General features: G+C 43.5%; 1 protein-coding gene, 3 long non-coding RNA genes and 1 pseudogene across 6 annotated transcripts; 3 read left to right on the plus strand and 2 right to left on the minus strand.

The window, feature by feature from the left end:
- Positions 1–8,516: 8,516 nt before the first annotated feature.
- LOC109945573 (uncharacterized) lies at positions 8,517–8,910 on the plus strand. Its single transcript, XR_002268816.1, has 3 exons — positions 8,517–8,598; positions 8,710–8,794; positions 8,880–8,910. It is a non-coding gene; the product is annotated as an uncharacterized lncRNA (long non-coding RNA).
- A 2,745-nt stretch (positions 8,911–11,655) lies between these two features.
- LOC118476965 (uncharacterized) lies at positions 11,656–47,071 on the minus strand (annotated as a pseudogene).
- LOC103653949 (uncharacterized) lies at positions 12,849–14,189 on the plus strand. Its single transcript, XR_565825.3, has 3 exons — positions 12,849–13,393; positions 13,550–13,609; positions 13,705–14,189. It is a non-coding gene; the product is annotated as an uncharacterized lncRNA (long non-coding RNA).
- LOC103653948 (uncharacterized) lies at positions 18,290–20,261 on the minus strand. Its single transcript, XR_002268817.2, has 3 exons — positions 20,224–20,261; positions 18,758–18,826; positions 18,290–18,511 (listed from the first exon to the last, which is right to left on the minus strand). It is a non-coding gene; the product is annotated as an uncharacterized lncRNA (long non-coding RNA).
- Positions 47,072–63,864: 16,793 nt separating the features above from the next.
- LOC103653951 (uncharacterized) lies at positions 63,865–67,925 on the plus strand. 3 transcript variants are annotated; one of them, XR_565826.3, is made up of 12 exons: positions 63,865–64,685; positions 64,772–64,906; positions 65,009–65,173; positions 65,262–65,410; positions 65,549–65,737; positions 65,833–65,960; positions 66,050–66,180; positions 66,274–66,349; positions 66,429–67,165; positions 67,237–67,496; positions 67,570–67,642; positions 67,737–67,925. XR_565826.3 is itself a non-coding variant. In XM_035967374.1 (5 exons), exons 2-5 carry the CDS (start codon positions 67,136–67,138, stop codon positions 67,854–67,856), a joined length of 483 nt encoding a protein of 160 aa, XP_035823267.1. In that variant the 5' UTR covers positions 66,187–66,349; positions 66,429–67,135; the 3' UTR covers positions 67,857–67,925. The 3 variants fall into 3 exon arrangements, 2 of the variants coding, with proteins under 2 accessions (XP_035823267.1, XP_035823268.1); XM_035967374.1 differs by lacking the exons at positions 63,865–64,685; positions 64,772–64,906; positions 65,009–65,173; ... (2 more) ...; positions 65,833–65,960; positions 66,050–66,180 and having other exon boundaries at positions 66,187–66,349; XM_035967375.1 differs by lacking the exons at positions 63,865–64,685; positions 64,772–64,906; positions 65,009–65,173; ... (2 more) ...; positions 65,833–65,960; positions 66,050–66,180 and having other exon boundaries at positions 66,187–67,165.
- The last annotated feature ends 4,164 nt before the right edge of the window (positions 67,926–72,089 follow it).

Below are 72,089 nucleotides of genomic sequence, written 5' to 3' on the forward strand. Positions count from 1 at the left end.
ACAGTGATATCCTAGCCCGAGCGAGTTATGGTATCTTGGCCCAGTGTTTTAATAGGATTCATAACATACTCATACAAACAAGGTCCATCTTTCCTTTTGGAAGTATGGCTCGAAAGAACCTTAATGTTAAGCGTGCTCAACTTAGAGAAATTCTGGGATGAGTGACCTACGGAAAGTTCTTACTAGAAGGAAAATTAAAGTCACCGGAGTTCGTATGACTGAGATATGGGTATGGCAGGTCATAGGTGAGCTGAACAACATGAAAGATGAGCAATGAATAGGTGATCGGATGAATGATGAACAATTCGTATGAATGAACGATGAATAGTTAATATGAACGAACGATGAATAGTTGATACAAACGAAGATCAGAATTTTGGTAGCATGACGGATGAACAATAAATTAATTTGGGCGAACAAATGGATACACGATCGAATGATCGAATGAACAAACTATGAACAATTGGACAAACGATCGAATGTACGACTAAACAATCCTTGTGCTTGTGTTGTGCTTGTATGAGAGTGGGAGTGGGTGAGTGGGTTGCCATGAAATGGCTTGGCATGGCATGAGAGAGCCCCTTGCCTCTCTATTTATAGGCAAGGTGGGGGTAAGGGGGAGGAGTCAAGGATTAATGGGAGGAGTCGAGGATTAGTGGGAGATAAGCATGTGATTAGTCGTGGATAAGTGAAATTAGCTTGTAGAGCTCATTGTATGACGCCGGAGGCATATGTATTTGTATGTGTGCAAGGGAAATTATTAAGAAAATATTTATAGGGATTTGAAAAATAATTCCGAGGGTATTTCTCAGGCGAAAAATATTTGGCGAAGTATCGGTGGAATATTTAGGCAGTATTTCTGGAGAGAATTTGAAGAAAATCACTTGGAAAATATCTGTAGGATATTTTGAGGAGAATTTTGAAGAGAATATAGACCACTATATTTTCTTTGTTGAGATCAACTCGCATATAAACATTTTGAAACACAAATTTAAAATTCATTTTGAATTTAGAACAAGTTCAAAAAATCTAGATTTGAATTTTTGGGGTGTTACAACTAGATACAACAAAAGGCCTCTCTAATGAAGTTTCAACTAGGTGGAATTCAACTCATCTAATGTTGAGGGATGCCTTGTATTACAAGCCTGCTTTCTAAGGCTCAAGTCAACGGATAGGTGCACATCGGATTATCTCTATTTCTATTTTTTGCATGTTTGTTTCATTTTTTGTTATTTACACTTTATCAATGACACTTGTTTTGTAAGTATGATCACATATGTCCAACTTCTAGTTAGTGGATCATGTCATAAACTCTTTTTCAATGCTTGAAGAAATTTTACGATCTCGCTAAGTTACTGTTTGGTACTTATTATCCCACTGTAAATTTATTTTATAGAGGTTTTGTGAGATCAAAGAGCTTCTTTAGAAATGGTATAGTAGTGAAGATATTATTGTTAAAGAAATGGTTGTTGCTATGAGTACCAATTTCAATAAATACTAGAGCAAATATAGTATTGTTATAGTGAAAGGGAAATGGGCAAATAAGCTACTTCCATATTGTTTTGGTGATTAATGTCCAACACAACATATATGACTAACTATTTGCTAAGTCTGTGAACATATTTAACTCAGCTCAAAAGAAGGTCAGGAAGCGCAACATTTTGTAAAAGGGTAAAACAATGAGCTTTGAACCTTTGAATATGTTGCATTTACCTATTAGAATGTTTCTAGCACTTGGTTTGCTCACCAACTCAGTTTCTAGCTAAAAGTGCATTTTGACTTGAGTTTGAGTTGAAACAGGAAAACTAAAAGGGAGATGAACTAAAGGTATGAACCTATGACTTAGGTAAGTCAAACATAATCTAAATATGTTTGTCTAAGTCATATAATAGCTTCCAAGATCAGACAAAAAGAATTGGAGAATATTTGCTCAAAAGAGCAAAGACCGAGCTGATCTGGGGCTCACTGGACCGGTCCGATGACGCACCGGACTGTCTCTCTAGAGAGCTCCTTCGAAGGCCACTTCAGCTTGGGCATCAGTCCCTAGGTCCGGTGCACCGGACCCCACCGTACGACAAACTGCTCAGCTTAAGGAAAAGCGTAACAACTACTTAGGGCTCCAATGGGCGGCCAACGGCTAGCTAACGTGGAGGATGGTCTGGTGGTGCACCATATCGGTCCCGTGCCAGTCAGAAAAGTAAGCCGCCAATCAGAATCTCGGGGTGCATGCAACTGTTCTCGGTCCGGTGCGCCACTGTGCAGAGCAGTTTTGTAGGAATGACGAGACTTTGGGCTATAAATAGAGCCCCTAGCCAACCCCCTCTCTACACTAAGCTACTCAAGAGCAAGTACTTCATTCCTACATATTTGTGAACCACACCAAAGCGATCCGAGCGCCCTTTGTAGTGAGATTGGGTTGTGTTGCTGTTGCACTTGTGTTCTTGTCTTTGGATGTTGTTTCTTTGCTCTTGTGTTGCATTCTACTCTCTCTCTTGTTGTTACTTGAAGTATTGCTCCCATCAAACTTGTGTATGGCTACAAGAGACTCCGATCTATGGAGATCCTTGAGAGGAGAAAAGTATATATAAGGAAGAACCATGGCCTCAAGTTGATCATTAGATCACTTGACAAGGTTTGAGTTGAGTGCAACTCTCATCCTCTAGGACACTACAACATGGAGTAGGAAAGTATTAAGGCTTGACCGAACCACAGGATAAATCGTCTGTCTTGTGTGTTTGATATTTTGTGATTTATTCTTTCTCTTCATTCTAAGTTCTTGAGTTCACTTGTAATATTTCTCTAAGTTATAAATCCACATCTACAAGAGCAATCAAGTGAAAGAACTTTTCTTCCTTCTCACCTTAACTTGATCTATAGTTTGCACTAACATCTGAATTAGTTCAAGTTTCTTCTTAAGTTGTGATTTTTAGGCATCAACTATTCACCCTCTCTAGGTCATAATTGTCTAGCTCTTGCATGTTTCCTTGGTCCTAGATACAAGAAAAGGTTGATAAATTTCTACATGAAAATTTATCGTGACCTATATCAAGTGTAGCTAGAAGAGTTTCTTAGTGTCATAAAGAAACTCTATTCATTTTATGCTAGTTTAGCACCTTCTCCTTCAAAGGTAAAGAATGATGCAACAAAAACAAGTACCAAAGGTGACCTCATAGACAATCTATATGACGAACTTGAGTGTTTTTTGTATGACATAAATATTCATGATCTAGATGGCTTAAGTGAACTGGATCAGTGCATGGCAAAACCTTTATTGATGCATAGTGGGCATTTTGACATATTATTTTGGTGGAAAGTCAGGATTAAGGACTTTCCTATTCTCACAAAAAATGTTTGAGATATTCTAGTAGCACAAGTGTCCATAGTTGCATCTAGTTAGGCTTTAGTGTCAGCGGTCATGTCATTGATCCATATCGCAGTAGTCTTAATCCTGATATGATTGAGGCTTTGATATGCACCAAGGATTGGATAATAGTAGAGAGGAAAGGTAACATTTTTATTCCTATAAATTTACTTCTTCTATGATGATATCTCTCTCTTTATGTTTGTTCATCAAGATTATCGACAACTTCCATCTCTGATAACTACTCTCGAGGTTATGGAGGCCTTTGCTACTACAATTAAGCATGACGATGAGGTATTTTACATTGTAATTACATTTGTTTTTTATAGGACTGCCCATTTGTGAACCTTTCCTGATGATTTTTCAACTGTACGAGAAAGACGTTGGAATATACTTGTCTGAAATGGATGAAGATGGAAATCAACGTGACAATATGGAAATGATGACTTGGTAGAGCTCTAGGCTAGTATGAAAGCACTAGATAAGTAGTTTCTATTCATAGTTATGCGGTCTTAGTATTTCGTTATGACGTTAACTTAAAGACTTTTGTACGTATTGTCTACTATTTTGCTTGTGTGAGCTTGAGATTTGTGTTGGATCGTTGTTTTGAACTTGTAATTGTTGATTGTCTGGTACTGTTATATTTCTAACCAGATTATCTCGTTTCTATATGTTCAATTTTTTCGTTTGTTTTAGTTAACGCCTCTCCCACTTTCATTTGTTTAACCAATGTTATAAACACGGGCATATGAAAGGTTATGATGTTTGCTTGCCTGTTTCCATCTATTTTTAGGCCTAATATAAGGCTAGCTCCATCGATGTCCTCTAAATTTCCTCTCCTAAAGAAATATTCTTTATACTTTACAACACCCTCTCAAAGATTTCATCCTTTATATCTTCACTCTCTCTAACAACATTCTCTATACCTTATCCTTTATATGTTACTATCATGATCCAATAGAATGAATTACAAACATCAAATCGATTAGACAAAATTGGTTCCACCAAACCACCCACAATTTTCATAGCAAAATGTGTGCACAATTTGAATTTACTAGGTAAGGTCTAAGAAACAACTACCCCTTTTGATTTCCTCAGCCACAGGGCAAAAAAACAATTTGCCCACAATTAGGAACAAAGCATGGGTCCTCCTAATTTACCAACACAAAATGCAATTCCCAGTACTACTCGACTATCTTTCATATTACAAGGCCACAATCCGCCATACATACTTGACAGATACAATCTGAGTAGAAAGTACACAAGCCCTAACACCCTCTGGTTCAGACTATGATGAGTAGGTGAGTAAGTGTAGCACCCTAGTTTTTGGACTCCAAAGGTTAGAAATCGAAACTCCTTAACCCCCCTTCTAAACCCGAGCTTCATAAACATTACTATTTTGAAACAGTACCCATGTGCATGAACCACGGTAGCTAGGGGCACTTCACATAGTTAGTCTCATCTAGCATTTCATTTCACACCTAGAAAATCTCTTATATATCTCTACTACTTATTAAGGCTACAATAGTAGCCTGTCTTTTTGTGTTCTGCCCGTTTGGTGTCTAACAGGTAGGGCCCGCTTGCTCCTAGTTCTCCCATGCATGCTCCCGGTTCAGCCCATAACACATTTTTGTACAAAAAATAGTACTACTGCGCATGATCCCATAACACATCGGGTGATACCAATAGTACTATTATGCGCACAGGAAGACATATAAGCAGGTTTCAACACCAACCGGTGGGCAATGTGGTACTAATTTTACCTTGCAAACCATGAAGACAAAGACACATGCGTCGTGTGAGGCCCATCTGCCAATTTGTACGAGGCACATCTCCCATGGAAACCCTAATCTGCGGCCGCGGCATCCAGCCCTGCGCCCCCACCAGTGGCTTGCTCGCCTCCACCCGCGGCCGCGGCCTCCAGTGCCCTGCGCCCCCGCCGCTTGTCAGCCTCCACCGCCCCACCCGTCTCTCCCGCTGGTGGACAGCCTGCAACGCCCCATCGTCTCTCCCGCCGGCGGACAGCCTCCACCGTCGACCGGTCTCTCCCGCTTGTAGCCTCCCCCATTTGTGCGGCCTCCACCGTCCCCACCCCCCGCACAGTTCGTGCAACCGACTCCCCCCTCCTCAGTCCCCACGTCGTCCACTCCTGCATGCTTCCTCCCCATGACCTCCACTTCGCTTGGGTTAGCACACATTCGATGAAGATAAATGGTGAGCATGTGTGGACTCTGTGTCGTCCGAGCACGCGTGTACACCAGAGTCGGGTTGTTGTACCCGGACGCCGACCACATTACCGCTGTCGGCTTCTCCTGCTCACTGCTCCTCTTGTGCACGTCTCCCATCTCCGGCAAGGTATTGCTTTTAATTTGTAAGAAGAAAACTTTGTTGATTTTCGAGCTAGCTAAACATCGCCGGTGTGCAGACCTTCACCACCAACAATGTGTGTGTGGTGTTTCTGAACGCCGCAACCGAGGCACGATAAGGGCAACACCAACACCTGCAAGCGCAGCTTCCTCTACAGCCTCTGTTTCTGCTAACTCGGTGCAAGGTATGATGCCGCCATCCCAATCCCTACCCCCAGATCGAGTTAATACCCATACATACAACCATTGCTTTTAATTTAATCCATGAAGGTATGATGCAAATTGTGAATTAGAATGTGCCCCCGGTTGTTATTTCCGAGCTAAATGATTAACACTGCTACAAATGGGTAAAATCCGATTTATGCTTATTTATTGTTTAGCTTACATGTTGGAGTACTGCTTGCGACATTACCATTGATCCACACTTGCATTGTAAATCTCACCCTGATCATTGCAGCATGTTTCCAAACCAAATTGTCCTACCACTCCATTGCACCCTTTGTATTAATTTATCCTTGTGCTCTGTCCTAGAGTATCAGTCTGTCTAAAGAAACTGACTTGTATGGCACCTAACCTTCCAAATGATCTTTCCTAAACATGTACTGACCCATGGTCTACTTCTCTTTGTTGGTCGTCAGGGAGCTGCGCGAGCGCAGCGGCCACCGGGAGGAGTCGTCGGTCGTCAAGGAGCTCCAAGGTGAGATAACCTACTTTTAGTTACCAATGCTTGTGTGTCTTCACCCCTAGGTTTTTCCAAATATCATTTTTATTTTAATTAATACGATTACTGCAGCTGTCTAACAATAGTAGTATTGTTGTTAATCTGAAACAATGAGCATAAATGACGGCATACCAAAGTTAACAATATTAGTATTGTTGTTAATCTGAAACAATGAGCATAAATGACGGCATACCAAAGTATTATTGTTGCCTGTAAGTAGCTAATGAAAATCTATACAAAATTAAGGCCGATGTATACTGAATACTAAATTAAGGTAGGTTTAGAACGAACTGTTGTTGTCCAACAAATTTTACTAAATTAAGGTAGGTTTAGAACGAACTGTTGTTGTCCAACAAATTTCTAGGAAGATGGCATTGATTCAGTAACCTTAATAGGACGTTCTCTTCGACTTGCCTTTTTGCTCACCTAGTCAGTTTGTGTTTATTTCCAATATTTTGTTCATTACCGAGCTATGAAAATTCTTATGTTTTGTTCTGTCATCATTGTATAGCAGTTCTGTCATCTTAGTTTGGCATTGCTATGAAAATTCTGATAGAGAATACCAGTTTCTTTTCTCAGAATGTGAATACTTATGTTGTCTATAATAATCATGGGGTCGTTGTGACTATTTCTTTTATATTGAATATTTGAATGACCTGTTCTACTATTACAGTTTGAACATTGTCTTGTTATATCATGTCTATTACCAAATTGTAAAAGCAAATGAATTGTATTGAAGACAAATTAAAATTAAAATTCAAACTAATATATATGGACATGACAAACTTGTGTGTATTGGGGGTATTTATTGGGGTATGAAGTTTATATACACGCATGCTTCCGGTATATAGAGGTTGATGCTAAAATGATAGTTGAAAGGATTAGTTGGTAGTATGTTTTTTGTACGGTGCACTTGCACCTGCGCAACTTTTTCTCTCTCACCTGCTTCTCTTCATTCTTCTTCGCTTCTCTTAATTCTTCTTTCTATGTCTACAGTTCAACACAAAGCGAAACACCCTTAAGTGAGATTATTACTTGTTAGTTTGGTATCTTTTTCCTACGCTCCATTTGAATCATTGCTTCTAAGTCACCATCCAGAATTGTAATATTTGAATCATTGCTTCATTTACTTGTCACATCCACTGTGATCTTGAATACAACTCCTTGACTTCCTGCAAAACAAATTAATATGGCAAATCAGCAAACTGATCGTTAATACGAAAAAAGGAATCATTACATGTACTGTGTGGCGAGAAACATAAACCAAAGTTAAATACAATTGGACATATTATGTTACATTTTATGATTTAACTTTAAATATTGTTATATGAAAAATATTCAATTTGTTGCTAGGTTTCTTAAAGAACAAAGACGTAGATAGAGTCTAAACTTTCTACAAAATAGTTTCTTGTAATTTCATTATGATGTAAAAGAAATCTATTTGTTTGACAGAGGGACTTTGTCATTTAATTCTTTTAATGATGTTTTCTTTGCAATAATGCCATGATTGGTCCTACAAGATCAATGGCGGGATCAGGTAGAATAAACCAAAATAGGACAGTTCCAGGCATTCGTCCCTTTCCTCCGTAAGTATATAGTTCACTTGTCACATTTATATATGAATGAAGAACTTAAGCTAAAGTTTGTGTTTTATATAGTTTCGTGTTATTTGATGATATTCAAGATTTCAATAACTTACCACACGTAAAGAGTATCTTTGCGAGGGTAGTTGTTAAGTTCCCTAGGCGTCATGACAGTCAACACTTCATCCTACAGGATATCACGGTGAGTTACTTCAAGCTTTAAAATAGAGTCAATATAGTCATGTTGTTATAATAAAATTCTTTGACTCATACGACCTGTATTCCCATATATCTAGGGATCCAAAATGGAAGCAATTTCAAGCCGCAATAATGTTCCACGGTTCGATGCCTTACTCACACAAGGATGCACATATACATTGTATAGAGTGGGATTCTATCTAAATAGGGAGGAGATTCAATTTCAGAATATTGGACATGGGCTAGAGATCGGACTGATAACACATACTATTGTGGAGCCATTCATCAAGCCAATCCAATTTCCTCCATTTCCAAAGTATCTTATGCCATTCCATAAGGTGTATCAACAACCGCATAAGTCGTTCGTAGGTAATGATCATTCCTTCCATATGGTTTATATATATATATATATATATATATATTACTAATGGCTGATGTATAAGTTATTCAAAGATAACTAATCACATGTGAATTGCTCAGACATTATTGGCATAGTTCTTCATTTAGAGCCATTAAAGCATATCGGTGGAAGGCCGTATAGAGAGGCTGTACTAATGGATTCCAGGTGACACTAATTTATAGCTACATTATTTTTTGAAAGTATTAAGTAATTGTTAGGTCTTATTCAGACAACATTAATGTTTTTATAGGTGGGATCTAATCGTCGTGGGGGTATGGACTAACCTCTTGCAAAGAAATGCTCTACGATAGTCGTTAGCTAGAGTTGACAATAACATAATTATTGGAACTATGTTGCGTCGTAACAATAAACACGGTAATTTCTCTTGTACCTAAAATCTTTCAACTTGAACTCAATTCTTATGCTTATTTATTATCCTAACAATAGGATGCTTGGAAACCTCGGATTACAGCACCGTTCATTTCAACCCAGATCATCACACTACATACCACTTGAAGAGTGAGCGGTTCTTATAATATAGTTATAAACTATAGCTAAAATTAAAATGATAATAATTTAAAATAATCATCTTCTTACAAATTATGTTCTAAATTGCAGTTATTCGATGTTCGTTGATTCAAAATCCAAGGCGTCGTATCGTCGACAGATTTCTTGAGAACAGACGGGCACATCTCACAACTGTGATATCTGATTGAGACATGTTCTAGCTTGTTATAGTAGATACTTTGTTAGTTATGTTTTAGATGTAACTTAGTAGTAATGATTTGTTCTCTATTTGTATTAGTCGTGTGTTCGGTCTCAATGGTGATCACTTTGTATAAAACTATGTGACCTTTCTATGAGCTAATAAATAAGTTCACCATCATTAGTCTTCATTCATCTTTCTTCATCACTGTTAGCATGGTTCTTGATCTATACAAGCCTATGTCATTTGATTTAGTCCACTGTAATCCATGGACTGGTAATCACAAAACTATTGAAAACAATATCCGCTTACGAAAGATATGTGGAAAGTGTGGTAGGAATGACATAATGATGATAGTGTTACTCAAGAAACGAAACAAATTACAAGTAATCTGCAAATTGCAAAATAGAAATTATTGTTATCAACAAGGCTGCAAGTTCACAGCACAAGACATGTCAACTTACAAGTAATCTGCAACTTGCAAAATAGAAAATATTAGAGAAAAAGTTGAGGTCTACTTACAAATGGAGTCAAGGCAAGCTGGACAACTCAGATGGGATTTGTAATTAGTTATTATTCATGTGACTAAAAGGTAAAATTGGAACCAGAATTATTTACTAATTTTACAAATCAGAAGCATCAGGATGGGCAGAAAATAAAGATACTCGACACTTACAGATGTTTAATTCTTGTTAAGTTAGCAAAAAAGTTAGGTATGGGCCTGATATGTTGTTATCTTTTATTTGTAATCTGTTAAAGTTCATCAGGTAACCAATCTCATCAGGCAAAGATCCAGATAACTGGTTGCCATTCAAAGTTCTACAAGATTGTGGATGTGGCAATTAGCATTGTATGTAAAGAAACAGTACATAAAATCTCTTGAAAATAACAATTTATACAAGTTAGTAAAATATGCTAATGCAATAGTTATTCTTAGGAAAGAGAGAAAGAAACAGTTGCAAGATCATAGTACGAGAGGTGATTTGACTTACTGCAAACTGTTCTGTTGAAACAGAAATAGGTTGTCCCTCAACTCCGTTCTCTCTTACATGTCTATAAATTGCAACAAGTCTAGCTTCATACGTTCTTCCAGTTTCACCTATACAAAAAGTTGGTTTGGTTAAAAGATGACATTAAATTCAATTATTCAATGCATAGAAGGGCACAAAAATTGGGTAAACATTCATATAGGTTGCTTGTTCACTGGGGGTGCGAGCTTAATCAGCCACCATGGATGGTAAGGGCAAGCCTTCTCTCTTTGTGTTCCCACTTTATTACTTATATACATCCTTGCTTCATTACACACTTCTAATCGACCAGTTTGCTCCATTTCTGTTATTTTCTGTTTCCATAAGCCAACTCATGAGTCATGACCCTACTGAAGCATTCCACAAGATCGTGTGCCTTTTGATCTTTTGAATTTAACAAACGGACTGCACCGTTCACCAAGGAATCATCTGGACTAAGGCCCAGAGCTCATAGAGGAAGCAAAGAAGGCTGCCAGACCTGTTCATTCATTGGCTGTCTAATGTGCCTCCTTTGGCATTACAGATGCGTCTAGTTTTTATATAGCCTTTTTAAGAAACTTGTAAGTTCACACAAGTTTTCGTTTAGTTCTAAATTTGTGATTATATGGAAATCAAATGCCAGCATGATTTCTGCAAGTAAATTTTCTTTGTTATTCTTTTGCCTGATCAGCTGTAATGCATCGTGTATTCCCTGAAATTATAGCCCGAGATACAGTAGTTTAATATGAAATAAGTATTGATTCAAACGATCCTGACAAATGATATTTGAGTACTAGCAATATATAAAAAAACTCGACCAGAGAGGGAATGACCACCCTCCTGATATTAACATTAAGGACCTAAACCACTGGTCCTGGCCGAGAAAAACCCCGAACCCTAGCCCCCCATCACAAACGGTCCGAGTACAACTGTCCACTCTTCTACGGCCCAGCCGGAGGGTGGCGCATTGGACATCGATCCCCAAGAGCGAGCGGGGCACATAGAGGGAATATTTTAAAGGGTGCAGAACCAGGGTCGAACCCCTGACCGGTGAAAAGGACAACGCTACCTTCACCACTAGGTTATCAACCCAATCGTAGTACTAGCAATATAACACTTACCACAATTTCTATGAAAGGAGCCAGGGATGTGGTTCAATTTTGAAGGTACTCATTGTGCAAAATGCGTCCATAGCGGCATGTCTTTTAGTTAAATGGCTTGAGTGTAAAATAAGAAGGTAGGATACACGACCACAGATAACATTATACAATGATCTGTAGCAAGTTTAGATCTGTACAAAAGAGTGAGAATACCTACCTATCAAAAACATCTTGTTGTTGCATTGTGGAGAGCAAACCACGAGTACGCATCAGCAAAGAGCGATGTCCTTGATATTCACCTTCAGACTTCTGGAGAACACTTGTTGATTCGTCTGCATGATTTAATAAATTAGTTTGCACCGTACAATTTGACTATGATGATCCTTAAAATGAAGGCAAATAAGAAAATGTTCTGGTTCAAATTTCATACACCATGAAGTGCATGAATGCGCTATATTTTTCAGCCATAAGAGAAGAACATCCTATAGTAAAAAAATATTTCAACAAATTAAATATAAATATACATAACAAGTACATGACTAGAGCCAAGCAGTTTTATAGATCCACTGTGAAACATCACAAGAACATTAGTACCCCTTCCATTCCAAATTACAAGGTGTTTTGAGTTTCCTAGATACAATGCTTTTACTATGTATATCTAAGTATAGTAAAGGTTGTGTATCTAAAAAAGCCAAGATGTCTTATAAGTTCGAATGGAGTACATTACAATTAAGATCAAGCATATTGTATAAGACAGGTTTTAGGAACCGGCAAAACTCAATCATTCTAGAATGATAAAAATTATAAATAATATACAGACTAACGGCTTAATGAAATGAATACCAAATGTTGCTAAGGTACTAGCGCTTCTTTCCACTTCCTGTAAACACTTATAATTTTATATCAATTAGTTAGTTTATGAGCAATAAGCCATTAAGCATCAGCATACAAGCTAACAATTGAACAAGTGGACATGCAAACCTGAATCATCATCTAGCGAGACCGTCGGAGGCTCTCAGTGATACTTTCAGCAGCAGATGTCATTCCAGCCTTTGTCCTGAATCATTTAATGATCACATTATATGACAAAACTAGATGTTGCTTAAATTACAAATGTAGAAGGATGGTTCATTTATTATTGTGATACAAGAGAACTTATATAAACATGAATGCAAAAGGATGGCCTTTAGTTAATGAAATACTGAAATGAGTTAACACTTGCAGCTCTTATTTGTTATTCCACAATTCTTAGTGTATAATATAGAAAACTAGAATTCACAAATGACAGCCCACATTATCTGCTTTTTAAATTTCAGGTAACCTGAATTTGATGAAACCAGATGAATGGGATACACATGTAACTGATTAAATTATAAAAGCTCCTTAAATATCCCTAACATTCTGCCGTTAGACCATCTCAGCCGCCCGTTCTATCGTTCTGTGATGTAAGCCGTCCGATCGCGCTGTGCTCGTCTTCTTTCGACGCTTCCCCGCGAATCCCGCTGCCCGGCTTCCGGTCTCCGCTTCCCCCGTACGCAGTGGGCACCATGGACCCTTCGGTCTCCTCGTCGCCTCTCCGGCTCTCCGTCGGAACCCGCGCCAGCCCGGGTGCAGGCCCCGCCCCCGCCCCTACCCCGAGGCCGCCCAGCCTCGTCGTCGCGGCCGGCCGCCAACAGCCCGCCAAGATATATAGAAGCGCTTGGTGAAACTTGGGTCGGGGCGCTGCTAGCGCTCGCGGACGCCGTGTGCCACCGCGGCGAGCCGCGCGAGATCTCCCGCGTCCTCCCGGTTCTCAGGGACCACGGTGTCTGCGCCGACGCGCACCTCTACAACGCGCTGATGAAGGCGAGCGTCGCGGCGTACGACCCTGGGCCGTCCTCAGGGTGTTTCGGTAGATGAGGAGCAACGGCGTGGACCCCGACCTCGTCACCTACAACATGTGTGATTTGAGGTGCGCGTAGTGTAGTAGTCCGAGCTGAGGAACTAACGAAAAAAGAACTGTTTCCTGGCATTTGAGGGCAACTTGGTGTCGAGACTATTACCAATTGTCATACAAAAAATAAATTGTCCATGCAGTGCAACAATGGACTGATAAAATGCATTTCAGAGAGCAAACGAGACATTCAGTGGTGGTTTTCAGCAGGAAGCAAGGGTGAAGATGCTACAGGTATCATTTGTTTTCTGGCATGATATAGCAGGAAAACTAGGCTTAATGCACAGTTTGGGGAGAGCATTCATTCACCGGAGTGACTGCATCTGCAGCTACGCCATTATCATGTGCAGGATGGGGTTCAGCTGAAAGCGGCAAATCCTGCTCAAGGACGACGCTCACTCCTTCAGGCGCTTTGCCTTGCCTTTGCTGGAGTAGACGACCCAACAGTTTCCAGGATGATATACTTACTCGAAAAAAATACTGAAGCATTGTGAATGATCTAGAATGCAATGCAACGACAGAGGGTAAGCGATTGCTTCGGCAGGAGAAAGCAGATGCCTTTTCTGCTGCTGTGACCTACTAGCGGTCGTTTCTGTTGGGTGTTGCCATGACCAGACCAACCTTGTTTGTTGTCATTGTCACTGTCCGGTCGCCCTGGCCCATGGATCCAAAATCCATCCATTCCATTGTATATTCAGCAACAAAAAAAGAACGATATAAAAAAACTCGGTCGAGGAGGGAAAGACCGCCCTCCCGGTATTATATTAAGAAGAGACCGAAGTTCATAGTTGCATATGTATGTGTATTTCAACTGCATGTAACACCTCACCGCTCGCGCAACCTCCCGCCCCATCCGCCGCCTGTCGTGCCCGCCGTATAGCGTCGGTCGTCCGACCCCGCTATCCTCGTCCCCAAGCCACCAACGACCTCCCCCGCCATCCATCGCACGCCGTCAACAACTGCCCCTGCCATCTGTGCCCGCGCTCTCAGTATAAGAAAGTTTCATGCTCACGCCTCGCAGATGGAGGAGGGGAAGCGCGAAGAAGCCATCGAAGTCGACGACCCCCGCGGCGTCGCCCTAAGGTTAGGGTTCTAGCGATTTCTCTCCCTTCCGTGTTGCGGCGAACGCGTGGGAGATCCGCCCTATGTCGTCTGATCCCTCGCCCCACCTCCCCTCGCCGGTGTATATGTTGCTTCGACCTGTGCAGTTTATGGATGAAGACGAAGCTGACCTACAGATGTAAGCTTTGTTTTCTATGGACTGGATCTTGTATATCCAAATTGAACGGATTGTTCTGATAAATATAGCGTGAAAAGATAAATTATAATATTTGTTCTTGTGCGTCATCGCAACACATTTTGGTGGGGTAATATGAACTTTGATCTATTTTTCCAATTATATTCTAGGCTCTAACCAACTGATCATACATGGATTTTGATACTTCTGAATGGAGATATGTGTTGTGTAATGGCACCTGTATAGAGAGACAGTACACTTAGGGCGAGGATGATGCAACATTATGGAGTAGGCTAATACAGCCAGATCATGTAGATATTATTCAGGTATTGATTGGCTAGCCATTTTGCAAGGGGGTAGCCTGCATCTTTGGTTTTGCCTTTGGTGAATCTGCACCATCCGTCCACTTCCATGAATCTACACCGTCCGTCTGAGACTCCATTTGTGTGTCTGTGGCTCCCTTTGTGTATCTGCTGCCCATGCCCGCATGCATCCCGGTCGTCCAACTATTGTGAGCAACCCTAGCTAGCTCTCGCTACTCCCTTCGCATCAACCGCCTCCCACTCCCCTCATCTGTGCGAGCCGCAACTGGCCCCCTCCTCTCTCGCACGACTCCAGAGGTGCCCGACTCCCGCGCACGGGTACTGACAAAACAAGGCGTGCTTGCACGTGTCGCCGAGCACACGGCGCGGGAGAGGGCGTGACCGCGGGCAGAGTCGATAGTACACTGCGAGCCGACTTGGCATTTTTGCCAAGCGGTTGATGTGCAAAAAAATAGTGGTGCGCTGTCAAGGCTGCTCGGTGCGAGGTGAAGGACAAGAGTGGGGTTCGACGACGTTGTCATTGACATGGCGTTTCTCTTGGACATTATGTCGAACAGTTTGAGGGCATTGCGGAGAAAAGCGAGGAGCACTGACTATGGGCTGCAGGAAATGGTGGTGTTCGCCGCGGGGGACCTGCGCAGGTGGATGGTGAGGATGATGAGAGAAGTTGGCGCTATCTTTCTAGAACAATGACGAGGGAAGAGGGGGCGTTCGGACTTGGCGCAGGCGAGCTGCAGCTGGGCCGTCGAAGGGAGCTGGCCATAGCACGTCGGCTAAGGGCGAGCTCGCCGGCATTGAGGGAGAAGTAAAAAAGTTTCTTTTAGTCTAAGCAATCCCTATTGAAGGAAGAGTGATCTCTAATAGGATTTGTTGGTGCGGAGAACGAAGAGAATCGACGTCCGGACGAACGGGAGACCGAGGAAATAATTGGACCTAGACTTAAATTGTTGATTCTAAGAAATTCTTTCGCCTATATTTTTAAATAACTTGGCTCATAGTTGATCGTGAACTTGAATGCATACCCCGCAGTTTAGGATTTTTGATTAAATAAGTGAGTTGTCATAATTAAAATACCTCATCGCTTTTGTTTGTGCCGAAAATAATAATTTTGCTCTGTTACATGTTTACGCTTGTGACCCAAGTTATAAAAATATCCGAGGGATTTCTAAATGTAGCGTGGTGTTAGATTTCTGGGGTTGTTTCGAATTTGGATCAGATGCGGCGAAAGCAAGTCGGGTAGAATAAAAGATAAATAGATGCTGACACACTGAGTATTCCGTTTGAGGATACGGATTCGGATAATGTTCAGACATGTAAAGGCCTAAAATTGGTAGAAGAAAAAAAGTATATCATAAAATAATAAATAAAGAAATAAAAATATATATGATAGTGTTTCTAGATTTTTTGAAACATTTGGAATTTAGTAGGACATTTACTTTTCATAATCATTAATAATATTAAATTAATTAAGTAACCAATAAAGAAATAAAGGAAGGTAGATCTCTTGCTAATAGTGTTGTTGTGGTACATTCTATTGTAAACATAGATTTAACCCCAAACCATAAATGGAAATATAAAATAGAAAATGAGAAAAGAAATTTCATTTAAGCCTAGAATTAAATAATGGAATGGGAATAAATAGTAATATTGAAATTAGTGGTATTTATATTCACATTAGGATTAATTTTGACACTTGGAAAGTAGAAGGTCAAAACAGGAATTTGAATTTGAGTTGAATGTTGAAAATTTGAAATAAAACAGAAATAAGAAAAAAAGGAAACCTCACCTTGGGTCGAAACTGGCAGCCAGCCCATCTTTACTTTCTGTCCTCGGGCGGCCCATCCTCTCCATCGTGCCGCTCGCGTGCACTGACACACTGACGAGGGGGCCCGCTCGTCTAGTGCTTGACCCGCGCTCGCGCCTGTGGCTGTGTGGGTATTGTAAAGGGCCTGATTGCCCCTGTTATACAAATATGAAAAAGAAGTTGACACGGGAAGCCCCTCTGATGTTCAGATATTAGATAGTCCTACAAATCCTAAGAAGATAAAAACTACTTTGTGCACCTGATGGATGGAAGATGATGATGGTCCCATTACTCAAGCAGACTTAGAAAGGTGGTTTGTTCATGATTGGGATAAAGGAACTCGTATAAAGGTATGGGCCGATGAGTGCACCAACGACTTTTTAATGAGTGGTCTTTCCACAAAGGATATGCCCGTGACCAAAGCCGATTTAATAGATGTTCTATGTGATTACATCATGGCAATCCAAGATGATATGACATTACAGTAAGTGCTCATTGTTTTATCTATTTTATGTATACCAACTACGTATAGTCTTGATATTGACTTTCGTCATGCTACATTACAGGATGACATGGGTGCAAAGTTTCAACCCTTTTAAGATAGAAATATATGTCAAAGACTTGCAAAATACATTAAGGATAAATCTAGATATGACTCTAAAATGTTTTGACATGGTTGTTCGACTACTTGACAATAAAGATTCATGTATGTCAAAAGGTGAAAAGATAAAGGATATAAAGCATTATATGGATATGCGCTTCTGGGTAAGTTTGTTTCCAATCAATAATGTAGCAATATATAGTATCTACCTCTAATCCTCATGTGGTCATGTATATATATTTATCCAGAGAATGGTTGGTTTTGGCAAACTTCCAAAGTACCACGAGGACCCTACAACAGAAGAGCCAGCCAAAACACTCGACTGTTGGCCATCAATGAACTACTATATCATTGGTTGTAGATATGTAAGTATGTGTTCATTTCGAATGTATTTATAAAAAGACACTTCTTTGCAATCCTAATGATTGATGTTTTGTAGGTTCTTATGCCATGGAAATTCAACGAGCACTACACCATGACACAATATTGCCAACGGATTGTCTGATGGTAAAACACCTAAATAGCGTCGCATAGTCCATCGGTAAAGAGCTTTGCCGACAGATAATGTGTGTCGGCGAAAGTCCTGTCGGCAATAACCTTTACCGGCAGACATAGATCTACCGACAGACTACCTGTCGGTAATGTTTATATTATTGCCGACAGACATATCTTTGTCGTCAGACAAATTTGTGCTGACAGATTCTTGTGCCAACAGCTTGTGTGTCGCTAAAAGTCTATATACCGACAGATTGTCTGATGTTATTCCCTATGTGCAGTTAAAAAAAACATGTATACAAATATATGCTAATGAAACAAATAATAAACTGATTATGATGCACATTACAGGACAACTTGAATAATATGTAGCTCAGAATATATGAAATTTGATTACTAAAAGAAAGAGATCAATCTTTGACTTTGAATTCCAACGTATATTGTTTTGGAACACAATTTGTGTGATGAACATATAAAAAAATAATAGCATACATGTTTTCTAAATTCTGAAGTGATCTTTCAGTTCAATTACATGCAAAGTCTAAAGATTCATCTAGCTAGCAAACTAAAATCTCTCCATCAGCTGGGTGATGTTACGCCAACGGCTAGCATGCATGCGAGTAATCATTTTTTCACACACTTCAAGCACTCCTGATCCTTGCTTCCAGCACCTCCCCTACAACATATTTTGATAATTTGTCAATTACTATATATATCAACAGGTCTATAAACTCCCAACAGAAAATTCAAACTGAAAGTTTAATAAAAGTATTAAATTGCAAAAAGTTCGGTGATACTGCTGATGAAAGTAAATCACAAAGATGAAAGTAAATCACAAAGTTCGGTGTACTGTAGATGAAAGTTTAAGGGCGAATGGAGAGATGGAGTTTTATGAAGTCATTTAGGTGGGCACATACTATACCTTGACAACAGCAGCATGCGTACTTTGTCGGTATTAGCAAAGATGGGCCAAAAGATCACCGAATAAGTTCTGAAGAGGACAAAACAGAGACATGAATTTGGACATTAAAAATTAAGACAAAATAGAGACAGCATGCAGAAAATATATGAAGAAAATAGTATGAAATTTATGGAATTTCTATGTAAGGACGTCGCTTCAGTTAGCTCACTCATCCAGATCAAACAACTGAACTTTGGTTCCTCTAGAACCTCCTTCACAGATTTTGGAGATTTAGGAGACAGGGGGCGATCTGGGCACAACTTTCTTCTTATGAGCTTGCTTGGACATCAGGCAATTGTTTGACAAGTATTGTACCGACTGGCTCAAAGAGGCATGCTCACTGTTGGACACAAAATAGAGCCTCTCGAGCATGACAAGGGACTCCTATATATCCATAGTGCCTCTCAGGAGTATGACAACAGTTAGCTCACTCATCCAAAAGCTATGGTCACGTTTGGTTAGCTCTACCAAGGACAACTAGGCTCCTCCGGTGCAAGCACACATGATTGGTTGGGTGCGCTTGCAATCTAGCCAGGCTGAGCATGTGCAGAAGGTTCCGTCGGGCCTGGCTCTCTCTGTGCAAGATTTTTATCCATTTCTATGGAGCCTGGCTGATCATGGGAACCAAACAAAGACTCTGTCAGACCAAGCTAATAGTGTATGAGAAAGCAAACAGATTCTTTGCACGAGCGCAAGGGCTACTAGGGGCCTGGCTGGCACATGTAGTCCTGGCTACAGAGGGAAGGGAACCAATCGCGCCCTATATCTTCTCAGGCAAGCTTGGTCAGCTTGCCCAGCTGAAGTGTTTAAAGCACAATCAGTCGCTGCATCAGAGGCTATTCCTCTACTTCAGTACTTGATACAGTCTGGCCCACCGCGATTTCAAGAAAAGGCAGAATTGCTTCTTCAGTGCTTGCCTGGGACTCTTACTGTTACGATAAAATGTGGCAGAATTGCTTCAAGAAAAGGCAGAATTGCTTCTCTATCCATTATCCTCGTTCTGAGGCTATGCTTCCATCCAACACAGAGCACCAATCCTTTCAGGTTCTAAACTTTATAAAAGATCGATCCCAGGAAGGCTGAGTTACAAATCTTGATAAAAAAGAACCCAGGAAGATCGATCCCAGGTACATTGATGGCTAAAACATCAAAAGAGAAAAGAAACTAACCTAGGTCTAGTCAGGAATTTTGACTTAGACTAAGTAACTTGGACAGGGACCCCTAGACTTGGAAGACCGACTCAGACTTAGCTAGGTTCAAGAAAGTTTGGTCCACACATCATGATCAGAACAAGTGGCGCCTTCACTAAAAATACAAGTCTAAAACTAAACTATAAACTGTTGTAAACTGTAAACTATTTACCTGCTGTAAACTAGATGTCATTTATTTCAAGAGTCTGAAAACATATTTTCAGGCAAAATATTTACCTGCTGCTGTAGAACCTTGGGTCAATGTTGATTTTTTGTTACGACCCATCTAAAAATACAGAACATTAGAAGCTTGTTCCATTAATTACATAAATAAAAGACAAGGTTGTAGTATTACCTTGTTTGTTGGCCATGCAACGGGCATAAAAAGAGCATCCCCCATACTCTCTACACCTAAGTATGGTCGTGGCAGAGTACTTTCCCTTTTTAGCACGCGAGTCACAAAAACCTGTGTGAACTCCCTTCCAAGAGGAACATCTGCAACCTTAGTGGTTGGGTCGGTTGAGATAATATTTGCTATTGCAACAGGAACTTCTGATCTCATCATAGAATATAGTAAGATTACAAAGTTCAAATAATGAAACATAAATGTTGGAACTTGCTCTCAGTCGCAAGGAGGCCAACAAGAGTGAACAGTAATGACAACAGGGTTACGTGCTAGAAAGCGATAGCTCTGTTGATCTGGCCTCTCACGGGCACTGTGCAGGGGTATTTATAGGTACCTGAGCGCCCAGCGCCTTGTGCTAAGGACGCATGTGCCCTCAGCTACCTAGGTTATCCCCAGAATATTCCCATAAAGCGGGGTTACAGACTGTAATTACAGGGATGTCTTTACAAATTAGGCCCGTAACGCGCGGCGGCCGCGCAGGGCCCGTTACAATGGGCCGGATCGCACGTGGGCCTCTGGGCTGGACGAGGCCGCACTGTGGGATGACTTCGTCGCCGGTCTTCGTCTGGTGCCGATCAAGCGAAGGGTGTCCCTGCCTGTTTTGTCTGTCAGACCAGCGGCTGCAGCGAAGACTTCGAGCGAAGGGTGGCGTCTTTGCCTTCGCCCCAACATTTGCCCTCCGAGGGACCAGTTCGACAAAGTCACCTGGTGCCGAAGACGTCGCTAGATGGCGGAGACGCTGCCCTTGCTCGAAGTGGTTCCGCGGGGGTTTTTGATGTGACCGTTGATTGACGACGTATTGTTGGATTGCGGGTTTCCCGAAGCGCCGCGCCCTATTGGATTGCGGGTTTCCCGAAGAGCCGCGCCCTGCCTATAAAGGGGGGCGGGGGTCGGCGCTTTTTGAACTTCACTTTCCGCGCTCCGTGAAAACCCTAGCTGCCCGCCGTCTTGCTGCTCGTCTGCCCGCCGTGCTCTTGCTCGCCGGAGATCTGGCTCGAGTGAAGCAGACCGCCCGCCACCGCCGACGGTACGTAGCGATGCCGACCTCCTCTTCTTCCGCTGCCGCTACGCCGCCGGCCGATTCCTCGCCGCCGGCCGCCGCCTCGTCTGAGGAGACGCTGAGTAGTTTGATGGCGGAGGAGTTGCGCGCCGGCGATTCTATTGATTTTGGCGTGTCGCGGATGTCGTCGGTCCGCGTGCAAGATATGCAGCGGTTGGGTTACTTCGGCGGCGGAGTTTCTCGTGCCCCGAGGACGGAGGAAGTCCCCGAGCCGGAGGGCGAGTTGGTTGTTTTCGAGGCGTTCTTCGCCGCCGGTCTCCGCTTGCCTGCGCACCGATTTGTTGGCGAAGTCCTGCGCAGGTTCAATGTTCAGATACATCAGCTGACACCGAATGTCGTGGTGGCTCTGTCGAAGTATGTCTGGGCGACGACTTCGTACGGCGGACAGCCATCGGTTGAGGTTTATGCGAAGTATTATTGTTTGCACTGGCAGAAGAGGATGATTGGGGACGAAGTTGCTCAGTTTGGGTCCTGCACATTTACGCCGAAGACCGGCAAGACCACGATGCAGGTGGTGGAGTTGGTTCCTTGAGCCCGCAACAAGTGGGGCAACTAGAATGAATTTTGGTTTTACGTTGCTGAGGGTACCGTCGAAGGCCATGAGGGACTCCCCGTGTCCGAGATGTGTTCTCATTTTTACTCAGCGTACCCGCCCTTTGAAGTGGCAGAGGAGGATGTGGACGAAGGGGCCCTTCGCTGCGCCGCCGGCCTGAGCAGTGGGCGCGATTTGGTCGAAGAGTTTGTCGCGTACGGGGTATGGCCCTTGGCGCATGGCTGGGCGTTGGGCGAAGTGTGCCCTCTCCAGATGCCTTTTCACGGTGGGAGGGTGGTGCGAAGTCCTGCCTTCGCACTGAATCTGCAAAACCGCGACCCGGCCGCCTTTGTGCGTGAGGCGGAGGATGGGGCGGTGTGGCTCGTTGGACGTTATGTGCCGAGGACAGAGGGCCAGCGCAGCTTTGATATCCGCGGGTCGAATGACCGTTTGAACAGGGTTTTTGAATTAAATCAATTGTCGTATGACGGCTATCCTGGTCAAGACGACGTGGACCGCCATGGGAAGAAGCCGGTGGTGGAGACTAGAGACGACCCTGCGCCGGCGGCCGCCCCATCCTCTAAAAAGAGAAAATTAGGTACTGCTATGGGAGGACTTGGGGTTTCTGATAGTTTTGCTAGAGAGTTGATGAGGACGTGCGCGGCCCCGGGGGGAAGGATGTCTTCGCCCGAGCTCCGGGAGTCTTTGGCTCAGATGCTGAGGGTTACCGGGGGTTGCTGCCTAGGAATGTTCCTATCCCCCGCGCGGCTGGCGAGGACTTTTTTACATCTCGCATGGTTCGTGAATGGAGAGTTTTTCCTTACGGGCGGAATATTGCTGCTGTTGTGTCAGCAGTGATGGACAAGGACCGCCAGGGAGCAGCACAAAAGCGCCAGGCGGTTGTCAGGCTCGTTGAAGCTAGGCCGAAGAGGCAGCGGGGGTCTGCGAAGGCTGCGGCCCCCGGCGGAGGCAAGCCGCCGCTGGCGGCGAAGTCGGGCGCCCCTGCGTCTAGCAAAGCGCCGGAGGCGACGGCAGGCGCCGGGGGCTCGAAATCGACGAAGGCAGTGCCGCCGGCCGGCAGAGTGGCGGAGGTCGCGAAGGCGGCCCGAGCGTTGCCGTCGGCAGGCAAGCGTGTCGCCGACTTCGCCACTGATATTAGTGTGGAGGACTATCTTGGTGGTAAGTCGTTGGCTCCTCTTTCTTTTTTTTTCCTTTTTATTATTATTATTATTATTATTATTATTATTATTATTATTATTTATTCGTCGACACGTCGCAGGGTCGGACGAAGGCCAGCTTGCTATAGTTGTGCCTGCCGCGGCGACAACGACGGCTGCCGTAGCGCCGAAGGCGACGGGCGGGGCTCTCAGCGCCGGAGGTGAGGTGGCGGCCCTCGCGGCTGTCAGGGATGAGGCGGGCGCTGCATCCCGCCGGCTGAAGGAGGTGGTGGAGTCGCTAAGTCAGGTCCGCTGAGCCAGACTTCGCTTTTTTTTGCTGGGCCGCGGTCTTATGTGTGTTGTGCAGGTGGCTGACTTCGCCAACCGCACGGCGTCGGGGGCCCTCACGGCAGTTGTGTCTGCCGAAGTCGAGAGACTTCGGACACAACATGCTGACGCCGTCCGGGAGAAATCGGCCGCCGACAGCAAGTGCCGCAAGCTGGCGGACAAGGTGGCCGCGCTGGAGGGAGAGAAGGCTGACCTCTGGCGCCAATTGGCGGGGGAGAGGAGGGAGACCAACGAGGCCCTCGCCAAGGCGCAGGCTGCGCAGGCGGAGACCAATATGGCACGGGCGGAGGGCAATCTTGCCAGGGAGCGCGACGAGCAGCTGCAGGAGCGGCTCATCGCCCTGGAGAGCCGCGTGGAGCGGGCCGAGGCCGCGGCGCGCGCGGAGGCCGAACGGACGCGCACACAGCTTATGGATACATATCGTGAGCTGGGTGCGCGGACCGGTGACTTCGAAATGCCGGACCGAGAGCCCGGACTTCGCTGTCTGGAATGGGTGCAGGAGGAGCTGCAGGCACTCCCCACTGTCGTGGAGGGGTTTATGTCGTACGCCTCCCTGGTCACCTGCGAGGGGGCAATGAACGCGCTCTCCCACGAAGGGTGCCGGCACTTCGAGGTCTTCGACCAGGCCGAAGAAGATTTTGAGCGAGATATCTATAAGGTTGAAGACCCCGTAGTGAAGGAATCCGCCGGGGCCATCTACGATCGGATGTGGGGTCCGCACGGTCGCGAGGTGGTCAGGGAGCGGGCCGAGACGGCGAGGGCTCAGGTAACGTTTTCGTTTGTTTGACGTTTGTTGGATGTGAGCTGTGCGTGTGTTTGCTGAATTTTGTGCATTTTGTCTTAGGCGGCGCGTGGCGAGCGGGTGGACGACTTCGGGGCGTTGAACAGCGCGCTGCCTGACCCGGAGCCGACCCCGGCGGAGGCCGTGTCTGGGGTCGCCCTGGAGCCAACCCCGGAGACTGCGGAAGACGCACCGGATGCCCCCGCATCCGCTGCGGCCGGCGAAGACCTGCCCCCAAAGGTGGCCGAAGGCGCGCCAGATGTCCCCGCAGCTGTTGCGCCGAGTGCTGAAGGTCCCGCGGCGGAGGCAGCGGAAACAACGGCGGAAGCAACGGTGGAGCGAACGACGGAGGCTCCCGCAACGTCAGGGCCTTCGCAGGTGGCGTAGAGGGTGTAGAGGGTTGGGGAATTTTGGATATGTTGCTGAATTTTGGTTGCTGCGCAGGTTCAAGATTTTGGGCCTGCGCACGCAACCGCTACTACTAAATTTTTGGCGGCTTCGACCGCGGAAGGTGGTAATGAATGTGGTGGATCTGCATCTGAGTTTTTTGATTTTGCTGACTCTGGGAGCTCGGTTGAGTGGACTGAGGAGTCGGAGGAGGAGGACTTGGACTACTTTGCGGCCTTGGATGTGGCTGCGGCGGAGGCTTCGCCACACGCCGCGGACGCACAAGATGTGCCAGGTCCTAGCACCGGGCGCCGACGACGAAGGGCGGTTGCGAAGCGTAGAGTTAGTGGGGAGGAGGGTGCTCGGCTTCATGTGAGTAGGGCTGGTCGGCAGGAACTGTTGTCTTTGCCGGCCGCCGCGAGTACGGGTGAAGGGGAACTGCGAAGTCTTTTTGCGGGTGAGGAGCTTAGGATAATGTTATTTAATTATAGGGAGATGGGAATTATTCCTAAGGTTGAGCCGATGTAGAGTGTGGCGCCCTCGCTTGTATATATGTAAAGTCTTGTATGATGAAGTTGTGTGCCCTCGCTTGTCTGTGCCTGCGAAGGCGTTGTGTACTTTGTCTGGTGTGTTTTGTTATGCTGTGCTGGTGCGATTATAGTCGGTCTTGGTGCGGGCGGTTCGATATTGTCGTTTCTAGGTGTCTTCTGCACAGACAGTCTTTGCGGTAGACTTCGGTTTTTTCGCACTTGTTGTGCTAATCCGGCTGCACCCTTAGGCAACTTCTGCGCGGATAATCCTCGCGGTGGACTCCGGTTTTTTCGCACTTGTTGTGCTAGTCCGGCTGCGCCCTTAGGCGACTTCTGCGCGGATAGTCCTCGCGGTGGACTTCGGTTTTTTCGCACTTGTTGTGCTAGTCCGGCTGCACCCTTAGGCGACTTCTGCGCGGATAGTCCTCGCGGTGGACTTCGGTTTTTTCGCACTTGTTGTGCTAGTCCGGCTGCACCCTTAGGCGACTTCTGCGCGGATAGTCCTCGCGGTGGACTTTGGTTTTTTCGCACTTGTTGTGCTAGTCCGGCTGCACCCTTATGCGACTTCTGCACGGATTTGTCGCACGCGAGGGTGGCTAGCGCTTAGCCTCGCGGTGACCTCGAATTGGTCGAATGTCGAAGGCCGTCGTCGCGGTCTTTTTTCGACGCATGTTTTTGCGGGGGATTTTTCACACATATATTACATGGCTCCGCCTCGTTAAAAACCTCACCCCCCAGGAGGAAAAGAGTGCGGGCCGGTACAAGATTGTTTTTGGCGAATTACAAGGGCGAAATCAGCCCTGATGAGTCAAACAAAAAATTTGCGGAGGTTGTCGATGTTCCAGGAGTGCACGAGGTCCTCGCCGTTTGGCGTTGTGAGCCTGTAAGCGCTGGGGGAAGCTTTTGTCTTGACTATGAAGGGGCCCTCCCACTTGGGCTCCAGCTTGCCCTTGGACTCCGTCCGAGCTGTTCGGACGAGTACGAGGTCCCCTTCGCTGAACTCCCTCGGGATGACTGTGTGGTCGCGCCATGCTTTGGTCTGGGCTTGGTATTTGTTTAAGGCCTGTAGGGCGAAGACTCGGTCTCCGTCAATGAGATCCTTTGAAGTTGGCTCGTCCACGTCGGGGACGGCTAACGGAACTGTTCGCGGGGACCCATGCTTTATTTCTTGCGGGGTCATGGCCTCCGATCCGTATAGAAGGCGGAAGGGAGTAAACCCAGTCGCTCTGCACTCAGTCGTGTTTAGTGCCCAGACTGCTTCAGGTAATAAATCGGTCCATCTGCCCTTTTTTCATCAAGGAGCATCTTCTTGACAGCTGTGAAGATTTTCCCATTGGCGCGTTCCACGACCCCGTTGGACTGCGGATGATAAACTGAAGCGAAGGCAAGCTTGGTGCCGATGGAGAAACAAAAATCCTTGAAGTCTTGGTTGTCAAACTGCTTGCCGTTGTCAACTGTTAGTTCAGACGGTACTCCGAAGCGGCAAACAATGTTTTGCCAGAAGAATTTTTGGGCAGTCTTTGACGTTATTGTAGAAACAGCCCTCGCTTCAATCCATTTGGTGAAGTATTCGACGGCGACGAAGGCAAATTTAAGGTTCCCCTGAGCAGTGGGCAGGGGCCCGACAATGTCCAGGCCCCAGCGCTGGAGAGGCCATGTATGGGCGATCAGCTTTGTATACTGCGAGGGGCTGCCTGACCGAGGAGAAAATTTCTGGCAGGCTTCACATGACCTTGAGACCCGATTTGCGGCGTAGATCATTGCGGGCCAGTAAAAACCCTGGCGGATCACCTTGGCAGCTAGGGCCCTTGGCCCTGCGTGTGAGCCGCACGTGCCACTGTGGACTTCACGTAGGATCTGCATGCCTTCGGTTTCGGTGACGCACTTAAGCATTGGCTGACTGACCCCTTTCTTGTAGAGTTGGCCTTCAATCAGTGCGAAGTCCCGGCTTCGATGTCTGAGGCGCTTGGCCTCGCTGACGTCGGTTGGATGGTAGTACCCCTGCAGGAACAGGGTTATTGGTGCCCGCCAGTCCTCGGTCATGATTAGGTTGACTATGCGGTGGCCCTCGCTGTCATTAGTTATTTGGAGCCCTTCGGGGCTCCGGACGGCTGGCGTGCCGATGATATGAAAGAACACGTCGGAGGGCAAGGACTCGCCCCTGGCGGCCGCCTTGGCCAACGCGTCGGCCTCCTCGTTCTTGGCCCTGTCCACATGCTGCAAGGTGAATCCCTTGAATTGTCTCTCGAGACTTCGGATGGCCGCGAGGTATTGCATAAGTGCAGGGTCCTTTGCTGCGTAGTCTTTCTCGACCTGGCCGGCAACTATCTTGGAGTCTGTTTTGATGATACAGGTGGTGACTCCGAGGGCCCTTAGCTTGCGAAGGCCGAGGATGACTGCTTCATATTCTGCTATATTGTTTGTGCATCTGTCGGATTCCAGAGCGAAGCTGAGGCGTGCTGCGTATCTGTGCTTGACCCCGGCTGGTGAGGTGACGACTGCAGCGACGCCTGCCCCCGCGTGGCACCATGCGCCGTCGCAATGGATAGTCCAAACCTTCTCTGTGGACGGGTCTGGTTGCGTTATTGGCCCAGTCCAGTCGACGATGAAGTCTGCCAGGACTTGTGACTTGATGGCTGTCCTGGGCTCGAAGCTGATGTGGTAGCCGGATAACTCAGCTGCCCACTTGGCAATCCTCACCGATGCCTCCGGGTTTCTGAATAATTCGCCGAGTCCCCTGTCTGAGGTGACTCGGACCTTGAATGCCTCAAAGTAGTGGCGCAGTTTGCGTGAAGACATAACGACTGCGTAAGCAATCTTCTCCAGCTCTGTCATGTTGCACTTGGACGGTGTCAGTACCTCGGAGACATAGTAAACAGGGCACTGCCTGACCACGCCATCAACTGTCTGCTCCTGCACTAGTGCCGCGCTGACAGCGTGCGGCGAAGCCGCGACGTAGAGCAATAGGGGGAGCGAGGAGTCGGGGCTTGTGAGGATGGCCAGCTCCGACAGGTACTGTTTTAGTGAGACGAAGGCCGCTGCCTGCTCCGGTCCCCAGGCGAAGTCCTTTGCACCGCGGAGTGTTTTGAGGAAGGGGAGACTTCGCTCGGTGGACCTAGAGATGAATCTGTTGAGAGCGGCCAATCTGCCTGTCAGACGCTGGACGTCCCTGACGGACTGCGGAGGCGACATGTCTACGATGGCCTGGATCTTGGTAGGGTTGGCCTCGATGCCGCGGTGTGATACCAGGTAGCCCAATATTTTGCCCTGGCGAACGCCGAAGACGCACTTTTCCGGGTTTAGGCGGAGTCGTGCGTCTCGCATGTTCACGAATGTCTCGACGAGGTCGACGAGATGGTCCTCCTTGTTCTTGCTGGCGACGACGATGTCGTCCACATATGTAAATATATTTCTGCCAACCTGCCCTTCGAGTATTGTTTTAGTGAGTCTGGAGAAGGTGGACCCGGCGTTCTTGAGTCCCTCCGGCATTCTGATGAAGCAATATGTGCCGAAGGGTGTTATAAAGCTGGTGCTAGCCTTGTCTTCCTGCTTCATGTATATCTGGTCGTAACCGGAGAAGCAGTCGAGGAGTGACATGACCTCGCATCCGGCCGCGCTATCGACTATTTTGTCGATCCGCGGCAACGGGAAATTGTCCTTTGGGCAGGCCTTGTTGAGACTGGTGAAGTCTATGCACATTCGCCATTTCCCGCTTTTTTCTGCACCATTACAACATTGGAGAGCCAGGTGGGGTAAGCCACTAGCTCGATGAATTTAGCCTCTAGGAGGCGGTGCACCTCCGCCTTGGCAGCCTCTGTCTTTTCGTCGGACATTTTGCGAAGCCTCTGCTTTTTTGGTCGCACCGAAGGGTCAATTCCCAAGCTGTGCTCAATTATGGATCGGCTGACTCCGACCAGGTCGAGGGCGGACCAGGCGAAGACATCTTTATTCTTGGACAGGCAGCAGAGGAGTTTCTCTTCTTCATGCGAGATGAGGTCTCCGCTGATAGTGACTGTCTGCTTGGGCGTGGCCTGATCGAGGGGGACAGTCTTGGTCCCGTCTTGGCTCTGCAGCTGTGCCTTGTCGTGCTGTTTATCGGTTGGGCTGGCGGGCGCAGGGACCTCGCGCTGGGTCGTGAGGCAGTGCACGTTCCTCTGGCCGGGCACGAAGTCTCGCTCTATGTTGCGCGCCGTCTGCTGGTTGCCGTAGATCGTAATGGCGCCTAGCGGACCTGGTATCTTCATACATAGGTACAGTCCGTGGATGGCGGCTTCGAACTTATTGATGGAGCCCCGGCCCATGATGGCGTTGTATGGATATACCATATCCACGATATCGAAAGTTACTTGCTCACTTCGGGCATTGGGTGCTACACCGAAGGAGAGGGGCAACTCTATTTTGCCGACGGGAAAGGTGCCCTTGCCGCCGAAGCCATACAACGGGTTGTCCGAAGGCTTGAGCAGGCTGTGGCTTATACCCATGCGGTCGAAGGCGTGGAGGAAGATGATGTCCGCCTGACTGCCATTGTCGACTAGGACTTTGTGTAGGTCCTAGCCTGCCACGCTGCAATTGATGACCATAGTGTCGATGTGGGGGGCGCTGCGCAGGTCAACGTCTCGTGCGTCGAAGGTTAGCGGTATGTGGGACCACTTTGTCTGCACGACTGGGCCAGTGACGGCGACATGGTTGATGCTACGGTAGTGGTCCCGCTTCTGCCGCTTGGTGTCGAAGTCAGTGCTGGACCCCCCAGTTATCATGTGAATGACTCCGCGATATGGTGGATCGGCGAAGTCTTCCTGCTTTGGGGCATGGGGGATGTTTTGATGTTGCTGGTGTGGTGGTGGGGGTGGAGGAGGTACGATTTGTACTTCCTGATGGTGTTGGTAAGCGTGGTGCGGTGGATGCGGGGCGGGAGCGTGGATATATGGTGGAGGGGGTTGCTGGTAATTGTGCGCGACAATTCTGGGGTTGTCGGCTGGCTGCGCCCGTGCCATTCTGTCTCTGGTGGCCTTCGTTTCGGGGCAGTCTTTGGTTTGGTGGGCGCAGTCTTCGCCATGGAAAAGGCAGTAGAATCGGCGCGGCGGCTGCGCTCGCCCTCGGCCCCTACCGTGAGTTCCATTTCCGCGGCCCTGGGGGGGATATTCCTGGCGACGAGGGGGGTCAGCAGCGGGATGCTGGTTGGCGATGTTGTGCACTTGCTGCTGACTGTGGCCATCTCGGCCAGAGTCTGGCTGCGGAGTCCTCGTCCACGTGCGGCTGGACTGTGGGGCATCTTTGGGTTTCCGCTGTGACTCAATCTTGCGCTGGTGGAGCTCTTCGGACTTGGAATATTTTTCAAAGAGCTGATATAGCTCCTGGAGGTTCTTGGGCGGATCTCTGATACAGTGGCTGTAGAGGACGCCGGCACGAAGGCCACTGATGGCGTAGTGGATAGCGATCTGATCATCAACGGAGGGCAGCTGTGACTTGAGTGTTAAAAATTTGCGGTAATACTCCCGCAGAGTCTCCTTTTCCAGCTGCTTGCAGAGCGAGAGCTCGGCCAAGGCGTCGGTGTCTGGGCGGTACCCTTGGAAGTTGAGCAGGAACTTGTCCCTGAGACTTCTCCAGGAATCAATGGACAGCGGAGGCAATCTGGTGAACCAGGTGAGAGCTGGGCCCTCTAGGGCGATGATGAAAGACTTCGCCATTGTGGCGTCGTCCCCTCCGGCGGATGCAACGGCGACCTGATAACTCATTATGTATTGCGCCGGGTCGGTGCTGCCGTTGTACTTGGGATAGGTCCCTGCTCGGAAGTTAGCTGGCCAAGGCGTCACTTGCAGGTGTGGCGCCAGGGGACTTCGCTCGTCGAGGTAGTTGACCCCTTGGAATGGCGCGGCGTGCTGGAAGGTGTAGTCGCGCTGGGGGAAACGCGGGTCTTCCGGTTGTGCTCGGTGTTGCAGGGGTGGCCCATGCTGGAGGCCGAGGTGGCCCTCGCGGGTGTCTTCCAGTTGTGCGCGCTGCTGGAGGGGTGGCCCTTGCTGCAGGCCAAGGTGGCCTTCGTGCTGCATCAGCGCGATCTCGCGCTCGAGGTCTTGGGCCTTCTGCTCTTCGTCGCGTATCATTTGCCGCACTTTGGCTAGTGCGGACACACGCTGGCGCTTGGCCTCCAGTATCTCTTTCTGCCTCTGGAGATTGTGGTTCTTGAGGCGCAGGGCTCGCAGCTGTAGCTGTTCTTCCGCTGAGACGCCGAGGACTTCGCCATCCTCGGTGAGGTCCGCGCCTTCCAGTGGGGCGAAGTCTGGGGGTGGCTGCGATTGTCCTTCAGGGCCGCAGGTGCGGAAAGTGTCGTCTTTGCAGGTGCGGGGAACATTGTCTTCAGTGGCCTCTTGGTGGGTGGATTGGGTGAGGGCAAGGGCCTTGCCCTTTCTTGCGGCGAGCAGTGCTGCCTTCGCAGCCTCGTCAGCCTTCGGGTTAGCTCTCTTGGGTGCCATCGCGGGTGGTTTTCTCGTAGCACGAACGGTGGGCGCCAAATGTTGGAACTTGCTCTCAGTCGCAAGGAGGCCAACAAGAGCGAACAGTAATGACAACAGGGTTACGTGCTAGAAAGCGATAGCTCTGTTGATCTGGCCTCTCACGGGCACTGTGCAGGGGTATTTATAGGTACCTGAGCGCCCAGCGCCTTGTGCTAAGGACGCATGTGCCCTCAGCTACCTAGGTTATCCCCAGAATATTCCCATAAAGCGGGGTTACAGACTGTAATTACAGGGATGCCTTTACAAATTAGGCCCGTAACGCGCGGCGGCCGCGCAGGGCCCGTTACAATGGGTCGGATCGCACGTGGGCCTCTGGGCTGGACGAGGCCGCACTGTGGGATGACTTCGTCGCCGGTCTTCGTCTGGTGCCGATCAAGCGAAGGGTGTCCCTGCCTGTTTTGTCTGTCAGACCAGCGGCTGCAGCGAAGACTTCGAGCGAAGGGTGACGTCTTTGCCTTCGCCCCAACAATAAATATGAAGTGATAGATGAGAAATTACATGATTATCGTCTGCATTTTGAGGTGATCCATGATTTCTTTGAGGTACCATTATTGCAATGTCTCGCCTGCGACTTTGCTCTTCAATAGTATTAACATCTTCACGATTCCTTAGACGACCCACAGTGCTTGCAACTCGCCTAGTAAGCTGCAAGTCATCTTCAACCATATTTTGTGAATAGTCATTACCATTGTAATCATGTGCCACCTCATCTGACCGATGCACCCTTGAGTTCTAAAGAAAAATAAAAAGGGAAAAAGTGTTAGTGAGATAAAGGAAACAAGCCTAATTAACTGGATAGACGGCGAACTGCTCGATATATGCTACACTGACTAAACATATGCAGTATTATATCACCTGTCGAGAATTAGACCCATGTTGTGATGGGCTTTCTATATGTTTCACCCCTTGAGCTGCTACCATCATTTGATAAATTTGATCCATTTTTTCTTTCATTTGATTCATATCCTGTCTTAAGGCTCTAACCTCTTGCTCAGACTGACTGCGAGCTTGCAATGCCACTTGAAGCTTTGTTGATATTTTTATTTGAGTTCCAGGGGTGCCTACATCTTGTGGAGTTGGTCCTAAGCCTAAACCACGAATACGACCTCTTGGTTCTTTCTCTCCAAAAACATGTGCATATAAATCACCATCTTCAATACTTCTGTCCTTCAGTTCTGGGTTCTCAGCAACAGCTTCTTCAAATTTATTCTTAAGAGGACCACACATATGTTATATTTTGTTCACTTATATTTTAATTATTACATAAATCAAAAATATGTGTACTCACAATGAATATTTCTGCTCCAGGTAGAGGCACAATATCCCCTTCTTTGTTCTTACGCGTGTGTGTTCTAACATATATTTCATCTCTTCTCGCAGGGCGTCCTTGTTGCTCGGCCTACAAGAAAAAATGATTTGGTCCAGTAATTGACTAGATTTTTCATAAATTAAACTAATGATTATACAAACTAGTGATTATAATTTTTTTTACCAGTTCATGCCCCACACGAGCATAACTCTTGCTGCCAGCTGCATGCGACATAGTCAGCTTTGAACGGTTATCTTTACCTCTGTTTGTACGAACCTACAACATAAATATGAATATATCAAAACAATAATACAAATTCATTCATACAAAAGTTTAATGAAGGTTTATATCTCAAAAAAGAATTAAAAACAAATCAGCATGTACCTCGGCTTCTGGAGACATCCAATAAGTTATCAACCACTCCCAATCAGATTCTTTCACCCTTTCATCCCTTTTAGCAATAAGCTCTTCAAAACTCAATGTTTCATCAAAATATTTGTTCTTTAGGTCAGCCTTAAACTCTCTCCACTTTTTTGCTGCAGATGTTATAACATAATCTATACCAGATTCATCCACTTCATAGTATTCCTGTTTCAACAAAAATGTAGTTGCTTACCAAATCTACTGACAATAGGCTAAGACAAATTATCTCACTAAATCAGATTACCTTCACTTTTGTCCATAACTCAAACTTCTTTTTAGAATCAACTAGTCTCCAATCCTCACAAGAAACCGGGATATTTTTCCTCACCAAAGTTCCTATGAAATTACCAAACTCTTTGCTGTTCCTACCAACTGGTTGTCCATATTCATTAAGGGTAATGCAGATTTTAGGCCCACCACTACTTGAATATATGTTCTTCTTCAAGGTTGGGCCCCTTCCTTTCTTTATATTTCGATGCCCAATAGGTTGCTCTGCTTATTACAGGAGATAAAACAGATGAAAACCTTTGTTCATAACTATTTTCAAAATTGCTACAATAAATTTAAAGTTTGTTTGATTTTTACCTTCATCATTGATGGGGTTTTCAGATTCTTCGTAACTATTTTCAGATTCTTCATCAACAATATCCCTTTCAGTCCTTGATCGCAAAGTAGGTTCATTAGTTGAAGCTGCTAATGTCCTTGTCTACACTCAAAGAAATGAAAACATTAAAACTTAAGGTTCAGAAATTAAAGCAGTCAACCAATTGCCAGTGAAGCAGCAGAAATTTCAAGCAGTAATATAAACTACCCACACAACAGTAATATTAAGTGCCAGCAGTGCATGGCTGACCCACACGGCAAACATGGGTCTTTGGAGAAAACAAACTACCCAAGCTCAAGAAACTGAGTAATTCGACATCAGGGGAATTGTAAATGAGTTTAAGAATACTATTTGTGCATATCAACACCGGAAAGAAGGAATGGACATTGAAGTGTCCCATGTAAAAAGAAAAGAAATCCCTTTGTTTGTTTTTCCTGGTGGAGTGTGTCCTTCTCGTACTTCTAGAACAACGCACAAGAACAGCTGTGCCATTCCAACACGTGATGTTTCAGCTGATGATCAAGTGGGAAACCTATTGGGCGTTGCCAGTTGTAGTGATGCTCAACATGTACCATGTAAAGGCAGTTATATGAAACAACTAGAACCAGATTTTGCTGGAGGCTTTCAGTTGTCAGGAAGTATTTCTCTGTTGCCCCCTAGCTTACCCAATAAAGTAGTTTTGAATGGGTCTGCTAATTTTCATGCAGAATCTATTGAGAGTGAACATCCAGAACACTATCAGGAAAGTAAGTTTGCGGCTGTGCAGAATACCATGTGCCTTGTAGTCAAGCAACCTAACAGTTTGCTCCCAAATTCAAACAACGATTCACAATTGTATGGATCTGATTCCTCTCTTAACAGTTCAAAAAGGGAATGTGCAGGCAGTGCTGCAAACAACTTGCTGAAGTTATCCCCAGCTATTCCAGCCACACCTGATGAACTTGATGAGCTGGTATCCTATCAAACTAATCAGAAAGATGTAAATGCTGAAAATAACTTGGAGATCGGTTCTAAAAATAACTTGGAACAAATATGCAGTCTGAGGCCCCAAGAATCTAATAATAATCTGAAGCGTAAAGTCAATCAAGAGCTCGAGGTATGATATTCTCCGACAAACCAATACCTGATTTTTCTCTGCCCTTCCCTATGAGTTGTGACCTTGCATTTTTCTATAGTTTCAGTTAGAATGCCCAGTTACTGTGATATAGTGGCAATTAATAAAATGTAAATACAATCTGTTTACATGGTTTCATTTTCCAATTACATGCATACCTACATGTTAGAACAGGAATTGGATGAGTCGAAAAAAGAGCAGTACTGGAAAATTCTTGTTCTGTCTCCACAGTAAGAGGTAATCTGCCGTCATGCTGATCTGTCTCCGCCGTAAGAGGTAATCTGATGTTCTGGTGATCGGTTACGTAGCAGTACTGGAAATTTTCATCGTGATGCTTCTATAACTGAACTGGGAGTGATGTGACTTCTATGAGTAGTTGCTTATTAGCCTACAGAAATATAGGGATCCGGAGACTGGTTATGTCTCATGGCAGTTTTTGTTTCACCAATATCGTTTTATGGCGCTGACATAAAAACAGATATTCGTGCAACTGAAGAACGATGTGACTTCTGGTTTATGTTACTGCTACGGCACGGCCTCGTGTCCCTTTTTTGACCTAATAATGGTCCATCCTCTGCTGATGAGTGCGCTACTTCTCTTACTTGAAATTACTTGATGTCTTGGTGATGCTTTCTACATTGTGTGATTGGTGGGTGAATTCATAAAATTAACTCAGCAGTTGCCATGTATTGCATCTGATTACAATTGTATATACTAGGTTTGTTTATGAGTTATGCTTCTTGATGCCTTCACCACTTATGTTCCTCTGCTTAGGCACTGTTTGGTCAATTAGAGGTGTGCTCCGTGTTTTTGTTTGTGCACTAGCAATATTTATCTTCTTTTACTACACCCCTCCTCGATTTCAGTCGTCTAGACATCAATTCAGTCAACTGCAGTTAGTGGTGGTGCGATTTTTCCTGGTGAGATACTGTCAATCATCAGCGCCATAAAAAACTGTTTAGCATAGCAGGGTTGGCGTAGGCAGACTTGAGGATAGCATCACTGTCGGGGATGGGGCGATCTCAGGAGGGAGGGGCTGCAATGTTTTGGCTGACAATGGGTTGAAGAACACAGGGTGAAAGAACAGTAGCGCTGTTAATCTGAACAGTTGGCAGAACGTCAGATTACCTCTTACGGCGGAGACAGAACAGGAATTACACGGTCGTCTTACGCAAAAAGAGCAGGAATTGGATGAGTCGAAAAAAATGAACTTTGAGTTATGCAAAACAGTGGAGTTCCTTGAGGTAAAACTAGTTAGTAAATTGGCTATGTCATCTTCAACAAAGCAAATCAGCAACTGAGTCATCTTCAAGGAACATGCCCCACACTTATCTCCTCTCTGCACTCAGGGTAGTTAAAAAATATTTCCAATACTCCACTTTCGAATCCCAAGTTAACTCTATCTACAAGCTGCCCAGAATCTGCTAGAAAGGATAAGGGATCAGGATATTCTTCAGACATTTTGAAAAAGAAAAACTAGAATCTCATCAATCGACTGAAATATTAATTTCCTCCCCACTTCCCTTCGAATTCCACATAAGGACAGACCTTGCCCATTACACCAAACTTGTTCACCAAGTATTGGTCTTCCACTTTGCTATAACATTACATATCTAATAATACATGAATTTTATGTTACATTGCCCCAAAGTCAAGCATCATGCCCTGGTTTTTATTTCTGTTATCTGAAACCAACTCCATCTGCACAGTCTGACAGGGCAAATTGGGAATCACTTTCCTCACATTTTGTGTAGCACCAAGCCATACAACCTATAAGAAGGTCTATGGTCTACCAACTTACTACAGAAGCTTCAGCCAAAAACTGCATGGTTTGAGTACCAAAGAGCCCCAATCTAGGTGCCACATGCAGTCCTATGGTTCTTCAGCGACTGAATAACCCTCAGTTGCCACTACCTGTCAGTCCATATGAGCATTGATTTTCTTTTAAATTTTTTATGTAGTGTCAGGCTTAATTACCTCAGTCCCCTTATTCTTCTTGAATTAAGCTACCACTTACCAAAGATACCTTTGCCCAAATCCCTACAACTAAGCTACAGGAACTCTCCAAGGTTTGAGTCAAACACTGAAATTGGCACTGACTGCTATTTATCATCTGAAAATCCCAAGGGCCTAATAGCCCATTTTCAATGGTCACTGGTGAATTTATGTGGCTATGGCAGAAAAATCTAGTTACTTGTGACTGGTGAATTTCAATGGTCACTGGTGAATTCAATGGTCACTGAGTCTGAAATTACAAGCAGTGAAGCAGCAGAAATGAAAGTCTGAAATTGGAATGGAAATATAGCAGTAGCAGCAGAACTGAAAGTCTGAAACTGAAATATTGGAAAGAAAGTACAAGCAGTATTAAATAGATTGTGGTACTATTAAATTAAATGTAAAAAATATGAACTTATTAAATAGGGAAATACATTAACCTTATGTTTCTTATTGGCTTGATGTGATCCATTTGCTTCTTCACTAACCATAGTACTAGGTACATGGAGATTAAGAGATCTCATCCGCTTCAAATTTTCTTTTATGTTGGCAGCCCTTTGTAGTTCATATTCATTGACCTCCGTTTCTTTACCCATTCCTCTTCCTCTTACAAACTTTCCTCCTAAATCAAGACATAAAGAGATTACAATCAAGATTCAAGACAAAGAGATTACAACGTAAAATGAAACATTTTTGCGTAAACAGATATAAACATATCTTACTTGCTAGGTTGGTTTTCAGCAACCATTATTCCATCTATATCAGTCCTAACACAACTACCACCAATAGATACATTCACTTGCGTGTTTGCATCCAAATCTGGCAAGAAAGAACCTATTTCTGTACTATTGTCTAGCCTTTCTTCCATATCATACATGTCACGTTGTTTTGACTTTAAAACAGCAAACCAATCAGCATCAATAGGATCTTGCACATAGTAAACTTGAGTTGCCTGAGATGCAAAAATAAATGGCTCATCTAATTCCTTGTCACCGGTATTGAATAAATGCTTGAAGTTGACCATTGTCACCCCAAACTTGTCTATTTTGACCCATTTGTCTCGTACTCGGTTATCAATCCAATCACATTTGAACAATACTATTTTTCCCTGGTGATGGTAGTTTAGCTCAAGAATGTCTTTTATAACACCATAATAAGTTTTGCTCATTGATACTGGGTTATTATTGTTTGTCCCATCAAAACTTGTTGCATGTGCAACTAGGGCTACACCACTACACTGCACTGACCTACCCACATCATAAGAATGTGTATGGAAATTTATCCCATTTATAGAATAACTATCATAAGAATGTGCAACCATGTTAGGCTCCTTAGCTAATATTGTTATCTCCTCAGGTACTTCCTCACTCGTTGTTTCCACCTGATGATATTGAAGATTGTTATTGCACTAAAAAAATAATGTGGAACTATACTCTATATAAACAGTTTCCTAGATACTTACGTGTGACTTAAACCACTCGTGAAAAGTCTCATAGTGTAAACGACTGATTGCTCTTTGATTTTGATGACCAGCAGAGTAAAGGTATTCTATATGTTTACTAAACAAACATTATAATTTAGTAATCATGAAATAAATGGATGATATTGATTATAAAATATAATGTTCAACTTACTTCAAGTAAGGCTCTATATGGTCATAGTTGAACAAGACATATCTATGTGCTTGAAGCCATGTTTTGTGGTCTAATGTGACACTACGCTTACCAACCAATCCACGACCTATGTTATGGAAGAAAGGGGTGGTATTGATTAAATCAACATTGAAGCCATCATCATTTCTTTTTTTCCGGTTAAATCTAGTTTCACCATGTAAATAGCGAGAACAGAATGTGAGACTCTCATCAAATAGATAACTTTCTGCAATTGACCCCTCTGGGTGACTCCTAGTGCGAACATGGCCCTTACATCTCATTAAAAACCTATAAAGGAGAAATGGCATATATGTTAAACCTTCCTTTGAGTAAAACTAAGTTTAATTTATTGCTAAAATATTTTAAAATTTATCTCTCCACTGGGTACATATTACGAAATTGAACAGGGCCAGCAATTCTGACTTGAGTAGGGAGATGAACCATTAAGTGTACCATAATATCAAAAAAGGATGGCAAGAATATAGTCTCAAGAATGCTTAGAGTCTCAGCTATTTCTGACTCTAGCTTATGCATATCGCTTATACGAATAACTGGCGAATAGATTTGCTTGAAAAAATTGCTCACACGAATAAGTGCAGCACTAACTATTTCTGGTAAAATCCTTCTCACAGCAAGTGGGAGTAAATACTGTATCAAAACATGGTTATCATGGCTCTTTAGCCCAACAAGCTTCTTCTCCTTCACATCCACATTGTTTCTTATATCTGATGCATATCCATCTGGAAATTTTACTCCTTTCAGTACCTCACAAAATAACGTCTTCTCGGACGCACTCATTGTATATGATGCTGGTGGTAAATATAACTTGTCACCCACTGGAATAGGATGAAGCTCAGTTCGAATGCCTAGGGACTGAAGATCCAAACGATATTTCAAGTTATCCTTGGACTTTCGTTGAATGCCTAGGAGGGTGTTGACAATGTTATCACACACATTCTTCTTGATATGCATGACATCTAAATTATGTCGTAACATTAAATCCTTCCAATATGGAAGCCTAAAAAAAATAGACCTCCTTTTCCATATGATAGTAGGCTCCCCTTCCTTCTTTTTTGCTTTCTTTTTATGTTGGCAACCTTTCCCATGCACTGTGTGCATATTCTCTGTTTGCAATAAAACTTCCTCTCCAGAAAGTGGTCTAGGCGCTGGCCTGTCCTCAACTTTACCATCAAACGAATCTAGATCAAATCTATATGGATGGTTTGGGCCCAGGAATCTACGGTGTCCCATATAACAATTTTTTGTACCTTGTTTCAATCGTAGAGAACATGTATATGAGTGGCATTCAATACATGCTACTTCACCTGATGTAGTACATGCTGCAATGTACCCTAGGCCTGGATAATCAGATATGGTCCATATTATTGCAGCACGTAATTGAAAATACTCATGCTTTGCAGAATCGTATGTTCTCACCCCTTCAACAAACATATCTAGCAGATCATCAATTAGTGGCTCAAAATAAACATCTATATCACTACCAGGAGATCTACGGCCCGGAATCAGCAATGAGATAATGAAATTTGTTTGCTTCATACACAACCATGGTGCAAAGTTATATGGGATGAGAATAACAGGCCAAATGCTATAGCTAACATTCATGGACCTAAACGGATTAAAACCATCTGTAGATAAAGCAAGTCTAATGTTGCGACTGTCAGAAGCAAACACTGGGTGCTTTTGGTCAAAATCCTTCCAGAGAGGTGAATCTGCAGGATGCCTTAGTAATCCATCTTGTATACGCTCCTCATCGTGCCACCTCATGTCACTTGCTGTCTTAGATGATAGAAATAACCTCTGAAGCCTTCTTTTTATTGGAAAATAGCGAAGAACTTTGCATGGAACCTTGTGTACACGTTTTCCATTTAAACTTCTCCTTTTTGATTTCCAGCGTGACCTTTCACATGTGGGACATGCATCACAATTAGCATACTCCTTCCTAAACAAAATGCAATCATTTTCACATGCATCAATTTTGATATACCCGAGTCCTAGACACTTAATTACTTTCTTTGCTTCATTGAAATTTTTTGGCAATGCCAAGCCATCAGGGAAAGCCTCCATTAGTAGATCTAGTAGCATATCAAAACTTTTATCTGTCCACCCTCCAAGCAATTTCAAGTGAAGAATTCTTATTAAGAAATGCAACTTTGAGAACTTCTTACACCCTGGGTATAGCTCTTGGGTATTATCTTTCACTAACTGATTGATGGCTTCTAAATCTACATCAGTTTCATCTAAACCATCAGATACTTCAAAATCCCCTTTATCATCTAGACCACCAGCCATGTCTTGAACCAAATTGGCTATGTCATCTTCATCTGAATTGTTTGCAGCCTCTATATCACTATAGTCATGACTATTAATAGGCATAGAGTCTGTTTCTCCATGATAAGTCCACCTTTTGTATCCCTCTTGAAAGCCATCACATATCAAGTGCGCACGAACTTCATTTTCATCTTTCCATAGAGAATTAACACATTTTCTACAAGGACATAGAATTCTATTTCCACCTATAGAATTGCTAAACGCAAACTCAATAAATCCAGCTATCCCATCTATGTAGACCTTCGTGTGCCTATAAATATTAGGTACAAAAATGATATGTTGGTCAAAGGTGATTACTACAAAATAATGGTTTATAGAACATTGTCAGAAATATACCTAGGTTCATTCATCCACCTTTTATCCATGTTGTACCTTAACAAATAATAAGATGAAATATACCCTTCCCAGCTTCACAATATTTGTGCAAAAAGGCTGGAAAAGGGGGAATCATTACAAGTATCAAAGATAAAAGCCGAATTTGTGACAAATAGTGTGATGGTAATATTTTAGCTTTCAATTTCAGTTCAATAAAGATATGAAGAGTCAAAAGAAACCAAGAACAACACTTCATCGTTTCTTTAAGCCAGTTGATTCTAGCACTTTGGTAGCTGCTGATGTCCATGCTGACTTGACATGTGGGCTAGTTAAGACAGGTAAAAGTGCTTCTTATCCAATGGTGGAAAGGTTGCTAAGATTAGTCATAACTCTTACAGTATCAACAACGACCACCAAAAGAGCTTTTTCAGCTATGAATAAAATTGGAGATGCCTTTCTCCGCGATTACTTGGTTGTTTACATTGAAAAAGAGTTGGCTGCGACTATCAGTTCTGATGACATCATTGATTCCTATGATCTTGCTAGTTCTCGGAAAGCTAAACTCAAGTTAATAAATATGTAATTTATTGGATAGAAGCTGGAACATATTGAACAGGTGTCTTTTTATCTCAAAACATATATTGGCATATTTTTACTTTTGTCAAGGCATTAAATAGTTCTATATATCTTGGCGCTGCATCATTTTGCACTATGTTGTTTTAGACATTTTTATGTTGATAGTTGATATTCGAAGGATTGGTCTCGTCCCCGTCCCGCTGTTCGGCCTGTCCCCCCCCCCCCCAATCCAAAATCCTAATTCGCGCCTGCCTACAGACTACAACAGAGCACACTACAGAAAACAGGGAGACCAGAGACTCGACCCCGTACCTGCACGCCGGCTACTGGCGCCGCCACGCCGGAGATGGAGGAGGGGCCGAGGGGGACGATGACGCTATATCCCCGTCACCGATAGCGCGCCGCCGTCTACTATTCCGCGCGCTAGGGCTCCTCCCTCGGTAGCTGGTTGCCGCCGCGCCGGAGATGGAGTTCCATCACATTATACAACCCTACTAATAATGCTAAAACCAGGTATCCAATCGCAACCAACACACAAGCAAAATTTCAGGGAGCTAACACTAGTAGGCTACCTCTCAATCGCCGCCGCCTGCTCGCCCGTGCCGGCATTCCAACTAAACAAACGGGGCCTAACAGTTGTCTTCTTTGAGTTTTTTTTGCTATTATAATATTTGTTTTAACAGGCTTCTCTATTAGAGTACTCTGAACTCCATCGTCTCACTAATAGTATTTAGAAGTGATATTGTCATTCTTAATAGCAGTCTAATATTTTTTAAAATTATTTCAATTATCTCCTACTCCTTTCCCTTCGTCTTCTCAGCTAACCACATTGCCCCTGCAATCTATCCATCGATACGTCTTTCCATCGCAGAGTTGAGATTTCCTGTTCACTGCCGCCAATCGGAGATCGCCTTCCTCGCCGCCGCCACAACAGGTTCGTCTCCCTCCCGCCACTGCAAAGTTCTTGTTGGTCTGCTTCATGGACGTGTTTTCCTGCTCGCTATACATACACCATGCGTCTCTCATGCGAAACTTTGCTGCCATCACAAGCCATCACATCTCCCCATGCGAAACTTTTGCTGGAGTCTGGAGAGGTTGCTTCTCTAAGAAAGGACAAGAACACTTTGACGAACACCTAGCGGGCGTGCATCGCAAGGAACGGTCACACTACATGTCGGCCAATGACAAACACAGAGATGCGGAAAACTGGGGAGCAGCTTACGGAGTCGAGGAGGGAGAGCGCCTCGCGGGTGGCCTAGTGCTCGCGGCCGCCGTCGCAGGTGATGAAGAAGCCTGCACGCCGGGGCGCAGTCGCTGCTGTTAGGTCTAGGGACGCACGCACGGGTGACGGCGCGCCGGTCTGCTCGCCCGCCGGCCTGCTCGCCCGCGCCGGTCTGCTCGCCCGCGCCGGCCTCGGCCCTCTCAAGCGCCGCCTGGTCGTCCGTGCAGGCCTCGCGACCTTAATCGGCGCCGCCTGTTGCTAGAGTCGCGCGGGACACGTACGGCGCCAGGTTTTTTACTGGGCTGATGTGTTGTATCCAATGAAATTGTAGCCCTTCAATAACTAACGTGTACATGTTTATAAAAAACAATATCGAAAGTAGGTTGAATAATTATCACTAGTTCAATGGTTCTGTGTCTTCTCTTTTTGCGAAGGGTCACGGGTTCGATTCCTGATTCCTACATACGTACTCACGCTCGTTTATTTTTTTCCTATAGGATCATGACATCCATTTACCGACAAACGATCTGATGCTACTTTTTTCCGATAGACTGTGCGCCACGCATAATCAGTTTTACCGACAGATGGACTGCCACAATAACTCGACATTATTGCCGACAGATTTGTTGACTCCAATACAATAAATACCGACAGATAGTGTGATGGTAATATTTTGTGACACACTGTCTGTCGCAAAACGTCTATTTTTACCGTCAGATGTTTGACGCTAAAATTGTGTCATGGTGTAGTGGAGTGCTACGCCATTTTTGTAATTGACCATGGTAAAAAGCACGTGACTTTTATTGACTTTACACCCACTCAAGATTGGTGTAAGCATATGCCATACAAGAGGTTCGTGGAAGCGATTATCATGGCCTCAAAGAAATATAAGATTGCCTAGAGCAAGAAACGTTCTGAATGGGGAGAGAATATTTTTAAGTGGGAACATACAATTCGGACTGGTCTTCCAATTGACTTAAAAGGGTATTTCTCCGTACCACGTACCTTCTCAGCAATTTAGAATTTTTGTATGATAACCATTGTATATAACATAGTTGGCCAAACATTATTCTATAGGGTTAATATCAGCTACCTCATTCTACAAGCTATGGTCACGTGGGCAAATGGTAGACGAATGGAATTTGTTAGGGTGAGTGGAGTACATTTGTTTCATGTTCAAACATGCATTCCAGTTACATAATACAAATTTGATTTGATGTTCTATTCTCTTATGTCTTTGTGTGTAGGATGCAAGGATTCTTCGAAGGAACTTTGTCATTGATCTATTAAGTTACGAGGACAATTCATGTCGCTATGCCATCCCTGCAAACATACAACAGAGACTTATCAATATCTCTATAAAGGAATAGATCAGTGTAAGATTGCCGATATATTGTTTGTGTTCATGTAATTGTTGTGCACTCGTGTTTTATTAATAATTTGTGAGTCGTCATAACGCACAGACACCTAACTATCATATATATAGGTCTGCATGATATTGATGGTTGCAATGTAGTGGTGAAACATGTAGATTAAAATAACAAAATTTATATGTATACCTAAGATCACCAATGGATTACAGATTTTTACTTATAACAATATAACACATTTATATATAAGTTATCATGATATTATATGTTCCCGTTGCAACGCACGGGCACTAACCTAGTATTGTCTTAAGGGGAAAAGACCTCATTGAAATCAACTTACTGGAGATTACGCCTACGGATGGTAGACTCTTCATCACCGCCTAGAAGAAGTGCACTCTAGAGAAAAGTCAATTAGAAACTGATAGCCAAGTTATAATGGCACTTGCGATGCTCTAAAAAGGTAGTAGGGTGCCTACAGGTCATTTTCTTGCTAATTTTGCCGGAGAAATTGCAAAAAACTAAAGCAGCATTAGTTTCAATGGTGCTTTTGAACTTAAATGAGTACATAAAAAACCTCTGAGAAGACATATTGCATATAAAGAATATGTCCTTAAAATTTAACATGAATTCTTAATCTTTCACATTGCATTGGTGATTGGTGACACACTAGGGGCCTGTTTGGTTGCTACCCTGCCAGGCAGCTCGCCGACCAGGCAACCATCCTAGCCCCAGGCACCAAAATCGGACGCCTGGGATGGATTCCTGGGCCAGGCAGCTCCGGCCAGGAGCCATCCAAATGAGCCCTAGAAGCATGTACCACTCAAACAGCTCATCACTTGGATCAATATCATCAAAGTCCAGGCATAATCACGTACCTCCTCTTCAGCAGCTTGTCTAATGTTGTCTTTTGCTTCTAAGTTAGCATTCCTCAGGCTAATACGAAGCCTGCAAAAAATGTTCAGGTTTATATAAAAAAAGTAGGCTAAAAAGGATAACAAAAGTAAACAAACTCCAAGTCTCCAAGAATATCTTACTTCTTGTATTGTTCATCCCATGACTTCAAGGTTGCTTGACCAGACTGCACCTCATCAAAAGTGGGAAGCTGTTGTGCTAGAAGATCAAGCTGGAACTGCAGTGACTTCAGCAACTGCTGAGCATCCTGTGCAGAACCATTCAACCTTGGAAGAGAATTTGCTTCCTCTGTCCCTTTCTCTGTTTTTCCACATGATTCAATTGCAGTAATGTTCTCGTCAAGCTGTGAAACTGCTTGGCCCCATTCTTTCTTAAGATTTTCAACAGCTTGTGTGACTCCATCCATCCTAATATCTTAATGAATCAAAATCAGCAGATTTAACATGCTGGCATGTGAAAAAGGGACAACTGAAAACTTGTAACATAAACAGAATTTAGTCTTGATACATGAATAAGTGCACTCCTGAAAAACTAAGTTCCTTCTGGAGGAACAAAAAATCCTCATGGAGGAGGATTTCCTTAGCAGTGCATAAATGAATATCATGGCATGTGGAGTACATTTCGGGTTGCTGTAAAACATCCATATTCCTTGCAATGAAAGAAGTAATTATAACGCAACTACACAGCATGTACCACCATCCTAAGCCCTAAATATATGCTGATGAGTAAAAACGTCATAGCCTAAAAATACCAAAAACAAACATGTATTACTCCCACTCCCTGATCTCTTCCATGTATGTGTGTGTCGTTCCTTCTCAGAACCAAAATTAAAAAGAACTCCGTCAAACACTCAAAAATCATAAGGCCCCATTTGTTTCCCTTCATTTTGAAGAATTAGAATCTAACTAATGGAGTAGGCTATTTTTTAGAATGTGATATTACACAAATTTTCAAAGTTTATATATAAGCCTATCTCAAATTCATGGGACGAGAGATGAAAATTGATTCTATAGATTTACATGCTACTTTTCTAATGTACAACTTATAGCACACTCTTCTACTTGCTTCTCTATAGCATAAGTGTAGTGTATAGCTATCTCTATCATATAATTTTAGATAATATACAAATACATTATATATACAAATGTTGAAATGTGTTAACTTAATTAGTTTGTGTCTAAATTATGATTACTAGAATAGAATTCAATTCCAATGAAACAAACGGGGCCTAATGCAATTTCAAATTCAGTCATTCAGCTAGCAAAGATTGCATTTCAGTGTCAAAGTACTTAGCGTGTATATATGTAATACCAGCTTAGAATTTCATCGCTGCACAGAAATTGGAACAAGTACTATTGGCGGACCTAGTACAGAGCCTACGATTTATGTCCAAAACAAACCTCAAAACTAACTCGCTCTCCCCCAAAAAGAATGTGATTCTAGCTTTGAATATGGACAAGAACCATATTTTTTCTTGGGACGGAGGGAGTAGGTACCATGTATATACTTGTAACTGGGTCAGATACCGATACAAATGGCTCATGTTAAGGTTTCGAGTGTTTGATTTCGCACATAATTTAGGGAAGAGAAGGGCCGTGCAGCCTGATGGGCTCTCGTCGCACCCAAAAACCCGGCTTTAAATTTAAAAATTCAGCAGCACGACGCGAAGGTGTGATTGATTTATGATCAGCAAGCGATGGGATCTCACCGTCCATCTCGACGATTGGGTTGGAGACCTTGATCTTCTCGAACGCCTTGGTGGCGGTTGCGGAGTTGTAGCTTTGCCTCGGGGATCGGTGGTCTACTTTAGTGATATCTAGATGTAGCTATACATTAGATTGTCTCCAGCAACGTCATCTATATTCGTCCTTTACAGTCTTCTCTAAGACTGTCTTCAGCAACGTACCCTAAATTTAATCCTCTAAAGTAATATTCCCTGTCTTTTACAGTACACTCTATAAGATTCCGTCTTCTATATCTTCTTAGTCTCTAGCAACATCCTTTAAGTTTGGTTCTCTATAGCTACAGTATTAACAGAATCCATTACATACAATATTTATTCTATCTTTTCATATAATTTTGCCCTTAATATATCTCATAAAAAATTGGAAATGTATTTTATTTCAATTCCCAAGAGTGAAATCCCCAAATTCCCTTCTGTTGGCATAGAAGCATCTGTGCACTATCGTGGCGCGTTGGTGCTCGTCTCCGGCAATTCGCGCGCGTGCGTCAGGAACAACAAAGAGCCAGAGGTTTGGACGGATAGAGGATACACAGTAAATCGCCAAATGTAGCGACCGAAGGACAAGCATTATAATTTAGCGGGCGTGATAGAGGACGTTGTTGGACAGTTTCAGGAGGATGAGAAACACTAAATATATCGTGTAGAACCATTTGCATTCCCTTGTTGGAGACATCCTAAAAGATTACATTCTCTATATTTCTTTCCTCTTCAACAACATTCTCTAAAGTGTGTCTTTTATACACAAATACCTATATTAGAGACATTTTTAATTTGTCCTGTAAATTTAGAAGACCGTTTAAAGGACACTGCTGGAGGGAGTAGAGGATGACCTCATCCTCTAAATTTAGGGTATAGGACCCTTTAGAGGTCCGTGTTGGAGTTAGTCTTATATGTTGACTTTGATTCTCATTGATTGTCTACCATTTAACTGAACGTACCAATTTGCTCGTTAGGACTTTCCCTATCTCTAAGAATCAATGTTACCTGATTAGATTAGAAATTGAGCGTATCTTATCCTTTGGTGAAGTATGATAAGGTGATTCATCCTCTCATATAGGTTTTGTGGCTGCCTGAAATACGTAGATGGACCCGCTCCAAACTAATGATGTTCGTTCTCCATTAAAAGAACTGTCCAATATCACTGTTGAAGGTATATCTACTAATAATATAAGATGCCTTATTTGACATTTCAATAAGGTTTAAAAAAATAAAACCTATAATGGTTTAGTAGGATGTGCGGATGCAAGGCAACGTAAACGGGAAAGGGAAAGAGCACGATACGCGACGATGAGTGATGAAACAAAAAATGAATTGAAGAAACGTCGTGCGTCACGCAACAAAGAAAATGTTGTACACCATGAGTATTCAAAAGTGTTAGATCCAAAGGAACGTAAGAGAATTCGAGAAAGAGCTCGATGTGCAACTCAAACTAAGGAACAAAGGACGTTGCATAATATGAAACCATGTCAAAAGAGTGCAAGGGAAAACTATAGAATAAGACAACAAGATATGCTAAGTTAGGACTCAATCACTATTGAGAACCCTAATTTTACCCCGGAGCTTGGGTGGAGTTCAACAGATGCTCAAGCACCTACTGGGTCTCTATTTAGCTCCGAGCACATGGCTATTCCTGAATTGATCCCAACACCATTTGTTCCTACTCCATCGGTGACTGAGGATGCTGAGACAAAGAAACTGACAAAGTCTCCTAGACGACAAAGACATCCGTGTACAGTCCCTGCCACAAATAGTGACAAAATGACTGAAGGAGTAGACGTTGGGAAGCAGCACTAGACATCTTCGACTATTACCACCAATGGTAATTACAAGCTCATTCCATCATTAGTTCCCTAATTATTCTTAGTGGTTAATATGATTAAGGTGTGCTCTTTACAGAGGATGATGATGAGACTATACTTTTTAAAGAAGATGATGATGACGAAGAAGGATACCTATTCGCTGGGCAAGGTACTTACGTAATGTTTTTAATATAGGATATATGATTTAAAAGTTTCTAAAGTTGTATGTCTTATCCCTTGTTCTTTCAAAACAAATTTAGATGGTGAATCTGGTGAGGATATTGAGATTGATGAAACCCAAGATGCCTTTACTGTCAACCCTGACGTACCTGACTTGTATGACAAGGTGTATAGTAACATACCTGAAGAAACACATTTGCTGAACACTGTTGCTGACTGCGATTACTGCAAAGCGAAGAAGTTTCAGTATGAACCACCTGGATTTTGTTGTCGTAATGGACAGATTAATCTAGCCGCATTCGAGACACCGCTCCAGCTTAGGAGGCTGTGGGAGTCTGCAGATGCTGATGCGAGGCACTTTCGTGATAACATTCAATTTTTTAACGGCCATTTCTCGTTCACTTCTCTGTACTGTTGCCTTGACAGTATGACTACAAACATGGATTGTGGTATCTACACGTTTCGTGCACATGGCATGATGTGCCACAACGTAAGGTCGTTCGGTAGGGAAGCTGGGGCGGAACATAAACACCTTGAACTCTACTTCTATGATGACAATCCCAGCCTCGAGCATAGATACCGTAAATGTCGTCAACAACAATTTGAGAAAGACAAGGCAGTTATTAAACAATTGGTTGAAATACTTAAGGGCCCGTTTGTTTCCTTGGAAATGAAACTCATTCCATGAATAACATTCTAGATATTAGATTCCTAAAGAAAGTAATTCCTTAGAATTTGATTCAATTCAATTTTTTTGTTTGGATGCTAATGGAATTCTTTTCCATGAATCAAATTCAATATCCTGTTTGGATAGTTATATATGGAATTTACATATTTGGAGGGAAGTAACCACATCAACTTGCACATGACAAAATACACATTTTTATCACCCTACAATTTATCAAGCAGCATGCATCACGAGAATAGTAATAATAATGCAGATTTGTCTCAAATGTCCACATATCATTGGAACACATTAATTGCTACTCAATGTGATGTTCAATTCACCCAACATAAACTAAGACAGCAACATCAACACACCCAACAACAGTTCAATTCACTCAACCACAACTCGGTTCACTTTTAAGTTGCTTCAACAGCCATCTCTTCCTCATAATCAATGGAAGTGCCAATAAGGACTCGTACTTGCGCGCATCACCTGTTAAGATATCAAACAAGTCTAAAAATGTGTCTTCATCTAACCCATCTATCTCCTCCAATGTGCTAAAAATTTATTTTGATGTCGGGCCTTTTGGTGCTTCATCCCTAATAGCTTCCGTGAACTTGTCTAATTTCTCCGCCATCATTGAGGTGAAGGAATCACTGGACCGTTGCCTCTTCAAGCTTCCTGAGGTTGTTGATGAAGTAAGGTCTTTACCGGTTCCCTCTTCCTTACTCATATCTCTCGCACCATCAGCTGGGGTCTTTGCCGCTTCACCGGTTGCATGATCTTTCCCAAACACCAAGTTGATCGAGTCCCAATATAAGACTGTCTTGTGTCTGTACCCATTAGCTTCTTTATTTTTCTGCAAAAAACAATTTGAGGTATCAGATCGACAAACTTATTAAAGGTATCAGATCGACAAACTTACTAATAGACTAAAGAGACTACAGAAATTTTGACACTGCTTAAGTTACAGACACTAATCACGAAACAAGAATACTAAAATCATACCAACATGTGTACTCCACACATCTCAAGTAGGTCCGAACAAATCTGGCTGGTTGGGTTCCAACTTCCAGGAGCTATTACTTAATAGCAGCATGCATATCTTTGAATATGTTGCAATTAACAAACCAATGATCTAACTGGTAGTGTGTTATGGACTCTTTCTATGGCCGCCAATACCAGAGAAGGCACAACCAGGCAAGATGGCCAAAACCGAGAAGGAAATAATAACCATCTCAGAGAGCCACTGATAATAACCAGCTCTACAGCTATAATTAACTTGCTGACATAAATAGATAAAAGATGTGGATTTTATTTTTGAATGGCAACAACACATATTCCCCTACTAAAAAAATAAAGACTTTGTTTAGAGGAAAATGGCAATCTAGCAAGAATACCAGGTGTTCCTGTGCAGCCAATAGAAATCAAACATGAAGTTTTTTTAGGTGGCAAGGATCAGTCGTCTTCAGGTGGCAAGCAGCAGACAAGCCCTATATATGACCATAATGTCTTGCTCTTGGTTGGCAATTAATTAGGCAAAGACGACGACATGCTAGATAATGCCACTAACCACACAAAGAAATGAAGAATATAGCATCAAACGGCTAGAATGACTATGCTAAAAAGGTGATGGTTGCCCTACTAATTAATTAATCAACTGGCACAAGTACACTCAAAAGTGATTTCCAGTCAAAAGATACGACAACTATCTAGATTTCTCTTTATTTTTATTCTTTTATTCTTGTGCAGCCAATAGAAATCAAACATGAAGTTTTTTTTCTGGAAAATGACTATGCTAATCCATAATTTCTGTAGTCTCTTTAGTCTATTAAGTTGTAACAACAGAAAAACAAACAAACTGAAACTTACCGCCACATAAGCCTCCCATACAGAATCACTATCGACGGATATCTTGTTCTTGTTCCAATCCCAACCAAAGCCACTTGTTTGTAGCATACCATTGATGATAGTGTGGTGCTTGTCAAATGTCTTGTTCCTTGACATGATGTTGTCTTTTGTGATTTCCACATTGCACTTTTCTCGGACATTCTTGATAGCAGCCGTGTAGACATGAGACTTCCACCCATTTTGGCATCTGTCACCCTTGTTGTAGTACTCCACGAATGTGTCAAGAAGTGCCTTGTCCATATCATCATTCCAAGAAATGTAGCCCCTGCCCGAGCCTGACTTCTTACCCTTCTCCATATCCTACAAGCAAAAAAATTACAAAGGTTAGTAGAGTTATTGAGGAGCAACACAATATTTGCAAAAAAAGAAATATTTAAAAAATTATCATACATTGTCCACGTCTCGCTTGGTAATCATCAAACATTTGGTTAGCTTTGGTGTCCCTAAAGTTAGTCCATTGATTTGATGATTGCACATTGGTAATCATACTCACTTCACTTTGAACATCATGAGATTCAACAGATATTACTTGATCAACTTGGCCTAAAAGTAAATCATCCATATCTCTTTGTCTATCCCTTGCAAAGTTGTGCAATATGCAACAAGCATTGATGATCCTAATCTGATTTTGTAAGTCAAAATATGAGTTTTTCCTTAATATAGCCCACCTCATCTTCAATAGCCCAAACGTTCTCTCTATCACATTTCTAGCTGTTGAATGGCGCAAATTGAACAATTCCTTGGCATTGGATGGGTTATTCCCTTGGGCAGCCCACTCATTCAAGTGGTAGCGAGTGGATCGATATGGAGCAAGAAAGCCTGGTCCATTGGTGTATCCAGCATCTACTAGGTAATATTTTCCACTTGGAATAGCAAATGCATCGTCCCGAGACATGGCATCACGTAGCACACGTGAATCTGAAGCTGACCCTTCCCATCCAGCTAGAACATAAACAAACTTCATGTGTCGATTACAAACACCCAAAACATTGGTGGTTATTTGTTGCTTCCTATTCCTATACCTCCCTTGATCAGCCAAAGGTACAAAAACATCAATGTGTGTACCATCTAGTGCTCCAAGGCAATCTTCAAACCACCTCCACTTAGAATCTTCAGGTTGTACAGCTAAAGGATCAGGAAGCTTGATAAATTCATGGCATAATGATAGAACACCTCTCAACACCTCATTGAAATAGCGGCTAATTGGTTCAAGTGACCACCCGTATGAGCTACGAATCATCCTCATCTTAGTGCCATGACCCACTACAATCAAAAAGATAGCAACCTTTTCTTCTACCGACACATTCAAGGTGTCACACATATCACACCTCTCACGTAAGATAGTGCATAGGTCCGAAAAGGATCTCTTAGTTAGACGCAAACTGTCATAGCAATAAACATTTGATCCTTGATACATATTCCTTAGCATTTGTTTCCGACCAGCTACATCTCTCTCTATCACCTCAGAGGGATCCATAAGATGTCTAGGTCTTTTCCGATAATAATATTCCGCAATCATGCCCATGACAGTTGCAACAAATAAGGATGCTACTCTCAGCCTCTTCTTCCTACGCCTCTCTCTCATTTCATCCAAATTTCTTCTAACCAATTCTAAGTTGTTGTGAGGCATCTACAACAGATAAACCATACATCATAAGCACACTTGAGAAAACATTATATATATATATATATATCACTAATTCAAAGAAGAATAGGAGAACAGAATGATATGTATATGTATACGGTGCATGCAAGACCGACAGATAATATTAAGTAGTATCTTCTCTTTTCTTGCTGTGCATATGAAAAAAATACACACTTTGGTTCAGCATATGTATCACCTGCTTACATACTACGGAGCGTAGCTTCCTTCACTAAATGGCACTGTGATTCTCTAGATTACGGGTACAGGCCGAGGGTATGCACACGGGTCATGCTTATATTGGTCTAAACCCATTTCCGACTGGGTCAAAGAAGATGACCGGACTAATGCTGCATGACCACTGACCAAGGGCAGACTTAGCATAAGCCACAGGGATTCAAATGCATCCTAGTTTTTTTTCCTGGAAGAGGAAAGCTATCAAGTGATATACAATGCCCAGGAGCAGGGTCAAAGGCGACGATTGAACTAAAGACTATCCTGGTGTAGTAGACTCGGAAGGCGTGGGATCTAGATGAGCACTCGCAGATGTCTATTTAAAAAAAGTTTGCTACATTCTTAGGCCCCTGTTTAGAACCTCTAAAACTAATAGTTAGCTACTAAAATTAAGTTGTTGGATTCCAAACACCATTAGCTAATACCACAGCTAATTGTTAGCTACCTCACAGCTAATAATTAGTTTGGCTCAACCTAGCTAATAATTTATTAGCTGGCTAACTATTAGTTGTAGGGGTTTGAAACAGGCCTTAGTTATCCACACAGCAAACAAAACAGGCGGAGTGGAGCATCGACCTAGCAAGAAAAATACTTGGATCGATTTCTCTTTGTCCGTAAGAAAAAGAGCAGATGCTTAGAGGGTGCGAAATCACACCACACAGCTCCTTGCCGATGAAAAGCACGGGTGGCTTATCACTGTCGATCCCGCAAGTACGCACGGGAGTAATTGCTCTACCAACAATCTCGCTACCAGTAGCAGGTCCCCGACGCAGCAGAACAGACTAGACCGAATCATGGACAAGCTAAACGGATCGGAGAGGGAAAAGGCGTAACCGGAATCGAGGTCCCTCAACGAAGTAAAGATCCCGCAGGTGAGAGCGAGTGGTTTATCTAAGCGAAGGCAGGGGCATCCTTACCCGGAAGGATGAGAGCAGATCTCGGGGGAGGAGACGGATCAGAGGAGGTGACGACGCGGCGCTCGGGGAGGAGACGAGTGAGGCGGTGCGGCGGCGCTCAGGACGATTCAGGAATCTATTTCCTCATTTTAGTGTAAGAAAGTTTTAGAGGCTTGTGATTCAGGCCCAAGAAATGGATGGAAAATTACTTTCCAATTCTATAGCTTGCCAAACAAATCAGCCCAAGAATTAAATTCCAATTCAGCCCAATTCCAATCAAACAAACGGGCACCTTAGGAGTATGGGGCACGTTGATAACGTTGAAGACTACCACATCGCCTTGAACCTTGACCAAACGTTGAACCAGAAGTTATATAATGCACCCATTACTTCGGAGGTAGCTGCAATTTGGATTGAGGGGAGTGAACGTCGAGGTCAATTCAGTAATAGTGTTATGCTACATGGGAAGGATAGGTCAAGCCACATCATCCGTTCATATCATGGATGCTATGATGCACTATCATATCCATTGTTCTTCCCTAAAGGTGAACTTGGATGGCATGCCAATATTCCTAAGTCCAATGTTTCCATGGACGAAGTAGACGCGTACCTCGATCAACATAGGAGAAGTGATGCAAACAATGATGATACAGGTTAGTTATTTCTTTGTGATTCTTATATAATCCTTTGTTATGTATGGTTTTAACAACACTAATTACTAAACCTTGCGGTTGCAGAACGACCTAGCCATCTATGTGTGTCTGTACGTGACTATTACTGCTACAGATTCCAAATTCGTCCAAGTATATTCAATCCAATACTTCATGGGAAGCGACTTTTCCAACAGTTCGCGGTCGACACTTATATCAAGATTGAGAGCTCTCGTTTGGATTTCATACGTAAAAACCAAGACAAATTAAGGGCAGATCTATACAAGGGATTGGTAGATAGCTTGCATGAAGGCGAGAACAGAGCAGACAAAATTGGAAAGCGAACCGTGTTGTCTACATCATTTATTGGCGGTCCTCGTGACATGAGACACCGGTATATGGATGCTATGGCCCTTGTACGGAAGTTTGGGAAACCAGATATATTCCTCACTATGACGTGTAACCCCAATTGGGATGAAATAACCAGGGAGCTTCTCCCTATGCAGTCGCCGCGGGATTGTCCGGACCTTGTTGTTCGCATATTCCATGCGAAACTAGAGGAACTGAAGAAGAGATTGACTAAGCAAAATATTCTTGGAAAGGTCTGGGCTTATGTCTATGTCGTGGAGTTCTAGAAGCGGGGTTTGCCTCATGCTCATTTCCTACTCATCATGCAGAGAAAGTACAAGCTAACCTGCCATGAACAGTATGATCTCCTGATTTCTGCTGAGATCCCTGATAAGAAGAAGTACCCCCAACTGTACAAGATGGTTATTAAACATATGATGCATGGACCTTGTGGGGTGCTAAATCCTAAATGCCATGCACTTAGGGTCGTTCTTCATGCAAAAACCATTATCCTAGAGCTTTTAGCAATTCAACGTTGCAAGGAAAGGATTCATACCCTATTTATAGGCGTCGTGATGATGGGTGTAAGGAACTAGTACGAGGTTGTGAACTGGACAACAGATGGGTCGTCCCTTACAACCCTTACCTCCTCCGCCTCTTCAACTGTCACATCAATGTTGAGGCGTGCGGGAGCATTAAGGCTGTCAAATACTTGTTCAAATACATATACAAAGGCCACGATCGTGCGTCTGTGGTTGTGACAGATGGAAACAAGGCTGGTGGTGACGTTGATGAGATCAAGCAGTATAGAGATGCTAGGTGGGTGACTCCTCCAGGAGCCCTCTGGAGGATATTCAGCTTTGATCTAAGTCAAAACTCTCCACCAGTGATGCAACTGCAGCTCCATCTTGAAAACATGCACATGGTGTCATTTCACGAGCGTGCTAAAGTAAATCATGTTGTCCAACGTCCAGGTGCCGATAGGTTAATGCTTACGGCATATTTTGAGGCAAATAGGCTACACGAGGAGACTTGGGGCATCCTTTATCGTGATTTTCCTGAGTGGTATACTTTGCAGCAGGGCAAGGTGTGGCAAAGGAGGAAACGAAACACGGGTGGACAGGTTGGTAGAATAGTCTCTACTCATCCAGCTGAGGGGGAGCGCTTTTATCTTCGACTTCTCTTAAACCATGTGACGGGTGCTACCTCCTATGCGGATCTAAGGATAGTAGATGGTGACACACTACCATCGTTTCGTGAGGCAGCACAAAGGAGGGGACAGCTTGAAGCACACAACACAATAGATGAGTGTCTCAACGAAGCCACTATTTACCAAATGTCGTCAGCACTATGAAGGTTGTTTGGAACAATACTGGTATATTGGGATCCGAACGATGTGGCAGAATTATGGTAGAGACACCTTGACTCAATGTCAGAGGACTATCACCGTAGTACTCAAAGCAAAATCCATGTGCAGCAGATGGTCTTGATTGACATTAGAAACATTTTGCAGTCAATGGGTAAAGACATAAAGACATTCCCTCTCCCTGCTATCATTGATAGATATGACGATTCACATGGTACTGATAGAGAGATTTACGAGGAGGAAAGTATCGAGCCGACGACAGAAGACGTTGCTATGAAAGAAACCCTAAACGAGGAGCAGAGGTCTGCTTATGATAAGATCCTATCTGTCGTTGACACCAATAACGGTGGAGTGTTCTTTGTGGATGGGCCTGGTGGGACCGGAAAGACCTATCTGTATAAGGCATTGCTTGCAGCACTACGCAGTCAGGACAAGATTGCAGTTGCAACAGCTACATCTGGTGTTGCGGCTTCTATATTGCCTGGGGGGAGGACTGTCCATTTGCGCTTCAAGATACCACTTACTATTGATGATGGTGCTGTATGTAGCTTCACAAAACAAAGCGGGACAGCAAAGTTGCTAAAAAAGCATCGCTCATTATCTGGGACGAGGCATCAATGACTAAGAGACAAGCAATTGAGGCGCTAGACAATAGCATGCGTGATATAATGGGACGGTCTGTGTTGCCCTTTGGTGGGAAGACTGTTGTGTTCAGGGGTGATTTCAGACAAGTACTCCCTGTTGTACGCAAGGGGTCAAGGGCTCAGATAGTTGCTGCCTCTCTACGTAGTTCTTACCTCTGGGAATCCATGTGCCACCTAAAGCTTGTTCAAAACATGAGGGCACAGAGCGACCCATGGTTTGCAGAATATTTGTTGCGCCTCGGTGATGGAACTAAGGAATCGAACAATGATGGTGATGTTCGTCTTCCAGATGAGGTATGTGTGCCATATACTGGTAATGACCGCGACCTTGACAGACTGATAGATGACATTTACCCCAATCTAAATGAAAATATGTCTAACACAAGCTACATCACTTCAAGAGCAATATTGTCTACATGGAATGACTGGGTGGATATGATAAATATGAGGATGATCGATCGTTTCCAAGGGGAGCAGATGATGTACCATAGCTTTGACACCGCGGTGGATGATCCTAATAACTATTACCCCTCAGAATTTCTAAACACGCTGACTCCTAATAGACTACCCCCGCACGTTCTGAAGCTCAAAGTTGGATGCCCAATCATGTTGCTTAGGAATGTAGACCCTGCTAATGGACTTTGCAACGGCACGAGGTTGGTGGTTCATGGTTTCCAAAAAACAGTATTGATGCTGAAATTGTCCTGGGCCAGCATGCTGGAATGTGAATTTTCTTGCCTCGTATACCCCTATGCCCCTCTGATGATGAGATGTTCCCTTTCCAGTTTAAAAGGAAGCAGTTTCCGATAAGACTAAGTTTTGCCATGACGGTTAACAAGGCCCAGGGTCAGACGATTCCTAATGTTGGTGTGTACTTGCCGGAACTAGTGTTTTCTCATGGCCAGCTTTATGTTGCTCTATCAAGGGCCACTGCTCGATCGAAAGTGAAGATACTTGCCATTCCAGTCCATGATGAGAAGAAGAAGAAGAAGGGGGTTAAAAGGAACTCAACGATAAATGGTGCAACATACACAAAGAATATCGTTTATAAGGAGGTCCTTATGCTGTAGCTGACATTGAAGAATGCATGGCAATTAATAACTTGTAATGCACTTGATTATTTTGGTTTTTAAGTGAATATGTATTTTTTGCCTTTTATTTATCTATTTTGGCTCCTTTTTAGCTTCCTATTGTTTAGTGGTCATTTGGTTGATACAATAGAGAAAGAAGATGAGCATTGAATAGATGTTACCGGTCTCTTTTCATTATGTTTCATGTATTGTTTAGTAAATAGTCTTTGGTCTTTGTGCCTAACTTAACTAGCTATATATAACTGCACCTCACTTAAATAGAGGAACAATGTTCAGTATCTTCACCAAAATCAAGTTGGGTGCTTTCTTCATGTAAATATAATATGGCAGAGACTGTAGCAGTCACACAATGCTGCCAAGATGCTCTAGCAATTGACAATAGAAGATTGAGTGATGTTAGTCGGAGTTTATAAAAGGAACCATGTTCAGGAGCTGCCTGCGATGGCACCATATGTTGGTTGTGATGTGCTCCCTAGAGGCCTTGAAGGTAAGCCTATCCTAAGGAATTATCCCTGGCATATGGAACATATCAAGTTACCATTCCTTTTTACTAATTTGTTTGTTATTAATATGCTTGGTTGGCTACACAACTCAGTTGAACTGGATATTCAATTTTTTGTATTTCTAAAAAAAGAATCTTTACGCATGTCTCTTGTACCAACATCAATCTAAAGGTGTCTATTACCCAGTAGATATTCAGGAGATGGTCTTGTTCATACTATTTGCTGTCAGCATTTCTTTCATTCACTCTACTCTTCATCAGAGTAAAGGTAATTTTTACTCTGATTTTGTTAATTTTTGATTTGGCACCCGGTAATATTAAATTCACTTGGCAAAAATATATAACTTGTGATAAGCCCTCCCATCTATTTCTACTAATTTCTAGAGTATGTCAGTGCGAGGGGATTTCTTTTTTTCTTTAGAACTAAGTTTGTCTGTTTGTTTGGCAAACATGATCTATATACTGACATGAACTCTGTGTGTTCCCTATGTTCATGCATTATTTCACATTGACTTACTATGTTTCATTGTGCTCTTTCTTATTAAAACTAGATTAACTACCATGACTATTTGACGTTGAGGACCAGCGTTGATTTTCTTCAAACTACGCAAAGGTAGTTTGCCATCCTACTAATATATTGGCAGTAAATCTCTTGCTGCCTTTTTTGAAAAAAGAACATATGTAGTCTTCAAAGTGGTACTGCACTACGGGTTGATGTATGACATGTACTACCTGTGCGTGGTGTCCACAGGCGACCAGCGAGAGTTTGGCGATGGAGCCAAAGTTGAACATGTCGGACAGATTCATTGTGTGAGGCAAATGCTGGAGGGATGCTAAATCTTCTGAACATTGGAGTAGCATGGATGTTAGAATAGGGAAAGTTGGCTATCTAGATGTCAAGAATGCATCAGCAAGCCACGGCAGGACATAGTGACAAAATGAGTCTTGCTCTCAGGTGTGCAAAGCTATCAATTTCCGTTGCGGCTTGTGTTTTTACCTAGGGTGAGGAATAGTACTGCATGAAGGTCAGCCTAACATTCAAATTTTGTCCTGAGGTTCTTCAGTTACATTTGTTAATCCTGTTCATACTCATGATGTGCTCATCAGGACTTAAGGTTAGCTTGAATGGCCTTAAAGAGCTGGTTCAGACTTCAGACTGGACCCAAGTTGACCTCAACTTAGATCAGAGTTTGAGCCAAGTCGAGGGTTATTTTTGTTTGCTAACTAGAAGTGTTGTAGAATATCGTTTTAAATTTAAGATTGTTGTTGCTCTGTTGATCTACAAGAGAACACCGAATTCACACAGGGCCATTTGAGCAACATCCTGTGCAGTTAACTGGGACTTGGCTACATTCCACCTCCTATACTTATCCCCTGCATGAGCTGTGGGATGGTATTTTGATTAAGTGGCCACCTAATCGGCTTTTTAAATGGCTAGTTGTTTTCGATAGCTGTTGGGTAAAAATAATGTTTCCCTATACCTGCATCATTGATTCCTTTAGATAATAAATACTGGTGCTAGATAACTGATCTCGTTTTTTTACTGACATGACAAGCAAAACGTTACTGTGTAAGCTTAGTGGGAAAATTTAGATATTTGATTAATACTCGACCTGACTTAGCTTTCTCAGTTGGGTATGTGAGTAGATTCGTGGAAGAACCACATGAGGAGCATCTCACAGCTGTGAAACATATTCTGAGATTCATAGCTGGAACAAGGGATTGGGGACTCTTCTATCCCAAGAGAAATGGAGGCAAAGCAAAATTGATGGGTTTCAGTGACAGTGATCTTGCTGGTGAACAAGATGATAGGAAAAGCACAAGTGGAGTTCTTTTCTTCTTGGGGACAGTCCAATTAGCTGGCAATCAACAAAGCAAAAGGTAGTGGCATTGTCAAGTTGTGATGCTAAATATATAGCAGCTGCTACTGCTGCTTGTCAGGCTGTTTGGCTAGCTCGGCTGCTGGCTGAAATCAATGGTTCATCTGAAAAGAGTTGAATGCAGTGACTACTGCATCATCCATTGTAAATATTTCATTCTGAAAATAGTTCGATCAAATATGCATATTTCTGCTGCCTTGGTGCATCACTAAAACTTAGAAGTGTTTGATTCATCAGGTAAGAAAGGAGAGGACTACATGTGAACAGAATCACAACACTTCACAAGAAAGCAAGCAAAACATCCCCATTTCATTTGGCAAGGTACATACATGGATATTCTTTTAATTTCATATGGAGCTTCCTCTTGATGGAATGTGTATCGCACATTCGCACTACTGCATGGTGAACGAATTCTTGATGGAACTTTCTGTGGTGATGATGTTTTGCGCGCTTTGAAAAATTACTCATGCTCTGTTCAGTTCTGTTTTGCTCTGTTCTGATGGTGGTTGTTAGTGTTGCAGACTTACAGTTGCATTGCATACGTTGTCTCTGAATGTCTTGCTAGCAATGTGTTGATTTACCCATTTGTGTTTGATATTAGTGTTACAGACTTTAAGTTCTAGCAATCTATTAGTTGCTTGTTGGCGCATTAAGTTCTAGCAATCTATTAGTTGCTTGTTGGCACATTAAGTTGTGGTAAATAGATGGTGCATTCTTTAGGATGTCGTGATTGAACTATCCCATACCCATAGTGAGCTCTCAGTTTGAATTTGACCCCTAAATATAATTCTAGGCTAGTTGTAGCTCCTTGGATGCTTATTATGTTAAAATCATAAGCATGAAAACTAATGAACCAAATTAACGCAAGTTGTAGTTCATTGCCAGTTTTGTATTTTTCACTTTGTGAGTATATAAACCTGTTCATGATTTCTGGGCAGCCACTATATTTTCATATTGCAAATGTTAACAACCCTATTTAGTGATGCTTCTTTTTCCAAACTGTTGAATGGAGATAATGTATTTATTAAATACAATACAAAGAAACTTAGAAATGTTGCATAGTGGGCACTTGTGTTCGACAGGGACGGGGACGGCAGGATCAGCGCGGAGGAGGTCATGGCCGTCCTGCGCAAGCTCGGGCAGAGCTGCGGCCTGACGACTGCCGGGAGATGGTGAGGGAGGTCGACAGGAACGGCGATGGATTCGTGGACATGGACGATTTTATGGCCATGATGACGCGCCCGCGGAGGAGGCCGTGAGCGCCGCTGGCCTAGCTTCCGTGCACCGTGGCCGTGCACCTCCCCTGATGTAAATATGGCATGCAAATTACATCCTTAAACTGAAAGAGTGTTTGCTATCTTTGCTGCTGCTTGGCTTGCCGGTCTATATATATTGACCAAGGAGTAATAAACAGGTACATATAAAAGAAAACAACAAACGCTGGATAACAGAACCTCTCTGTAGCAGCAGGAGTACCGTTGAAAAGCAGCACACGGTATTAGCAATGGCATGACAAAACCACCAAAATGAAAGCTGTCCGAAAAACAAAAGGTCCACTGGTCGTTTCAGATGCTCGTTTGTTGTGCACAGTACAATCCCCGCTGCACTGCAACAACAGTTGCTTCTTCATGCGGAAGCACACAGAAATACAAAATGGTTGTACATAGCGATTTTACAGTGTTGCCGATAAGCTGACAGCAATACAACATTGCAGTGTTCGTGAAAGTACTGGAACGAATAAACTGGTGGGAATTTGATTTGCCATTTCCATTGCCATCTCTAGATCCGATCGGAACAAAGCCAATAGTCCCAAACGTGGATTTGCTACTTGACGGCCCATGAAGAAGATGTTGTCGTGCGGTCTTTCCCAATTGGGCTCCGCATGACCCACCTAATGGGCAGCATTGAGCCAGCGCCTGTCTTTGGGCCATGTATCACCGGAACCCGGGCAGGCGACCTAGCGAGCACCTCGTCTCCAAGCCGCGACGGCACGAAGCCCTGCAGAGGCGGTGCGGCCCCGGCACCGCAGCCTACTCCAGCGCACTGGAGCAGCTCAAGTCCGGCAAGAACGCCGGCGCGTCCCCGCGGATCCAGAGTGCAGGTACCTCCATCTCGTACCGCGGGCTTGGGAACCGGATCCTCACCGCGGCGTCCGCATTCCTGTACGCGCTCCTCACCGACTGCGTGCTCATCGTCGACTCCAGCAACGAGATGGGCGAGCTGTTCTGCGAGCCGTTTCCCGACACAACGTGGCTGCTGCCCTGGAGAAGCTTTCCGTTGTGGAACTTTAGCTTCGACACGCGCCCACAACGAAGAAACCGCCACGACATCCACCTCCCATTTCCTCGCGCTCGGATCGGCGGTCAGCCCCGCTCCAGCCCAGGCCGAGGCCCACCCCACGCGCTCGGCGCCTCTCGCCCAGCAACTTAGGCCATGGCTGGAGGTGCGCTGCCCCTGGCAGCGGGGCCCAGGAGCCAGCCCGCACGCGCAGAGCGCTTGCCCGTGTGCCAGCCCCTGTTTATCTTCTCCAAACTGCTAGGCCCGAGCCGCACGCGCCCACAACGGAGAAACTGCCACGACATCCACCTCCCATTCCCTCGCGCTCGGATCGGCGTAGCGTCTTTGTTGTTTCGGCAAGGCTTACCGGCTACCCCAAGATTCGTCTGCGTAGCGTGTTCTGTCCTGCCTGAGTCACCGAGCGCTACCACGTTCGCGTCATTTGTGCTCGCTGCTCGCCTCACCATTCATCATCATCTTGAGGTGAGGACATCCGCCTCCCCATGCATGCTTGCCATCCATGGCCGAACAACAATTTATCTCTTGAAGATGATCCTTGATTATGCATTTATGCTTCAGTCATGCGTTACTTTGGATTTATTATTGTGGCCACTGGTGAGTGGTGATTTTCTGGTTTTCAGTTCAGTAGCTATAGCTTGGGTGGCATTGAATATGTTAAACATTCACAATGATATGATATGACGTAGGTTGGGGACTTGACAGATTCCATTTTCAGACTTACGATAACTAATTTTTTTCTAAGAAAAATCTGTAAAAGTGAAGCACTGGCCGACCTAAACTACTAAAATTAATGAAATACATGCTTCATTATTTACACTATAAATATATTAACTATTGCATATTTTAATTTATTATATGTTAAGTAAGATATAAAAATAAAATTTCATTAAATATGTGTATAGAGGTATAGGCTATAGGCATTTCTTAGCAATTTATGTCAATCTGTGCCTGACGGATTCTTCTCGGACAATAATTATATCCTATATATGTTTGCATCTAGACCTGATCATTCATGACATCTAGATTTCATGCTATTTTCTGATCTATGAACAACAATCCATGAAATACGATGTTTGACCATTAGTCTTGTACTTTATATACCTAAATACTTTTGTCAATAAAATTATGTTTGACACTTTCAATCTGATGGATACAGACCAAATCACAATGATATAGAGGTGGAGGAAGGAAATGTCTATGTTGGTAATACTGCTGAACCATCGTATGAGGTTGTGGCTAGCAGTGATTATTCAGCACAAGTGCATACTAATGACACTGACGAACATGAACTGAGTAAGTGCTATTATCAATTACAAAAACCTAAGGTCTGTAATAATAAATATTTGTTTGACACTTAATTCTTCTCTTGTGCGCCATAGATATAGAGAGCGAGGATAGTAAGGTCAGTGTTGGTAATGTTGCAAAACAATCACACGATGTTGTGGGAGTAGGTATTGACTGTATTTTCATTCCTGTTAAAGTGTCAACTGAAGCCGGTCTTGGACCACAACCAGGTAGGCTCTCTTATCTACACTCCTAAATGTAAATATTGTCCTATGAGTACTCCTAAAAATGCTTTTGTCAAGAGACTTATGTTTCATTCACTCCTCATACAGATGTGATACTCCTGACATCTTTGGATGTTCCAAATGAATCAAGTCAAATAAGTTCTGATGCGATTATGCTAGAGCAGAACAAACAAGATGCTTTGGACACACTTATTAGAATATCACAACATAAAAAACCAAAGAAATTGAATGTAGCTCGAGTTGTCTCTGAAGGTAATTTTTTGTTCTTGCCTTATTGCATCTTATTGGTTTTCACATATATCATTTGCTTATTAAGTATAATATTTTTTCCATTGTATAGATTATAAGTGCACCCCAGAAGATGTTCAGCTTATTGAATACATTAAAACATTACCGGGGAAACAAGTTGTGGTGAACATCGACAACGCATGGTTAAATAGAAATGATATGGAATGTCTTTTTCATGGTGACATCCAATTGTCTGGCGAAGTAAGTACATTTGTATGTCCATATTATATACAGTAATAAAGTATATATATTTATAATTATCCTATTATACAGTATGGTATACATATTTAAAGCTAGCATGTATATTTGATCTGCTAATTGTATTCTTTTGGTGTATAGGCCCTCAGTGCATATATCCACTGTATTAGGGATGAAGAGCATTTACTTCATAGAGAAGGTGGAAAGGTCTTCTTGGAGAACACATTTATTTCCAGTCTGCTTAAGCGTGATGGCGACCCTAAGGTGCTCTTAAATTGTAAGGAAGACACAATTGAAAAAAGAATGGACAACTATTTACAGTCTGACATGGTTGACCTAAAACTCATCTCATTTTTAATATATGTAATATGTAATATATTGGTGCACAATACTTACAAATTAATGTTAATGTATGTTCTATGAAGGTGTTTATTCCAATGAATATAGAAAATTTTCACTGGTACCTGACAGTTCTGAATGCAAAAAAAGTGAGGTACATGTACTCGATTCTATGGGACAACAAATAACGGATCGCCGAGATCTTTATACTACAGTGAGTAATTATTTCTTTTATATTATGATTATTTCATCATTACATTATTTGTTATCTATAAATCTTGATATTTTTATATATACACATAGTTAAAAGGTCTAGAAAGACAGATTAAACTTGCAGCAGAACATAAAGAGCTTTACCAAGGCAAGTAGTCGAACCTTGATGTTGCATCATGACCAGTTATAGAGAAGATCACAACGCAAATGCAAACCGATGGGTAAAATTCATGTGACCACAAATCTACAAAATTGGTTGTATTTATTTTCATATATACATAGAAACTCACATGATCTGTTAAATTTCATATTAGGGTATCTTGCGGGCTATGGATGATAAACTATATGGAATACTGGACAGGATCCTCCCTATCTGATAACGTAACTCAGGTAGAGGACGTATATTTATAGGAACAATGTTTCTTTTGTTCTAATTTATATACTTGCGGGATGATATAACAATGTTTAGGTTTAAGCTACCTGCAATATTATGGGACTCGAGATTAAACACAAAGAAAAGGCATCAAAATCTTGACCACAATGTGGATGAAGATGGAGAGAGTTCAAGTGATGTTCAAATAATCGATACTCCATGTGAGTTATCTAAATCGTCAAATACATCACATCAGATTGAACCATATGTTCTGCCTGCTAAAGTAACATCAACAAACACACAAGAACTGATGTTTGTATTATGCACATATATCATGGGGATAGACAACGCCAAATATTTAAAGTAAGTTAATTCTCATTTAATGTAGTATATGCATGGTAAATATTCAACACATATGTTCTTGCTTTAACTATAAAAACAAATGTTCATTTAATAGGAAACATTAGATTCAGAGCACTAAACCTTATCCAATTTCTTTAAATCTTCAAAAACTTAAAGATATATTGGATGTAAATAAGCTGATGGATACAGATTGTTTTAACATGGCTGTTCGGATGATCGCATGCAATGATGCCTTGTTCTTGTTGGAAGACAAATACCACTACATGGATCTACAATTCTGTGTAAGTTGAAGTAATTAGTCTTTATTCATATAAGTGTGTTCATTATATAATTATTTTACTAACAAAAAGTAGTCCATAACTAAATTTGGTCGAGACCCTCGCCTTCGTGCAAAGTCAGATATCAACATGTTGGCAAAATTATTAGAATGTTAGCCTGACATGGAGTACGATGTTTCAGATTGCAAACAAGTAAGCTATACTCTTTATCATTTTTGTAATCTTGTTTTTTCTCTTACTTGAACTATTTTCTTAACTTGCAGATTCTATTGCCCTATTCTTTCTTGGGTCACTTCACCTTATATGTACTTAATATGGACACTAGAAGCATCTATATAATGGACTCCATGCCTATACCATCATGGTTTAAGGGTGATCATCCTAGCATGCATTATATCCATAATATACATTATATTGCCAATAATATGAATGCTGCTATGGAATTGGCCAATCCTACATGGAAAGACGATATTTATATGTGGCATCGTATAGTACCAACATGGGTTGCAAGAACATTAAACTGGTAATTTTTTTAACCCGAACAACTTATTAATTTTGTCTACATATATGTAACAATGTGTTATTTTATTTTGTAGGGATTTATCTGGCTTTCTTGTTATCAACTTTATGCACGATTGGAATGGTATAAGGTTATCCTGCATTTGCACTGTGAGTACCCTATTTGTTCTAATACTTTGTCAATATTGTTCTTCTATAATTGATTATTAATCGAGCTCAATGATATGTAATAATAAATGTGTAGAATGGGAATGTCCTGAGGACCAAATTCTTAGTAGAATTATTGAAGTACAAGGACAATGAATCCAAAGACAACATTCCAGAAGAAATACAAGAAATTATTAGGCACATCAGACAGATATGATTTTATTTGTAATGATACTCAACTTTTACAGAAAACTATTATCCTTAATGTATATTCACTTCATTTTAATTTGTCGCCTTACCAAGATTTCAGCGCTTATTAATAATAATAATAATAAACAAAGATTCATGTTTTTTGCACATCTTATTATCCTAATTAATTTTATTGCCTTTTAGGTTCGTAGGATCGTTAGGACGGGCATCTTACTATAACAATATAAGACACATTTTGTATATATAACACATGTGCATATATAAGTTATCGAGATATTATATGTCTCTGTTGCAACGCACAGGCACTGACCTAGTATGTATATATGAGAGGAAATAGGAAAAGAATTGAAAAAAAAAGAAAAAGGAAAACCTCTTCCCTCGCTTGGGCCGGCTTCGGCCCATGCCAGCCCCCCCCCCCCCCCCCCCCCCGCGCTTGCCCGCTCTCCCCCATGGTCCATCTCCGGCCCACTTACTCACGCTCACGCCAGCCCGCGTCTGTGCCCTGCTCTCTCTCTCTGCCCACCCAACCCCACCTGCCAGCCTGCGCGCTCTCTCTCCTTCGCGCCCGTGCACCCGCTGACGACCCAACCCTGCCCATTAGTTCCTCCCCTCTCTCGTGGACGCACAACATCATCGTGTTCACCGCCGACCGCCGTCCTCCCTCCTCCTCCTCGCCATTACTCATGCGCTAGTGAAGTTTGGCACCGTTTCGTCCCTCGCCCGCTGTGCTAGTGTACCCGCACGACACCGTCTTCACAGAGCCATCTTGTCGCCACCGTTATGGCCCATTATCGTCGTCGTTGTGCTCCTTACCGGCTAGTCTCTGGCACCTCTCTCCCCTGGACGCCTATAAAAGGGTCGCCCTGAGCTCCTCTTCTCCCCACATCACCCACTAGCCACTCTCCTCCCTCCCCCGAGCTGAATTGAAGTTGACGCCACCGCCCTCCCTCACTCCATTGAGATTGTCTTCCCCTCAGTAGCCTAGTGACAAATCAAATCAAACTAGCTAGCAAGCTTCACTGCATCGCCATGAGCATGGATCACCTCAACCCACCCCCACCACGTCGTGTGGCCTCGCCGGCGACCTCACCGCCGCGAGAGCTTCGCCACTTCACTGTGGTCGGCCTCCTCGAGACCGCCACCGGTAAAATCAAGCCCACCACCTTGATCGTCTGCCCCTACCCATGCTAGCTCACCTCCCCGACCTCCGGGAACCGAACCACCGACGGAGAGCCATCGTTAAACCCGTCGGCAACCAGTCCCCCTCGGCTGGATGGTTCACCCCACCTAACGTCGTCTCCTCCCTCCCTCCCTCTCCCTAGCATGTGGGCTTGTACCCACAACGTTGTCCCCACGCTCGCCAGCATCGTTCCCTAGTCCCATGGGCCAAGCTGGGCCGGCTCGCCCGCGTGGCCACGTGCGCACGCCCGCGGTCGACTTGGGCCAAAATTCTTCCCCTGGGCCCACCAGAGCAGAAAACCCTTCTCTTTTTCCTTTTCCTTTTTCCCTTTTTACAATTTCATATACATATGTTTATATCGATATTTTATGCACCAAAAATAGTCCAAGCACTTTCTAAGTCACATAAAATAATAATGTTATTAGGAACTTGTCACACTATACTTAGCATAGCCAATGTTTGATGTACTATTTATTGCCTGTTTTGCTAGAAGAAGTGGTGACCGACGTTCCAAAAACTGTATCTCCGGAAGAAGGGTAGGAGCCCAACCTACCGGAAATAGAACTTACGTGCACGAGAGCTTCAACGAGGGCATGTTGATTCTACCCTTAATGCATAAAATACCTATTCTTTTTACTACTACGTAAGCCTGGGTTATGGGATGATTGTTGTGCATTCGAGAGATGAGTGTCAGCCTGCATTAAGAATACTTTTTGCTAGAAAAAGAAAAGTGGGTTGGGTGATGTTCTCAAAAGAAAAGTGTTTTTCAAAATGTGTATGATGAAGGGTTATCAACCTTATCACCTTTGAGTGGGATGATCAAGGACTCTCCGGTTTGGGGAAGGGCCTTAAGGTGTTGGCTCAGCCGGGTTAGGTGTGAGCATGAAGGATTGTCCCTCTGGTATAAGGACCGGTTTGTCATCCTTCACTATTTGTACTTTTATCTAAGTACAACCACTCGAGATTGTATGGGTAATCACTTGATCTAAACTTGCACGATCTGAACCCCAGGGTTATGGTGGCTGGGGAGCACCAGAAGAACAAGAAGGGGATTAATTTCGTCCTGGTTTGGGCAAGGAGGTGGCCTTGTTACTTTTGGAATAACCGACAAGGTAAGGTCGTGCAAGGAAGGAAAGAGTTTCGATGTCAGGTCTCATGGCAGTCCGGGTCCACTAGTATGGGCGAGTCTGGTGTGGTATGACAATTAGTGTTTTATTTTCAAAAGGGAAAGGGAAATGTTTGAGTGTTTTTGGAAATCAAAATGATGCCACGGGAGCGGGAAGCTCAATGGTGGTTGAGTAAGAAAATGTGCTACTCCCCTCTTTTCTGGGTAAAACACCAAGATGATGCCTTTTCTAAACAAAAATAAAGAGTGACTTACAACTCCACCATATTAAACATGTACTACATAGGTCCCTCTCTTTTTACGAGCTAGAATGGGCTTGTGGAATACGTAAGTATTCACCCAACTTTATTTATGTTTTTCAGCGACCGAAGACTTCTTTTCTGCTCTGTTTGACTAGAAGGGGGCTATGTCTGCACCCAGTCTGCTTGTGGCTCGGGCTAGTTCCCACTTTGCTATTTCTCAAGCTCGCTCGATCTTGCTTTTGTATTGTAATAATTATTATGTAAAACTATAAGCTGTCTCATGAAATAAATGTGTTTACTAGCCTCCCGGGACTAGTAATTGTATCATATTTAGGTCCCAAAGGATTTGGATGCTTCAATAAGTAAATGCATACAAGGTGAAACTCCCATGCCAGATTAGACATCATCCTCGTGGAGCATCATGTTGGGTACGACCATGTTCATGGGGAAGCAACGGTTGGTATCGGGGCAGACAAGGGAACCCTCTTGGACATGGACCTCGAGGAGCGTGTGGGGGATGCGACCGATGATGCTGCCATCGACATCGGTGGCTCCCTCGATGAAGATCTCCTTCTCAGGGGGGTACTACTTAGATAGGATCTCGGGGGACTAAACGTGTAGGTGGCGACAACCAGCGCTCGCCAGTCGATCTTATGGAGGCCACGAATGAAGTCAACATTCTCTTCCTCAGGTGCTACTCCTTGAGGATGAGATTAGGGAGGACAAGCGCATGGGTGGTGGAAATAGAGGAGAGGACCAGCAAAACCTCCATATGTAGAGAATGTGCTAGTCGTCCTCTACCATAACGAACCATTTATTGGGTGTTGCTATAGGGGAAAAGAGTCCATCAAACAATACATTTAGAATACATGTCCTTTTATCGAAGTTGCTCGAGCTGATCTAAGCGTCGTGGACCATCAAAGACCGTGAGGCATTAGGGTGGGTCCTAGAGCCACCAAGACATGGTGGTGCTCTATCGTAGGGCCATCAAGTGTGACATGTGTGTGCGGATCTGTCGGGGTGTCAAGACGAACGAAACTGTCGTTGGAGGCATTGGTCCTGAGAGGCATCAAGCGAATAAGAAAAAGCAGGATAAGATTTACTCCAATGGTTCCTTTTATACATCTCCACTTATCTATACATTCTAATATACTTACTACCTCCTCTTAAAAGATTATCTCTCAATGTACAATACGTTTCTAACCATTCCCCCGAAGCCCCTTGTTCCATGTGCACCTAGTGGGATAAGCCCTTGGGACCCCTTGTGCCCTAGGGCACCAGACAGTACAACCCTTAGGGACCCTAACACCCTAGGGAACTTGATAGTATAATCCCCCAAGCCCCTTTGTACCATGGGACACCTAACAAAATAGACACATAGGACCCTCATATGGGCACCAAGGGTCTAAACCCTTCCTCGAGAAATATAGACTTAGCAACCACCTTGAGATACTACAAGGCTAAAGGATGTTAGGGCCCACCAAGTGTCGTATGATACCAAGATGTGGGCCCTACATCAAGGAGCTCTATAAATATGCTCCCGAACAATGACTTAATAGATAAGTCTAAGGTAAACATGTTAATTGAATCCATTCAGTGGTCTATTGGGTTGGTTCCACCGGTCGATCGACTAGTTAATTAGTTCGGTTGAATCATAGGTTGATGCACCGATTGGTTCATCACTTTAGGTGA

Source organism: Zea mays, chromosome 4, assembly GCF_902167145.1.
Source record: "Zea mays cultivar B73 chromosome 4, Zm-B73-REFERENCE-NAM-5.0, whole genome shotgun sequence".
In the NCBI taxonomy this organism is placed as follows: domain Eukaryota; kingdom Viridiplantae; phylum Streptophyta; class Magnoliopsida; order Poales; family Poaceae; genus Zea; species Zea mays.

What these genes read in the sequence shown, in the direction of transcription:
- LOC103653951 (XM_035967375.1), top strand. Translation starts at nt 67,136, where the DNA reads ATGGAGTACGATGTTTCAGATTGCAAACAA. An exon ending in GTTGCAAGAACATTAAACTG is followed by an intron (nt 67,497 to 67,569) that starts GTAATTTTTTTA and finishes TTTATTTTGTAG; the next exon opens with GGATTTATCTGGCTTTCTTG. An exon ending in GGTTATCCTGCATTTGCACT is followed by an intron (nt 67,643 to 67,736) that starts GTGAGTACCCTA and finishes ATAAATGTGTAG; the next exon opens with AATGGGAATGTCCTGAGGAC.